The 55,601-nt window shown below is 39.8% G+C and overlaps 1 protein-coding gene across 1 annotated transcript; it reads left to right on the forward strand.

Annotated features, from left to right (window-relative positions):
* The first annotated feature begins 11,064 nt into the window (after positions 1-11,064).
* SLC38A9 (solute carrier family 38, member 9) lies at positions 11,065-49,263 on the forward strand. Its single transcript, XM_009868195.1, has 14 exons — positions 11,065-11,205; positions 18,519-18,651; positions 19,127-19,248; positions 19,391-19,454; positions 19,569-19,662; positions 20,602-20,772; positions 23,716-23,775; positions 26,719-26,916; positions 28,824-28,931; positions 31,859-31,965; positions 38,423-38,536; positions 39,817-39,953; positions 47,181-47,270; positions 48,966-49,263. Exons 1-14 carry the CDS (start codon positions 11,102-11,104, stop codon positions 49,129-49,131), a joined length of 1,668 nt encoding a protein of 555 aa, XP_009866497.1. The 5' UTR covers positions 11,065-11,101; the 3' UTR covers positions 49,132-49,263.
* Positions 49,264-55,601: the final 6,338 nt, after the last annotated feature.

A 55,601-nucleotide genomic window follows, 5' to 3' on the forward strand; every position in this document is an offset into this window, starting at 1 on the left:
GTTGGTAGCTTACATTGCTTGTACAGTTGTAATCATCTTCAGCAGTTGAAGAGTATGCAACAAGTTAACTGGTGGCAAGCTGTCACCACTTTAAGGAGTTCTATATGTGTTCTGCTACTCCTAGGACCAGTATAGCGTTCTTGAGTCCCTTCTCATGAAGGACTCTGTCCAAAGATGAACTGAGGAACTTTGCTGCCCTGCTTTGAAGCTCTTGTCTTTCACTGTAGCCCTGCTTATTTCTCACAATTTGTATGTGCACAGCCTGCAGTTTACTCGAGATTTATGCCTTGAGCTTTATTTATGCCTTGAGCTTTATTTATGTATTCATCTGCTGAAAATTTAAGACCAGGTCATACCAAGAACCACTTTTTAAAAGAATTTTTCCTTACTTGAACTAAATAGTTTAATTAGTGGATTTTTGTATTTAAACCACAAGTATGAAGTGGAGTCTTAGGAGTATTGACTCCTGAGACTGCATTTGTAATTAAACAGGTTGAAAAGTAAGAAATATAGGGTGACGTAAGTTCTGCGATTGTTCATTTTAAGGTGCATGATTTACAAATTAGTAGTTCTGATTTCGTCTGTGGCGGCTGACCAACAGGGTCTCCTTCTGCACTGGGAAATTTTTTCAGAACCACTGCTAACATCTGTGCAGCAAATTTAACATTAGTAACAGGGAGCATAAAAAGCTCTCAGGGCTCCGGCTGCTGTTTTTCCAGCACCATTTGCAACCGCACTGGTAGCCATGATGGCATGGTAGAGGCCGTAGTGGTAGTGTCCCTCTCTGCCTTCCTCCCTTTAGCCTCTATGGAAGGTTCTCTGGCTAGAAGTAATCATACAAACCAGCTGAGCACTCTTTGTGCTCATAGGATGACTGACTAACTGAACACAGTTTTGTTTCTGATGAGGGGTAAACCTACTTGGTAGCCCTCTTGCGTGGCCCGGGCTCTACCTCTGAATGATACGTCAGGATGAGTGTCTCGTCTTAAAGCACTGCCACACACACCTGTACCTGAGCTCTAAACTCCCACTGGTAGATTCGCAGTGCAAGCAAACTAATATGGTTTTGTCATCCAGTGCAAAGACCAGGTCACACAGCACAGTCACCCGTCTAGAATGAGATTTCTAAATCTGCTGTGTCCTTGTCTTCACTCCGTGAAGCTTTTCAGACTTTTTAACCAGGAGAGAGAGAACTGGAAGGCAGCGAAAGCAGAAACTCGTAGGGGCAAGCCAGCGAGGATTAATGAAGTTCTTACTATGTTTCTTTTACCATCTGAAAGCCATGTAAAACGTAGCCTGAGTTGGACTGGGAAAAATAACTTGCATACATGTAGGTATTACTTCACTCTTTATGACCAGCAGCAGAAAATCTGGATTATTAAATGTTCATCCACTTGTTCCCATTTGCTGCCTTTCTGATGTAGTGCTTCAGGTGTTTGTAGGAGAATTATACGTAAGGCAAGAGGGTATGCCAAGTCAGCTTCACTACAGGCAACCAGTGAAAAGAGACAGTAGTATTCAAAGCCTATGCAGACTTATAACCAGGGAAAGACGCTTTGACATTAATTGTGTTTCAATATGTAGGTCATGAGATATTAATAATGGCTAGGACTCTGCTGATAGCATACAATTAGGAAAAGTAATTGCTGTTTTAAGCCCTTACCCAGAAGAGAATCATAGAATCATAGAAAGGCCTAGGCTGGAAGGGATCTTAGAGATCATTTTAATCCAACCTCCCTGTCACGGGCAGGGACGCCTCTCAACTAGATCAGGCAAGACTTGGGGACTGAGCAGGGATCGAACCCATGACCTTGGCATTTTCAGCACCACAAGAAGCTCAGACTTATTTTAGCATGCTAACAGTTTGGACACTTTTTTATATCTAGAGTAGTTAAAATTTTCCTTCTACCCATTCCTTTGTAAGTGAAGAGAACACAGCTGCGCATACTATAAAACAGTGTACAGCTGTTGCTCCAGTTTTGTGAGGGTTTTGATACTATAAATGTATATCAAGAATGTATTTCCTTTAAAATAGCTGTTGTGAAAGACCTACCTTTTAATAATTATGCTGGGTCACACAGAATCACAGAATGTCAGGGGTTGGAAACGACCTCAAAAGATCATCTAGTCCAACCCCTGTGCCACAGCAGGATCACCTAGAATAGGTCACGCAGGAACACATCCATGTGAGTTTTGAATGTCTCCAGAGAAGGAGACTCCAGAGCCATTCTGGGCAGCCTGTGCCAGTGCTCTGTCACCCTCACAATGAAATACTTTTTCCTCATGTTCTTGTGGAATGTCCTGTGCTCCAGCTTGCACCTGTTGCCCCTTGTCCTGTCACTGGATGTCGCTGAAAGGAACCTGGCTCCGTACTTCTGGCACTAACCTTTTACATAAGGCCGTAGAAGTTTAAGGAGGTGCTTAAACAGCACTTAACACTGACTTCCAAGGGCCTAGCAGAGCCAGAGTATTTATTCCTGGAGTTGAGTGCTTGGAAGACTAAGCAGCAGATATCCGTTACATGACCGCTTAGAAGTTTCACAGGCAAAACCCGCTTTCCTTACCAAAGCTGAGTTGGAAAGGAAAAAAAATGGGGGTGCAGAGAAAACATTCCTACAGTATTTTCCCCTCAGCAGCAATACAGCAGGATTTTTAGAGAAGGTTATAGGGTTTATGAGAAAATCCCTATTTTTCATTCATTACCAGATATGTAACAAAGTGAACCCAGTGCCTGTACATGGATAATTAAACACACAAACGTGACTTTAAAAGGACAGAGGGTACAAAGTTGAAGCATTCAAAGGTTGGAGTATTAAACTTAGCTAGACTTAATGAAAATTAAAATTTCCTGGGCAATCTTAGTCCTCTTGGTACCTATGAACTATGATTTCAGTTAGAAATACTTAGTTATCAAATCCTTATTCTTCTCAAGCTGGACAATTCTCGGAATAGGATATGTTTTGTTAGAGCAGCAAAATGATAGTCTTCACTCTTGCAACTGATCTGCCTTATTTGCTGCTCAGAATACTGTAAGTGTTCCTCTTGGGCATTTTTTGCAGTGCTCAGTACAAGTCCTAGCTAAGTTTTACACAGAAGTTAATTTTTCTTCACAATATGTCTATGATCTGAGGCAAATATTGACTTTATTCTAAGGACAGGGAATAAAGCACAGGAAAAAGTCCATGACTTTTGAATGCTCACTTTGAGAGTTACTTGGTTGCTGCTTTCAAAATATTTAACATCATTCAATGGTACACAGCACAAATGCTCTTTTGTTTTGCAGCATTACACAAAGTAGGCTCTAAGCAAAAGTGAAAAATGGAACATAGAGGTAGGTGGTCCCTCAGGCTGCAGTTTTAGTAATGCCTCTAGCAGTGTTGCCTTCTTTCTCGCACAAACCATACCTATGTCTTTTCAACTGGACAGTGAAACTGCTGGTTCTCCAGAACCGCATGAAGATAACCTCAAGCGCTTGTCTTCCAGTTTAGATTTTTTTTTTTGTCAGATCTATTACCCAATCCTGTTCATTCCACCATGACAAGAAAGAGGAGAAATAGCTGTGCCACCGGAGGTATGGAGAGGAAAGACTGTGAGAATGAGCAGCAAGGAACAGTAATGCTTTTAACTCCTATCACTGCTGGAGACAAAGTACCATGAAATCATATCACCAACTCCAGATACACCACAGCTAGCAGGAACCTCTTTCCCACTTGCACGATGTGGTGGTTTGACTCTGACTTGAGGCCAGCTGCCCACCAAAGCCGCTCTTGTCAGTCCCACTTCTTAGATAGACAGGGAAGGTGAAAAATGTAACAAGAGGCTCATGGGTCAAGATAAGGACAGTTTAATAAAGCAAAAGCAAAGGCAAACAAAAAGATTGTTCTCTACTTCCCATCAGCAGGTCATGTCCAGCCACTTCCCTGGAAGTAGGGCTTCAGTATGTATAGCAGTTTTTCTGGAGGACAAATGAAAATAATGAGTGTCCTCTCTTCTTCCTTCTTTCTTTTAGCTTTTATAGCTGAGCTTACATCATGTGGTCAGTTTGGGACAGCTCTCCAGGCTATGTCTCCTCCCAACAAATTGACTACTGCCAGCACACTGTTAGGGGTGATGTTGAAGAGGCAGTTTTGATGCTGCTGCTCAACAGTAGCCAAAATACTGATCAACACCCTTCTAGCTACCACTGCAAAACACAGCACTATGAGAGCTGCTCTGTGGAATATTAAGCCCATCGCAGCCAGACGCAATACACAGGAAAATCCAGTTTGACAACAAATGAGTCAGATGTCCTTAAAACAGCCTTCTCTGTTTCCAAGCAGCTATACATTAACTTCCAGAGATCCATAGTAATTTTCTGAATGCAGCCATGGCCTCATGGAAACTGTGACCGTAGTGTATCATAAAATATACAAACAAAGCAAGATTTGTCAAGCAACTTTGACTTTTGACATGAATGTTTTGTGTTTGACATCCCAGTCCTGATTATGGGTTTTTAAGAACATACAGAAAATACTGCATGATGTCACATCACAGGTTTTTAAAAGAAACCTTTAGAATGAGGTGAACATAGATCAGAAACTGAGTATAAAAAATCTTCGGATAACTAGGACATTATGACAGTAGTCAGTTGAGAAGAGGTTATTGTAATAGAAACTGTCTGGCAGTAGATTCCAATAGCATATCTGTCTCTACCGCATGTATTAAAAATGTTTGTTGATAGTTCAATCCATCCAAAAGGGGTAGAAATTAGATGAAAGAGAGGATGATAAGGTTCATTCTTCTTAGTTTTGGTTTCCTGCTTTCCTGTTTTTTAAGCTGTACTGGCTCTAGATGCAGCCTTTACATATATGATAGCTGCATCTGCAGTTGCAAGCAAAAGTATGTGAACCTTTTGGAATTTCATGGTGTTCTGCATTAATTTGTTATAAATGGGATGTAACTCATCTAAGTCAAGAGTGTTGAAAAATATAATGTGCTTAAAATAATAACACAAAACCAATTCTGATCCTTCATGCCTTTATTGAACACACTCATTCAGCAGTCAAAATGCTAGTGGAAAAAGTAAGTGAATCCTTGGAATCAATAACCAGTTGACCTTCCCTTGGCAGCAGTAACCTCAACAAGGCGCTTCCTGTACCTGTGGATCAAAATTGCACATGATTCAGGAGGGGGTTTAGCCCATTCTTCCTGTCAGAACTGCTTTAGCTCTCCAGTCATTCCGTAACATCTCTATATGGGTTGAGGTCTGGGCTCTGACTTGGCCACTCCAAAAGGTAGATTCTGGTTTTCTGAAACCATTCTGTTGTGGACTTGCTCTGGTGTTTTCACAGAATCACAGAATGTTAGGGGTTGGAAGGGACCTTGAAAGATCATGTCGTCTAGTCCCCTGACAAAAGAAGGATCACCTAGACTAGGTCATGCAGGAACATGTCCAGGCGGGCTTTGAATGTCTCCAGAGGAGACTCCAGAGCCTCTCTAGGCAGCCTGTTCCAGTGCTCTGTCACCTTTACTGTGAAAAAGTTTTTCCTAATGTTTCTGTGGAACCTCCTGTGCTTCAGCTTGCGCCTGTTGCCCCTTGTCCTATCATTGGACATCACTGAGAAGAGCCTGGCTCCTTCTTCATGACACTCACCCTTTACGTATTTATAAACATAAATGAAGTCAACCCTCAGTCTCCTCCAAGCTGAAGAGACCCAGGTCCTTCAGCCTTTCCTCATAAGGAAGATGTTCCACTCCCTTCATCATCTTTGTGGCTCTGCGCTGGACTCTCTCAAGCAGTTCCCTGTCTCTCTTGAGCTGAGGGGCCCAGAACTGGACACAAGATTCCAGATGTGGCCTCCCCAGGGCAGAGCAGAGGAGCAGGAGGACCTCTCTCGACCTACTAGCTACTCCCCTTCTAATACACTCCAGGAAGCCTTTGGCCTTCTTGGCCACGAGGGCACATTGCTGGCTCATGGTCATCCTGCTGTCCACCAGGTCCCCCAGGTCCCTTTCTCCTACGCTGCTCTCCAGCAGGTCAGTCCCCAACCTATACTGGCACATGGGGTTGTTCTTTCCCACATGCAAGACTCTACACTTGCCCTCGTTGAATTTCATAAAATTTCTCCCCACCTACTAGACAGACTTCTTGGCCTATCTAGATCTGAATAGCAGCACAGCCTTCTGGTGTGTCAGCCACTCCTTCCAGTTTTGTATCATCAGCAAACTTGCTGACAGCGCTCTCTGTTCTCAGGTCTGGTTTCCTGTTGAATATGTTGAACAGCACTGGTCCCGGTACTGATCCCTGAGGGACTGCACTAGATACAGGCCTCCAACTAGACTCTGCCCCATTGACCACAACTCTTTGACTTCTTTCTTTCTAGCAGTTCACAGTCTACCTCACTACCCGATCATCTCAGTTTAGTTACGAGGATGCTGTGGGAGACGGTGTCAAATGCCTTGGTGATATCCAGATAGACCACACCCACTGCACAGCCATCATCTCTCCACCTAGTTATGTCCTCACAAAAGGCTATCAGGTTGGACAAACATGACTTCCCCTTGGAAAAACCACGCTGACTACTCCTAATGACCCTCTTATCCTTGATATGACTGGAGATGATGCCAACAATAAGTTGTTCGATCACCTTTCCAGGGATAGAGTTGAGGCTGACAGGTCTATTTACCCAGGTCCTCCTTCTTGGCCTTTTTGAAATCAAGTTTTGAGTCGTTGTCCTGTTGCATCACTCAATGGCTACAGAGTTTCAGCTGATGTACAGACATTCTTACATTATCCTGAAGAATTTTCTGATACACTTAGGAATTCCTCTTCCCCTGAATGACTGCAAGCTGGTCAGGCCCCGATGCAGCAAAGCAGACCCAAATCATGATGTTTCCTCCATCATACGTTACAGTTGGGATGATGTTCTCGTGATGATATACAGTGCCCTTTTTATGCTGGATGTAGTGCTGCGTGTTCTTTCCAAGTAATTCAATCTTTGTTTCATCAGCCCACAAAACATTTTGCCAATACCGCTGTGGAGTGTCAGTGGGCTCTTTCACAAACTTCAGGCATGTAGCAATGTTCTTTGTAGTAAGCAGCAGCTTCCTTCATGGTGTCCTACCATAGACACTCTGCTTGTTCACTGTTTCATGTACTGTAGATTCATGAACACAGATATTAGCCAGTTCCAATGATGCCTTCAACTCTTTGGCTGTCACTCGGGGTTGTTTCTTTACCTCATTGATGAGTCTTTGTTGTGCTATTGGGGTCATTTTGACTGGGCACCCACTCTTTGAGAGAGTAACCATTGAGTAACCATTTGTAGATCGTTTGCCTCACTGTAGACTGATGAATTTCTAGGGTCTTTGAAATCACTTTGTAACCCTTTCCAGCTTCATGTGAATCAACAATTCTTGATCATAGATCCTCTGAAAGCTCTTTTTGGTAAGGCAAGGCGTCTTGAGCAGAGCAAACTCAAAAATTTTGAGTGGTTTTTATCAGCCAGTGTAGCTCTAGTCCACACCTTCAAACTCATTTTCTTAACAAGACTCCAGGTTAACCTGACTCTGATTAGCTTTTGTGAGCTCAACTTAAAGGTTCACTCTTTTTCCCCTAGCATTTTGACTGCTGAATGAGTGTGTTCAATAAAGGCATGGAGGATCAGAATTGTTTTTGTGTTATTAAGCACATTGTATTTGTCAATACTCTTGACTTAGATGACTTAGATCCCATTTTATGACAAATTAATGCAGAACACCATGAAATTCCAAAAGGTTCACATACTTTTGCTTGCAACTTTATTTGTAAAGTAATCAAGTTACTGGTCATAAGCTTGACCTATCCTCAACAATAAGCACTTAAAAATAAACTATCATTGCCCACCTAGCTTTTAAATAGACCCTCACGAGTCAGTAAGCAACAACTCCGTAAGCCTCAAATCATGCTGTCAAGCCAAACTTAGTGTATACTATGTTTTGGAAGGATTGTTTTTCTTTATGGAATACGCCAAAATTCCTCCTCAAAAAAGAACCTCTGCATTCTTTGATAGACACAATGCTAAGAAAATCAAATTGATGATGAATGTTGTCTGCATTTGTCAGACTGAATTGTAAAGAACAAATACGTTACTTAGATCAGTGTTCTGGAAAATTCTAGCTAAAGACACTTTGCAAAATTTGGAATTTTATTTCACGTTTCAGTTCAGCCATTAGGAATTTAGATTTTTATGGCTAATTCCACAGTGTGATTTAAACTTGGAGAGAGTTGCAAAATTAAGAACAAGTGAGGGACCTGGTTTTGGGACCTAGATGTATCTGTTCAGAAAAAGCATGAAGGATGTTAAGGTGAAAAAGATCAAATAATGAAATAAAGGAAGATAATACCACATTACCAGTCTTCTGCCTGAGACCACTGAGGAAGTGTCAGGAAGATGCTCTAGGCTCTAGAGGTAACAATTAAAAGCAAAAAATAAAAGTCCATGAAGGCTGCTATCTTCAGGTGTGATCAGAGGGATGCAAAAAGTGTTTTGTAATGGCAATGGCAGAGGAGTAGGTGAGTATCTGTGAGTGAAAATTGTGGGCTGTGTGGTTTTGTTTCAGAAATACTTGGCTGCTGGAGGAAGTTGATGTGCACTGGGGTGAATTTAACATTGGGAGGGTGTGGGGAATTGGTAGGGAGGAAGGAGGTGGCCTAGAGCTATATAGGAAAATAAGGGAGCTCAGTATGAAAGGAGTGAGCAAGAGGGGAGCTGTAAAGAAGGTTTGGAAAGGAGCAGTGCCACTTGGAAGGAAATAAAAATATTGCTGTGAAATAAATCTCTTTTTAAGCAGTGTTTATTAGAGGCAGATTTGGAAAGCAGTTGTGATGCTGTGGGAGAGACAGAAAATAGAGATGAAATGAGGAGCAGGAATTCAAAAGCTGAGCATCAACAGAGGAGCTGAAAAGAATGAGAGAATGTAAGACATTCAGTTGAGGCCAAAGGGCCAGCAGCAATGATGTGGAAGGGAAGAACTGTATTTTACAGAAAGGCCGATGGTTTATGGGACGACTAGAGTGGCAGAAGTCAGGAAGCAGTAAGTTAAGGTAGTAAGAAAAGTCCCATCTATGGAAAGAGGCTATGGAAAGAGGAGAGGAAAAAAGCTTTAAAGAATGTGACAGCAAAAATGAAGTGCAAAAGAAAGAGGATGCTTACAGGGAGTGCAAATAAGACTCCTCAGGTTGTCTGGATTATTCTCACTGGTTGCTTGTTATGTCCTCTTAAAGAGCTAAAATGAACAGGTGAAAATCATGCCTTTAAACTCAAAACCGTGTCTTTAAACTTAGTAACTTCCAGATCCCTTGTCATGGATATTGAAACTAGAAGGAAACTGTCAGTGCTGCCAGATGAAATGGCTTAACTACCCTCTCCTTTGCACAGGCAGGCAACTGTGTGCAACCAGACATGCAGATCCAAGCTCAACACAGGTTTAGATTTGAGCAAGGGAACAAATGGATGATTTTCAGGTTTATCAGTCTTCCCTGTCCAGTTTAGTGTGGGATCACACAAATGCCCTTCAGATGTCAAGGGCAAGACTTAAGTGCTTTCAGTACCATTTCCATGAACTGGAGAGACTCAAAAGGTCCCCTCACTTTGAGATACCTGTGCTCAGCACACCAAGGGCAGGAAGGGAGAGAGGATAGCAGGTGCTTGTCCTCTAAAATGCACTTCCTCAGCAGGCTGAGCCAATCTAATTGTTTCTGCAGTCCTGGCCACACATTTCTTCAGCTTCCTCACTCCTCTTTTAGCAATTGTTGGAACCCCGGAGAGTGGTCATGGTTGAAAACTGCTAACTTTCCTTCCCTTTTCATTCTCTCCTTTAGATTCTTGGTGTTCTTTTTCCAAAGGCATTAGCAGGATGAGCAAAAGCATTGGCAACATGCAGCTAGGAAGGGATAGAACCACTTCAGTTTTAGATTGATATAATCTCTGGGATTAGGCTTTTACAGTGTATTTCCATGAGCATGTGGAGAGATGGTACCTTATTGTTTTTATTTTACCTTTCTCCATCACCACTGTGGGTTTTGAACATCCAACTCTATCCTTCCCTATCACGTGCCAGGTCTGGCTCTCGTCTGTCTTTCCTATCTAACATTCTAAAGCATCAGGAAAGGTCTTACTGAAAGAGGACATACTTCTATGATTTTTATTGGAAGATGGAGTCCTGGCTGTCGAGTTCTTCAGGAGGGAGCAGGGGTGAGAGGTGTTAAAGCTATTACATTTGGTCAGCTGCACATGAGACTGCAGCAAGTCCCATGTGAGGCCTGTAATTCAGTCTAAGTAGAATTCCATTAGCTTAAAAGTGATCTGCCCCACCTTGTTTGGCCAGGAGAGCTCTGAATGCATATAGTATGTTGTTATTTATGCATTATTAAACCATTTCTTGCCTTTAATTCAAAGAGCCTGGATACAGTAGACTGCAATAATCTAATCTTTATTCTAGGATATACACTGGAAAACTGCATATGTGTCTGCTGCAATGTTTGAAGTAATTCAGTGAAACAGTAGTCTTTAATTGTTTTCAGCTGTACTGTTACAAATTGTAAGTTGATCTTTAAAAATCACACTGGTCTTACAGTGGAGCAGTAAAAAAAGGAGTCTCACACTTTGAGAGCAGGAAGGTAAGACCTATGTATGAATCTACTTAATATTAATTTGGACATGGGGCACTTGATTCTTAGCTGTGGTATCTCAAAGGAAATTCAGATTCCAAGCCTCACTTTTTACAAGCTTGTCTCAGTACCAATATGAGCAATGGCATCCATCATATTCCTTCATTTATATTGCCTGTCACAGTGCTAAAAGAGCTTCAGAGCACAAGTGTACATTGACCACTTCGGATAGATGGATCGCGTCTTGTAAAAATTTCTGTCCCCTCTATACTTATGCTATGATTATGGAATGAGAATTCTCAAATGGCAAGTTGAAGGGATTTTCTGGTGATTTTCACCCCAAGAGCTGTGGGACTCTGCCAGTGTTAAATTTGTAGAAGGAACACAGTTTTACCTGACTGCAGTTGTCTCGTTTCCTTTTTTTAGGTCAAAATAACTGACAGAATCAAGAAGGAGGCACACTCACCAAATATGGAAGAGGATACCAAACCTCTCTTGGTTCCTGTGGGAGGCGATGAAAGCAATTATGGAATCATGAATATACAGTTCAGTCAAGAAGATTTTAAATGCAAAAGGTACAAGGAAGGCCAAACTCAGGGAATTATTATATAGCAATGAGTTGTTTAATCTGCTTTTGGCAACAGAATGCTACAAAGAAAGAAGACTAACATTTGGCAACCAGGATCTAAGTGCAAACAGTTCCTATTCTGTCTCTACATTATGTTGTTTCCAAGCACCAGGTGAACAGATGTTCATTCTGTGTTTTGTTTATAAGGACAGGACTTTTTGATTGATATCCCTTCAGAAAGAGTACTCCAGTAGAACTTGGCATGTGGCTTTTAAAGTGCTCTTCAGAACACTGAATATTGTGTGTGTATACCGAAGCTTGATGCTTTTTATTTAGCACAACAAACTGGAATGTTGAGGCTATGCAAAAAAGCTTGCCAGATAGTATAGATAAATGGCTGTCAGAGTGTGTAAAGGGCTCTGTGTACGATCTGCAGGTGGTGCTGGAAAAACGTGTTGTTTGCTATTACTAAGGGAATTGAGGACCTTTCCTGCCTTCAAGAAAAAATATGCAGTATTTTTTGAGATTGAGCAAATATGAAAAAGCTGGCAGCCCAGACTTTTTGTTACACGTGCGAAAATAATAAATATCTAGCTGAGTGGTTATTTTGCATGTTTTTCATGAGTTTAACAGCTTAGTTCCCCAAAGGAGATTCGTGTGGGAGACTTCTGCTGCTGTACTTAATATTTTTGTGAGCTGGTCCTGAAACCAAAACTGAGATCGGAACGAGAACTAAACTTCTGATGCTCTGGTTCTGCTGGAGGAATAACCCCGTGCTGCCTCTCTTCCTCTTGGACCTTGTTTATGGCTCTTTTTTTCCCCTTTGCATCCAGCATTTTATTTCCGTAGGCAGTTTTCCTGAAGAAACTGAAGATGGCACTGTTGTGTACAAAATCTCCTTGTTTGGGTCCACCTCAGCCAAAAAAAAAAAAAAAAAGTATAGAGTTCTTGATGGTAGTGTTTCGACTGTCTCAGCCTGCAGCTTTGGAAAGCTGAGAGAGCCTACTTACACAGTAGCCAGGAACAAAACAATCTATCTTTCTCCTTTGAACAAAGGAAAGAGGGATAAGAGTCTGAGTGAGCCTGGAGGTATAAATGGAGCACAGATGTAGAAGCCTAGGAAGTTGTGTATGTAAAGGAACTGGTAGAGTACTTTCAAGTGGGAAGTTTGCAAAACGAAATCTTGCTGTATCGTCTTTCTGAGGAGTGTCAGAGCCCATTATGACCCTCCTGGCATAGGAAGACTCTTAACTGATACAGCTTTTGGGAGCTCCTGCTTTCGGTGGAAGTATATGTTCTGTTTGAGGAGCAGGGGGTTTCAGGGGGTGTGGTGATGCAGCAGCAAAAGGAATAGGTTACACGTTAGTGAAAAATCAGGATTCCAAGATCCACTTTTCAAAAGTGAGGCTAGGTATTGTTTCCTCATTGTGTGATTATTCCTTGTGATTTCCTAAGTGTGGATACCCAGCTTCATAAAAGGTCATATTATGTGGCATCTAATTCCCTCCCCAAAAGCAGAAGCGTGTAGTTGGACAGTGTTCTGACCTCCACAACCTCCAGCTTTGCAAATCCGTCCACTTTGTCCTTACTGCTCCTCCCTTGCGTTTATTCTCCCATTTTCTACAGCCTAGTCCTTTGCTTTCCAAACATGCAGAAGTGCAAAGATGAAGGACACGAGTCCTGAGCCCTGGCATATCAGGAAGGCCTGGAAATCGTCATTGGGCCAAACGAGGCTGAACTTCATCTCTGTGTATTAGAAGAGGCAGCCTCAGTCTTCAGAAGAAGGAATAATAAGAAGAGGCCATCAGGATCTGTGTTAGTGGTGGTCAGAGCAGGGGGCAGTTAGAAGAGCATCTTCATTAGAGCTTTAGGGAGTAGCACCTCCGAGGAGAGAGGTTTACTATGCGTAGAAATATCAAATAGCGCAAGTGCCATAGTATGTGGTATACTCCAGTTTTTCATTTGCTGTTCAGAAACCTTATCAGAAGTTGATGGATTGTCAGTTTACTTCGATCGAGATAGCTCTTGAAGTGTTTTGTGTCATTTGCTTATAATCACTGTTTGTCTGCCTTAGTACAGCTCTGTTCTTTTGTTTGGATTGTTTGAGATTTGATGGCATTTACATAGTTATTTCGTTTTCTTAACAGCCTGGAGGATTTGGGATTTTTGAAAGGCATGCTTTTCAGTCTTTACATGAGAACAATAAGCTGATTGTTTTTTAGAGTTGTAAATTATTTTGTCTACTATTCTTTTGCTAATTTGGGGGGAAATATAAAGCGAGTTTTAATCCTCTTAAAGGCTGTTACTGTTCTTCACAATGACCTGAATTACTCACACATATTAGGTGTGTTTTCCCCATTTTGTAAGTCCCTTTGAAAACTAGAACGTCATTGCTATCGTGGCATATTGATAATTATTGTATGCAAGAGAGGAAATTTCTTTTTTTTTACTCTGTTACTTAAATTGCCAACAGATACTGCAGTTGCCTTCAGGAAGACTGCGAAACCTTCAGAGAAACAAATGATGTTTTGTGTTGGTGGCTTTGCATATGAAAAAAATTGACAATGCCGTCTGCTAGAGGGAGATCAAGCCTTCTTCCTTTTTTTATTCTTTTTGAAGTGACAAAGTGTTCTCTCACAATGTGGAAGATCAGTAGGTGAAATTAAACAGTTATAAATTAAACAGTGTCTGTAGACTAGACGGCAGTCAGAGAAGTCTTTATCATGCAAAGGTGGTTGATTCCCTTTTATTTTAAAAATTCTTTTAACTTACAAAAAAGTAGATAATGGTCAGGACTAACCTGTGCAAAATGACCGTTTTGCGATTCATTATGCTTTTTCCACACTTGTGGTATTTTTACTCCATTGCCCACTTTTCATTTTTCTGTGTTGCTAAGGTTTTTACTAATTCCTAATGTTACTGCTTCTGAACCCTTCTTAATTAAGAAACTTTTTACTTCGTTGTAAAAGAAGAGTAGGGTAGCTTTGCCTTTGGTTGACACAGGAGAGGGAACTCTTGTGATATGCTTGAAATAGACGTGGTAAAGCTTGTGAATCTAGAGCAAGAGAGGTGAGTCACTGTTGTGCTCTGAATGTTTGGTTATGAATCCAGCATTTTAAGATACTTCTGTCGTTGCACTATAATCATTATAATGACGATGGTGATATGAATGTGGAAAAAGTTTAAGTAAAATATACTGTCAAGAGAATAAAAATATTACAGGATAAACTATAAGCATACTGTTAACAATGCTTAAATAAATTTAGACAGCTTAGAAAGTAAAATAGCATTATTTAGTTTAAAACTTCTTGATATAGGTGTTTGTCATACTGCTTCTTCTTTCCTCTGCAAGATATAGTACAATGCTGAAAATACCCAGAAAAAAAGATGTATCTCCCTTACAAATGCTAGCAGTTGGAAGATTGTATTAATTTGACAAAAAAAAATTTCCTATTGTTCTGTTCCCCCTAACCCTGAAATTCAACACCTGAGCTTTGCCTAGCACAATAATGGGAAACAACTTTAATCATGAGCATCTCTTTGTTTTCTTTGCTTGCAAAAATTGCTACTGAAGTTCATAATGTGAGGGAGTTCAGACAGAAGATCTCTCTTTTCCTAGACCAGCACTAGAATTCTTATTAACTATGTCTTTGTGTGAGTGAGAAATAATTAGCACAGGAGTGTACCTGCAAGTTTTCTGGGAATGGTTTCCAAAGTAGATGTGCAGAGTGTAGTGTATGGGAGATGTGGACGTCCTGCATCTTTTCCATCCTCATTGTGCTGTGGAAAACAGCTGTGTTCTAGTGGTGGTGAAAAGAACATTGTTCTTAGCAGTTAAAGTATAAATTGTTATTGTGTCTTTTGGTATGGATATAATAAATTAATTGGACTGTCTTGATGCATGGAACTTGTTTGCACTGTTTTGCATTAACAGTCACACCCTCCAGTCATGTAACATATCCCTTCCCACAGCTCACATTGACCCACATCCGTTTCATAATTTTGCCACATGAGCAATGTGATCCCTGTATAAATCAGAAAATTTTCTGGGATTCTGTTGCAGCTGCTAACACTTGTGTGTAGAGAGTGCTTGCCTGCTAGACTTAAGGTACCTGAAGAGAGTTTTCCAAAATACTTGCCAGATTATAGCCTACCTGATTTGGACTTCAAAAATTTCAGTCTTTGAGAACTTCTTTGAGTCTTTGAGAGCTTTTCAGACTTCTGTCTGAATATGCCCTACAACCAGTCTTTGATCTGGTGTAGCTGAAGGCTAGGAAATGATCCTAATGCTAGACGGAGTGCTACCTTCTCCTAGTGGAGATCAGGGAGGAAGGTTGCATCCCAGCCTGCCCACATGGCTTCCAAGTCAGAATGGTATTTTAAAAGACACCTCTAACAACCGTAAAACTGATGGATGGACAATCAATTTTAGTATAGTCACTCGTTCGGTAATAGAGGTGCAGTGGTACCCTGAGAAAGACAAAATTAATTGCTGCTTTAGGCCATTTTCATTCTCAACAGATGCACACCAGAAGGGATCAAGAGGGAAAGTAGCCCAAGTACTGGCAGCATTAAACATGTACAGTCCTCCAGGCAGGAAGCAGCAGCAACAGACAGAATTTCTTTGGGGTTGTTTAATCTCTTTTCTTTGCCTTACCCATAGATTGGATTCTAGATCATACTAATCTGTTTTGTGATGGACCATAAATTGCTTATTCAATCCAGACTCTGGATGCTGAAGAAAGTGAAATATCTTTCTCTAGAGAATTTTTTACCTACAGGCAGATAATTTCTGCTACACGTGAAATTTCTTCTTGATATTTGGTCATTGACTAACAGCACTAGTTTCCCCATGAAATAAGATGTTGTATTTGTATTTTCTGTTATTTTTGAGATCATCAATGGCTTTAACTGGAATTGCTTTAAAAAGTAATTTCCCACTGTCTTCCAGTCTGGAAGAATTGACTTCAACATCAATGTCCACAGCTGTTGAGCACCATTTGGCAGAAAATCTTTGCCATGGATCTTCTCACCTTGAAGCAAAATGTAGACTTTTTCTCACTATATTTTTTTCACAGTAGCAATTAAAGTTTATGGGGACATACTAATAATATTAAATGGAAGTGAGGAAAGAGGTAATTCTCATGGAGCTCTTAGCGCTGTGCAGCTAAATATAATGTATGTCAGTGATCCAGAAAAGCCAAAAAGAAAACGTCAGAGAGCTGACTAGGGGTGGGGAGGCATGTAAACATATTACATTTCCTATGTTCATAACTACAGTCTTTATTGTACAGGTCTTCTAGTGAAATATTTTTTGCAATGTCCAATGATTGGATCAGCCCATAAATTTTAAGCTCAAACAAGTGAAGTCCTTTAAAGCTGACAGTCCATGAGTATTTTTGTATGTTACATACCTATGGAATTAGTTAGCCTCGTGTACCTGAGTTAAATAATAAAGCTGTTGCTTAAAAGTTGCTCCTGTTTAATTGTGTTATCTCACTTAATTGTTATTGTTTATCAGAACGTAGTCCACGTACAAAATGAGGATTTCCCGTTTCATGTCACAAATGTAAAAAAAGTCAATTGAGAATATTTTAAAAATTGAAAGGGTGTTCACTTTCACTGCAGTGAGTGGGAAACAGCTTATCAAATGTAAGCCATTTTTTCCATGATGAAGGAATATGTAAGAATTAATAAAGTCTAAGATGAAGGAAAGAATGAATTTGTGAAGAAGAAGGTTATTTTTCGCTGAGTCCTAGTTCTGTTAGTTAGTTTTTATTAGTCCCATAAATGTTCTTACCTGCTGTGTCTTCTTAAGCACACAGGAATAAAGACCTACCTTCAGAGCCATGTTCAGTTTTCTTCCAGATAAAAGGTAGTGCCATGGTGCAAATACTTAATAATTCACTGGGAAAGAGAATGAGACCTTTGTCATGGAATTGAGAGTTGAGGCAGGAGGGGCTGACCAAGTTCCTTTGTAGTCTGAGCTCGAAATGGGTATTGAAAAACAGTCAATTCAGATAGTCTTTGCTCATGTTAGAGAAAAAATGGCATTAATTTATGGCTGACCTAATTTCTGCTCTTGGTAGCCTGAAACTGTTGTGTCCTATGCTTTTGTGGGTTCTGGTTTTGGGGTGGTTCTTGTTTCTGAGTGATTCAAACCTCAACCTGGAAGAAGAACAGAAAGCTGTTGAGATTACTTTAGAAATTAAAAGAACTGATGAAAGGAGAGAAAACCCCCAAAGCTTACAGGTCACCAGTATCACCTCTTGTGCTTGGTTAATTGGCCTATCAGTGCTAGGACTGAATGTCACATTTAGGCAATAGCATAATATGCCTATATGGAGGAAATTATATGTGATTAAAAACAAAATCTCTGCCGTATCTTTATTTGGTCATTTATCTCTGGTAGTGTTCCTTGCATGAGGCTCAGTTTTTGTTGTATATTAACTTTAGGAGCAGCTTTCACTCTGCTTGCTCGGTATCCTTGTGTGTGCAGGGAAAACAAGGAGCGTGTAGTTGTGGCTGCTTTCTCCTTTAGTGGCCATGACTGTGCCTGCAGTCTGACTCAGCAGGGGAAGAGGAAACTGAGACTACCTGTGTTATGTACACATCTCTGTGAGAGATGTAGGACTCCTGCTGCTGACAGTCCTGTTCTCAATAGTTACTCTAGTCAAACCTGAAGGGAAGCCATGAAGTAGAGCAGAACTGCAAATGGACATCTGTTGTTCCATGTTCTGTGACAAATTCGATTCCTGATTTTGTCAGCTTAGTGTGAGCACATGGACTTATCTGGGCTTGGTTCCTTCCCCATTAAACACAATTTCATACAGTAGATTTTGGCTAGATTAATAGTTCCTAGCCATTACATAGGTGGTCCTCATTACCAGTGCTCATTCCTCTCTTTTTCTCTTTCTTCTGTTCCTGCATTCTCAAAATTCCTGTTTTTACCTGTTATTCATCACTAGTTTTGGCAACACCAGTTACAAGCACTAATAAGCTTGTCCAAGCTTATTAACATGTAGTTCTGGTGTGACTCACTGTTGAGAAGTAATAGACGGGATATTAGGTCTGAATTTTGATGTTACATTGCCCCACAGAATCTGGGCAAGTTGCCATTTTAATATGAATCCTGTAAACATATGGTTATTTCCTGGATGGCAGCTTCTGTCATGGCAGTGGTATTTCTGCATTACTTTATGTCAGTGAATGACAGACTTATCGTGAGTGATGCTAAACTGTTCTCCAAGTTTTGTGTTACCTCTTGTGTTCTGGGGTTTAAGCGTTTTCCTTTTTTATTCTTTTTTGTCCCTCCTTTAGACCATTTCATGTGGAGCCAACAAACATAGTCAGTGTGACCGACGACACACAAAGAGTCACTGATGAAGCTTCAGCAATGAATAAGCGGATTCATTACTATAGCAGGCTCACGTCTCCTACAGACAGGGCATTGGTAAGGCAAAGACAGGGCCAGATTAACTGAGTGGTCTCTGGCATGTAGGGTCTTCCAAAGTCTAGGTTTATAAAAGATACGCAAATAAATGTAGGGGGAGAATCACTCTGCAGCTTGCTTTGAAGTAAATATCTAGTAGTGGAATGCCTTAACAAGGTCTTGTGTTTCACAAATTGTGATTGACTTCTTGTGCAATGCCTTCACCATCCAAAGAAAACATACAAACAGCTCAATTTTTGTAGCAGTGATCCAGGCTGCCCAGATATGTGTACTCATTTCTCCCATCTATAAAGGGATTTAAGCAATGGTCAATTATTTTTTTCATAGGGAGAATAATAGAGTCCAACCTTTCTTATATTATTTTTTTTAATGCACTTTTCATTGAAAGGTTTTGCAATTTACAACATTTGACTTGCTGAATTTGGAACAATAATTGCTCTGTTATTACTAATAAGTCTTGTTTTTTATTTGTTAGATTGCTCCTGACCACGTACTTCCAGCTCCTGATGAAATCTATGTGTATAGTCCATTAGGAACTGCTTTTAAAGTTGACAGTTGCACAGATGGCTATGGTAAAAACTCCAGTATAGTGACAATGTATGTTAAGCACCTTGCCACATTTTAACCAGAAATGTGTTATTACTGAGTGTTCTGTTTTGTATGCATAACTATTGTAGCTAAGAGTTGTACGAACTAAGAGATCTTAAATTATTCACTGGCTTTTTTCTTTTCTTCCTAGATTTATGATATGGAATACAATGATGGGTACATCTATATTAAGTATCCCATGGGGAATAAAACAGGTAAAACTATGAAAAATGTATGCGTATGCAATTATTTCTGGCAATGTGGCTTGGTCTTCGTTTTCCTTTAATGTTATTGATAAGGAAAGTAAACTGTATTCTCCCTCTTAACAGGCAGGTTTTACTTCTGGAATCATCCTCATCTTACTGATGGGCATTTTGACGCTTTATTGCTGCTATAGAGTTGTGAAATCACGGAAAATGATACGTAAGTAAAACAAAGTTTCATAACGCAAACATTTTCATTATGTGTGAAATGCAGAGATCTAATAGATTCTTGGTTTGTCTGTATCTTTACTATACATTATACCTGACCTGCAAATAAAAGCTATTGCTTTGGATGTTTCCCTATTTTTGTAGCTGGAATCTAAACTCTGTAAGCTAAGTGTCTGTCTTCACTAATTAGACTACCTTTCAATTCCCTAGGACCTAAGCTTTATAGCCAAACCCAAACTCTTAGCAAGTAAGGTTTCAGATATTCCATTACTAAGCATTTGGTGACTTAGGGAATTAGAGGCTTCCCTTTTTCTCGGTAAGCACTGTCCAGTTCTCTGCGTGTAATTCTGATCACGTCCCGCAGCAGAACGGCATGGGCTGTAGCTGCATCCACTTGTGTTGTATGCCTGTACTACCCTCATTTGTATATATTGTGCTGGAAGCCTCACTGACACTGGTTCTACTTAGAGTGTACTTTTATTGTTCAAAACTCATCTTGCAGCTGTTGTAGTTGTGCTTTTATGTATAAACTAACCCTTCACTTGCTCAAATAAAGGCAGTTAAGACCTCCATTTGTGACAATGCATTTCAGGCATTGTTGAGGACTGGTTCATGGACTGGACTACTTTGCTGTGACTTCTGCTACAGGCTTTAGCTGCGTTTTTGCCACCATGTCTTACTCCTGTGCTTCTGGAAGCACTCAAAGTAGTTGTATGGCCACAATAAAAGCCTCTGCTTCTTCAATCTCCTTCAGTCAAACACTTAGTGAGTGCTGTACTTTAAAGTTAACAGAAATCTTCTTAGTCCTTGGAAGCACTGTGAATTTGTGTATTTGAGTATTCTCAAACAAGAACACATCCAGTCATGAAGACTTTTACTGACACTAGTGTAACAATGTGTTTCGATATGTTTCTGGTTTTTGTATCTTCAGCTTTAATAGATACCTCAAACTGGGAATTCCCAGATGTTTGCAAGTATTACTTTGGATCCTTTGGTCAGTGGTCAAGCCTCTTGTTTTCTATGATATCGCTTGTTGGAGCCATGGTTGTTTATTGGGTGCTTATGTCCAATTTTCTGTTCAACACAGGAAAGTTTATATACAGTAAGTACACATTTTTGCTTAACTTTTACAGCTGTCGTGGAAAGATCGGGCCTTTTCTTTATACTGAAAAAGGACTGTCCATTTTACTTAATATTGATTTTTCTGTTATATTGTGTGAAAAGTCAAGTGAGAATATGTAACAGTATGGGCACCGTCATGTATGTTTTCAAAGCCAGTTTCTCAATTTCTGTCTTAAAGCGTGGTTTTAATAAAAGACAAAGTACCAATTATCTGATTTGCATGTCAGTAATGAGGCTTCTCATGTCAATAATGAGGCTTCTTGGTGTAGTTTAAACAACCCAAACCTGGTTGCTTGTTTCCCCTTTGTTTTTTCATTCCCCTGCTTGTTTTGCATGGGTGTGACTATTTGAACAGCCAGGCTAGGCTGTTGAAATGATCTACATTAATGAAAAAAAATCTAGTTTTATTCTAAATTTCAGGAAACTCACTTAGAGCGCTGCCACATAGAAAGTTTTTGCAAGGGTCCCTGAAAGGACTGTGAACTGTAGCACAACGAAAGAATGATTTTTAGACTGGCATTGCTACAAAAGAAAACATATTGGTTATTTACACCCTTGTGCATGCACCAGCACACAAGCTTTTGTGGATACAATCAATTAGGTATGTAGAGTTGTGGGAATAAATGATGGCATTTAGAGCTTTGCAAGTGTGACTCATAGTGTTGAATAACACTACTGAGATATAAAAGTTTCTGTTTTGAAGGTAATTAAAAAATATCAGAGGCAAATAACAGCACAGACACTTACGCCTCTTGAACGATGTTTAATTAGAGTTTCTACCATGCCTGAAGGACTTACTTTATTGGTTAATGAGTGGTGTATTTTACAGCTGACTTAATTCATACAGTGTTAAGGCCATTTCATTTTAGACCCTTTTTTTTTTTTAATAAGGTTAGCACTTTAATCCTAAATTACTCTAAACAGAGTAACTCCTAATTCTAATAAGCACATTTCAGAATGATCGAAACAGTTTCATTTTCTAGGAAAAAAGTCCTGCTTTTCCCTGGCGTGTTATTTTATCACTTACCTGTGTTCTTATTTAAGTTGCTGGCTCTGTGATAACTTTACATTGAATTCTTGTCCTAACTTTCATTGTGGCTACTTAATTACTAAGTTATAAAATGGATAATAGGATGTAGATTTGCCACAACGGCATCTTCCAGCCATGTGTTTCTAAGTTACTCTAAGCAGGCTGCTGTATTTGAGTCTAGTACATTGAAATAACTTTTTAAAAAATCTGCATACACAATTTAGGTGGGAACAAATTAATTTACTAAGAGTTGATGATCTAGAAATAATTATTACACAAAAGAACTTTTGGTGAGTGGGGAAAGTTGGAGAGACAGCCTTGATGCCCTGCGAGCACTGCTCAGCAATAGCTGAAACATTAGTGTGCTATTAACACCTTTCTAGGTGCTAGCACAGCACTGTGAGGGCTGCACTGGGGAAAATTAACTTGATCTCAGGCAGGTCCAATACACCTGTCTTTTAACACGGTGTCCCATGCTTTTGTTCTGTTCTTGTTTCACGAAACAGAAATAAATCAAAAAAGGCAACTGCTGGTCCTAAAGTACTTTTTAAGTCCAGAGGAAACATAAGTTGACTATCTGTCTGTAACTAAGCCTAAAGTGCACTAATTGCATCAAAAACTATAAATTTCTTTTGATAGCTTCACACTAGGTACTTCTTTTCAAGTAGCAATGCAAAACAGTGGTGAAGTGAGGATGTGACAAGTGATTTTACTTAAATCTTCTGCTTGTGGTATACATTTCTTATGGTTCAACCTCAGCCGGCAACTAAGCTCAACCCAGCTGCTTGCTCACTCACTCGCATGGGATGGGAGAGAGAATCAGAAGAGTAAAAATGGGAAAACTTGTGGGTTTAATAGGTAAAGCAAAACCTACGTATGCAAGCAAAGCAAACCAAGGAATTCATTCACCACTTCCCATGGGTGGGCCAGCTTCCCAGGTGTTCAGCCATCTCCAGGACAGCAGGGCTGCATCGCTCATAATGGTCACTTAGGAAGACAAACGCCACCACTCTGAGTGTCCCCTCCTTCCTCCTTCTCCTCCCAGCTTTACATGCTGACCATGGTGCCATGTGGTTTGGGATATCCCTTAGGTCACGTGGGGTCAGCTGTCCCAGCTGTGTCCCCTCCCAACCCTCTCACTGGTGCGGTGGTGCAAGGAGCAGAGAAGTCCCTGACTCTGTGTAAGCACTGCTCAGCCACAGCTAAAACATCCCTGACTGTTTCCAGCACAAATACAAAACATAGCCCCAAACTAGCTACTGTGAAGAAAACTAAGTCTATCCCAGTCAAAACCATTGCAACACTGAACTGATAGCAGTAAGTGTGAGACACAAAACTATGATTCAGAGTGTGGTAAATCAAAAGGAAGAAATGGAAAATACTTTCTTCCCACAAGACTTTTTGCTTTCTTTATGAGAAATAAGCTGCTGTTAATTGCATTTTAAAAGTCTGAGGCCTACTGACTCAGTAGATTTTCTGTGTGCATAATATTCCCACATGCAGCAGAAGCAAATTTTAACCAGAGACACTCTAAGAGGCTGGTTTTAAGATGCATCTCCTCACTTATGTACTGTGCAACACTGCAGACAGAGGAATTGGGACAAGTGGAGATGTACTGGGGGAACTGGAATGAGCAGCAGAGAGGGGAGGCTTGGGAACTTCATCAGTGGACAGGGCTGCTAAAAAGAAAGTCGTTCAGTGGGGAACTACTTTAAAAAGCTTCTAGAAGAAAGTTTTAAAATATCCACTTGGGGTTGAGGGAGATACAACCTGCTGTATCACACCTATGATGTAATTTTACAATCTGTTTCCATACTTAATTTTTATCAAGTCAACAGATAGAAGCCTAATAGCAGGTTTGCATCACTGATAGTATGATTTTCTTCTTTTCAGACTTTGTTCATGACATTAACGTAACAGATATTGTTCCTGGCACGAATGGAAGTAACAAAGGTAAGAAGCCCTTATCAGTATTGTATTTCCTGGTTTGAAGGAGGGGTTTAAACACAAATCATCTTTTTTCCATGCCTAACGACATTCCAGTTATAAAATGTATATCATAAAAACTTCGTTTTTAAAAAGATTGTGATTTTTGCTGTGAGTTCTGTACTTCCACAGATAACCACACATTTGGAAAGCTTAATACTCGAGAGAAGAAAAGAATGAAAGTGGGAGTGGAGATAGGAATTAAAAAGCAAATTATGAGTTTGTGTATACCCAGCTAGATCCTTCTTAAAACTGTGACTGTTAGACCTCCTAATAGTAGTTGCACAATGAGGAATTGGCTTAAGGAATTTTAACTTCCACACCCTAACACTGAGGCAGGTCAGATCTGTGTAGTGTTTAAAATCTTGGCTGGGGCATCTTTAGTTCTCACCACCTCTGCAGCAACTTTCTTATTTTAAAAAATGTTATAAGAACAGCTTTAATGATGCTGAATGCGAAAAGGAATACTGTCAGGTTACACAAGGTATGGCTTCTGGGGGTAGTCTGACATTTGCATGACTAAGGAAAGAAGTTGCAGTCAAGTTTGAAGGGATTAAGTCTGTTGGGAGTTCTTAAGTAGGTAGAATAATGTAAAATGAAGGCAGGAGCTAACCACTGTTAGTGTCTGATCTTCCTGCCTGTGTGTAGTGACTGAACATGTAGTGCTTTGTTATGGGGCAGAAAATGAAGCATCCTAGATGCCTGTAGGAATGAGGAAACATTTCAGTACCAACCAGGCAGCTGTTGGTCACACTAGCTGCAGCAGTGTTTCTGGAGTACAGCTGTTTGGAGTCAGGAAAAAGCTGTGAAATAGTTCTGAAAACAGTTGGTTTGCATTTGAGCTAGTGTTGAATCCTGTTTCTCCTACAGTCCTTTCCAACAAGACACCAATGAACTGTTGCAGCACTCTTGTGCTCTCTCCTGCTTCTGCTATTCTGCCCCATTCTTATGCAGCAGGGGGTATAACTTGGAGACAAAGTAGACAATACTCCACAGCATCATCCAGCAACTGGAAGATTTAAAGCATCTGCTTCACAAAATTAAGGGCTGCCAGATGCTCAAATGACTCTTAGCAGGGCATTCAGGGCTACCAAGGAGATCATTAAGAACAAAAAGTGTTTTTCAAGGTCTGTGAAACAATCTTCTTATAAGCAGTGGAGGGAAAGCAAATGAGAAAAACTGAAAGTAGTCATCTCAAGAAATTTGACGGAACACTTTTTACATCTTTGCCTCTAACAGAACATGTGTGCAGCCAATGTGGGAGGGAGACTATCAAGTATTGTGGGATGCTAAAATCTAAAGACATATGAGAACAATAAGACAGGATCCAATTTTTTAAATAAATGCTGATACAAATAAAAATCAAATAATCATGTTTTTATTAAGGGATCTTCTTGTTTAGTTGGTTTTGTTCCAGTCACTTGTTCAAGTACTGCCATTGATCGGCCACCATGTAACAGGAGTGTGATATTCCCTTTTGGCAGCATAGGTGCATACCTTAGATTGCTTCTCTTATGTTGTCTAGCAGTGATGTGCTTGCACCTCCTATGGCACCAAGAGACAAGATGTTTTGATTGAGTGCATGCATTTTAGACCTGCCAATTTTTACAGTACCCTTCTTGTCAGCCTTATTTGTCCAGTCCAGGAGGTTCCTCCAGTGCATCAATGATAACAACCCCAAGTACCAGTATAGGCTGGGGACTGACCTGCTGGAGAGCAGCGTAGGGGAAAGGCACCTGGGGGTCCTAGTGGACAGCAGGATGACCATGAGCCAGCAATGTGCCCTCGTGGCCAAGAAGGCCAAAGGCTTCCTGGGGTGTATTAGAAGGGGAGTAGCTAGTAGGTCAAGAGGTCCTCCTGCCCCTCTACTCTGCCCTGAGGTGGCCACATCTGGAGTATTGTGTCCAGTTCTGGGTCCCTCATTTCAAGAAGGACAGGGAACTGCTTGAAAGAGTCCAGCACAGAGCCACAAAGATGATGAAGCGAGTGGAACATCTCCCGTGTGAGGAAAGGCTGAAGGAGCTGGGTCTCTTCAGCTTGGAGAAGAGGAGACTGAGGGGTGACCTCATTAATGTTTATAAATATGTGAAGGGTGAGACTCAGGAGGTTGAGTGTCAGGAGGAAGGAACCAGGCGCTTCTCAGTGGTGTCCAGTGACAGGACAAGGGACAACAAGTGTAAGCTGGAGTACAGGAGGTTCCACAGAAACATCAGGAAAAAGTTTTTCACTGTGAGGGTGACAGAGCACCAGAACAGGCTGCCCAGAAAGGTTGTGGTGTCTCCTTGAGACATTCAAAACCCAGCAGGGCATGTTCCTGTGTGAGTTACTCTAGGTGATCCTGCTTTGGCACAGGAGTTGGACTAAATGATCTTTCGAGGTCCCTTCCAACCCCTGACATTCTGTGATTCTATGTGTTCCTGGAGCAATGTATGGGAATACAAGCTTTTTTGTACGCAGATGCACTGGCATCTTGGTTCATATGATATTACTGAAGTGTTCAGGGTCAGATCATCATGCTGAATATGCAGCCAGATTCAGAGGTGTTTTGCTGTGACTTGATTCCAGCAGGTGCATGCAGGCACTGATCACAGTTACAGGTATGTGACCTTGAAGGCTGATCGTATCCCACAGCTCAGGCCTCAGACAAATTTGGCATTGGGTGAAAGTACAATAGGACAGGTCAGCCTAGAATGCAAGCTGCCTAGCAATGAAATCATAGCAATAAATTCCTGATTTAAAATAAAACAAAAAAAAATGGTATTAGGAACTGAGTTGTCAGACATGACTTTTGAGTGGTCATGTTCTCCCCAGGTAGAACAGTCTCCAGAAATTATGGGATCTTGTCTGTGAAGATTCTGTGCAGTGGAAATGCTTTTCATCTGGGGATATTCTTCTTTTCCTTTCTTCCAGTCATTTGTCCAAGTGCAGCTAGTGGTCACCCACCACAGAAGACAAGTCTGGTGTTCTCCTCTGGCAACAATACAGGTTTTCTGCTCTTCGAGGAGTGGTGGAACAAATCACAAACAGTGCCATTTTACCTGGTTGCTGTTCTTCTGCCCCTTTTGAATCTGAAGTCTCCATCCTTCTTTGCAAAGTTCAATGTCCTAGGTAAGTTACAAATACTAATAAAGCATTGATTCATTGTGGCTAAAATGTATGGAAGAGCAGTGAAAGCTGCTTCAGTGAGTAGAATCATTGAATAGAGTCACAGAATCATTTAGGTTGGAAAAGGTCTTTAAGATCAAGTCCAACCATTAACCAGACACTGGCAATTCCACCATTAAACCATGTCTCTAAGCGCTGTATCTACACATCTTTTAAATACTCCAGGGACAGAGACTCAACTACTTCCCTGGGACATCTGTCCCAAGCTTAATAGCCTTTTCAGTGAAGAAGTTTTTCCTAATACCCAATCTAAGCCTTCCTTGGTGCAACTTGAGGCTGTTCCCTCTTGGTGTATCACTTGTTGCATGGGAGAAGAGACCAACCCTTGCCTTGCTAGAACCTCTTTCAGGGAGTTAGAGGGAGTGGTAAGGTCTTCCCTGAGCCTTCTTTTCTCCAAGCTAAACAACACCAGTTCTCTCAGCTGCTCCACATATGACTTGTTCTTAAGATATTCACCAGCTTTATTGCCCTTCTTTGGACATATTTCAGCACCTCAATGTCTTCCTTCTTGTGGGGGACCCAAAACTGAACGCAGGATTCGAGGTGCAGCTTCACCAGTGCCAAGTACAGGGGAACAATCACTGTCCTAGTCCTGCTGGCCACACTGTTTCTGATACATGCCAGGATACTGTTGGCCTTCTCGGCCAGGTGGGCACACTGCTGGCTCATATTTGGCTGGCTGTTGACCAACACCCCCAGGTCATTTTCCTCAAAACAGCTTTCCAGGCACTTTTGAAGTGTGCTGGCAGCGGATATTGTGCATCAGAATGGTTCTTTGATTGGTTTGTTAATCACCTACAGGCTTTCTACCCTGGTTTGTTGGAGTCTTGTAGTTAATGGGGAGTTATGTCTTTTTCCTTTGTTCCCTTGATAATTGTGTAAAACAAGTTCCACTATATTTACAGCAGATTTTCCCAAATGGTTATACACATGTTGCTGTGCAGTTTTGGATGCATACCACCATGACCAAGCAGTCGGGCATACCTTCCTCATCTGAAGAACGCTTCAACACAGGCAGTTACTTCCAAAGATTAGTTGCTTCTGACTTGAAGTCATTTGCTACCAATCATTTGATTAATTAATCACAATATCAGCCAGTCACTGTAACCTGCTGCTGTGCTAGAATGAAATGATGTCTTACCTGAATCTGTAAAATTCTGTAAAAGTGCTGTTTCTTTGTCTTTACTTACTTACAGCCTGTTCTCTGGTGACTAGCAGTTTTATTGGCTGGGAGGGTGCAACGCAGCAACTGTTGCTGTTGCACAGGTTCCTTCAGATTTTAGGTAGTTATCTCTTTCAAATGGCAGGAGCCAAGATCATATGCTTTCCACCCCACATGCAGATGCAGTAGGACATTTTTACCCATCTGTGATTTTATCTATAGCCCTCTAGTATGCAGTCCTCTAGTGTGCAGAGTCTTGCTGGATGCCTCTAAACCAATCAGACAGAATGCAAAGCCAGTGTTACAAACAAGAAAGTAGTGGCCAAATGTCATCATCAGCTTCTAGCTGCCAGTGTAAAGTTCACAATTTCTGTAAAAATTCATATCTCATTGAGCCATTTTCTTCCAAAAGTGAATGACTGAAAGGATGTTGTAATGGCTGCAGTACTGCAGCCAGCTGTCTGACATTAGATTGAAATCCTGACTGCTGAAGCTGGAGCTGATCTGACACTGCGTGCAAGTACAATGAAAAATAAAGACAGTTTAGGCCCAGCTTACATTTTTAAGAATCAATACAAACCCTAAGTGTTTGGGCTACTGGTTAAGTAGTGGGATGGAGCAAGAATAAAGCACAATATAAATATTATCTATTGCCTCATGGGAGTTTTTTGGCTCTTGTTTTTTGTAGGTACAGTTTCAGTTGTCTACCTAGTTTTTCTGGTTACTGTAAAGGCTGCTCGTATGGGAATCCACTTAGAATACAACTGGTTTACAGAGAATGATTTTTTTGTACCAGGTAAGTTAGTTAAAATGCAGTAAGGAAGCATACATGATGAGTTTAAGATTTTTAAAACAATTCATGAGTGATTTTCTCATTTATCTTCTAACACCCCTGTGACGTAAGTGAGGAAGTGCTATCTGATACTGCATGCAGAGGCTCAGGAAAGTTCCCTTTTGAGAAAGCAACAAGGAATCCATTTCCCAGTAATGTTCCTTAATTAGGAGACAGTATCAACACTGTGGAGAAGAGGAGGAGTGCCCATCCGACATATATCATGTACAGAGAGCTTGCAATAGTCCTGTTTTGCCTATGTTATAATAAGTACTAACTGCACCATTTTCAGATCATGCCTGTTTTAGTCACAGTTACTAATGACAAACTGTAGACAGACCGACTGGTAAAGGTGCTTTAAGTTCTGCACTCACTGTCTTGCTTAAATAACTCATTCACCATAATTTATGAATACATTTTTCCTGTACTTCCCAATCCATCGCAGGTTTTAATCCATAGTCTTAGCTCTTCTCTTCTAAAGAACCATTAGCTCTACACCATGTTTTCTTACTTGAAAGTTGTTTTGGTGGCTGTTTGTTCTTTCCAAATCACTGTTACTAATTACTGCATGAGATGTCACAAACAGTGGTACTGCATGCACAGATAGTTTTAGGAGTTTTTGGAATGAGAGATCTGTGTTTAGGTCTTAGTGGTTTTTCCCTGTCCTTTACAACAGGCAAAATTGCACGATCGGTTAGCTCCAAGGAGCTGTGTCCTGTACTATTGAATTGTATCACTCCTGTCAGCAAAATAATAAGCAGAGTAAACAGCTTAGCTAGTGTAAACCGTGTAGGTTTGGCAAAGAGATCTGCTCAAAACTCGATATACTACCCTTCTCTGCACCTCTCTGTTATCAAATCTGTTTGTTGATTTTTCCATAACTGCTGAAGGTCATTCTTTCCTTGTCTCAGACAGGCATTCATAACTCTGTTTCAAAATCTGAATGACAAGAAACAAGTTTCTTCAGTTGGTCATGTCACCAATTAAACAAAAAAACAAAAAAACCCTTTTCTGGCTGAGTCTTCAAAGCTAAGAATTTTGCCTAGTGTGACTGACTGTGTGTAAGACCAGAGCAGATGCTTTGAGGATGAACTGCATTGTCTCCATAATTCCACATGAATCCTCCTGACTACTGCAGCATAAGTACTAACTTAAAGATAGATGTAGGTAGTTCTGAAACAGTGCTATCTATGCTATCCATTTTCCTCCATCACTGCATTTCCTTTTAGGCAGAATTTCTCGACTGACAAACTGCTTTTGTGACCAGTTGGATTTCAAAGCACTGGATGATTAGCATCTGTGTTAATGACCCAATTTATTTTGCGTGATATTATATTTAATGCTATCTAAGTAGAAATGATACTGAAGTGTATGTTGCTTAGTCAGTAGGTATACCACAATGTTTTTGGTCTTGCTCCACTGTGAGCATCGAAATACATTTTTAACCTGAACTGCCCCAGCAGTCTTCAAATACTCACATGGCCTTATATTTACAGACTCTTCCTAAGAGTGCCAGAGAAGATTTGCCCAGACTGGTTCACTAACAAAACCGTGTAAACTGGAAACCAGCCTAAGTCTAAGAAATCAGGTTTTAAGCATCTTGAAGTTCAAGTCCAAGGCCTGTAAAACAGTCCTAGTACAAACTGAGCTAGAGCACAACACCCCTGCAGCAGGTCACTAAGAAGTGGAGCACTAGCAATGCAGCTAGTACTGATAGGAGATAGACAAAGCATGCAGCTAATGCGTATAAATCCAGCTCCTACTGATGGTTGTAGTGATGGGAAAAATGCAGTGCTGAAAAAGATTCTGAATCTGTCAGTTTGATTTTTGTTACTGAGATTAAGGTAGTGGATGGAAAACAAGCCAAAAGTCACACACACCCAATTCTATTAGTAGCACATCATGCTAGTTAGGTATTGAAGATCCAGTGAACCCAGGCCTAGGGAAGGCATATCCTCTCAGCCTAATTGCCTGGGGTGTGCTTACCTTGCTGAGTTCATAGCACTTCAGAAAAATCTGATTTAAATATGTTTGCATGGAGGTCTCTGTGGTTTGATCTGTAAGAGTTTGTCAGGCTGGGATGAGTGTTATGCTATATTGCTGGATGCTTTCCAGAAGCTGAGCTAGCTAAGGGATCTCTAACTGCTGTTAACACTCTAAAGCATACATATATGCTTGTATAATACCATTAAATATGGTGCTTTCATGATGTTACCTATTGGTGAATTCCTAGACCGGTTGCAGCACTTCTAGAAGCACAATCTTGTGAACATAATCCTTCAAGCATTAAAAGAAGCAGAGCAATGCTATTTGCATGAAAACAAAAAGATAGATAAATTTTTCATAGATGCAGTAAGTTGTTTGATAAGACAGGAAGTTGCTCTGGCATTCTTTATGCCCTGGTTTGTAAGCAGAATATCTTAAACAGCTACAGATGTAATTTTTCCTCTGGCAGGATAAGTGACTTCTTAACAACAAAAGATGCTCACAGAGCAAATGATTCCTTCCCTCCTCATCTTCCTGTTCTGGGACCAGAAGATATACGTCCTCACTGCAGTTAGTTCCTGCTTCAAAAGTGCTTTCCAATTAAACTGTTGAGAAGCAGAAAAGCTTTTATTTGTAAATCCCATATTAACCTAATATTGTTTGATGGTTGAGTTCTCTCAAGAAACTTTGCTGGAGGGTGCGTTATATAGTAACCCGTATTTTCATGCACTTTGTACTTCCTGATTAAATATCTGCATTGGCTATGGTCAAAAATAAGACAGATTGTTCCATTTCAACATGGAGGTTCATGTTCCTGCCAATAGATTCCACAGCACTGTATGTCCTCTGCATTTTGGCATTGTTTGTTTCAAAGTAAGTTATTAACACTTTTTTTCCTCCCTTAGAGTTTAGAATTCAGTTTCCCCAGCTTACAGGGGTTCTGACACTTGCCTTCTTCATCCACAACTGTGTCATCACACTTCTTCAAAATAACAGGAATCAAGAAAACAATGTAAGTAATTTCACAAGACTGTGCTGATCTGTATCTAGATTGCCAGGCGACACTAATTTTTTCCTGTCTGCTTCTCTTGAAATCGATCCAGAGATTGTAATAGCTTCAGAAAATCTCACTCGCTCCTATGTTCTGGTAAGAAGACAGTTACACATACTTTTCACTGGCTACCAACAAGTAACAGATACATTGCGAATTTATTCAGAGGAGAGCCTTGAGGAGTGTCCCAGACTTGTGGTCAGGCTGGTATTAAATGGCCAAATTACACACAAGAGGCAGAAGGCTTGACAATGTTACAAGACTCCAGAAAAACTGACTAGTTTTAGAATGAAAAATGCTGGAGAATATTGGGCACAGGATTGATTTTTGCAGAGTCCTGAGCAGTATTGTTGGGGTCTAAATAATATCTTTTCTCAGAGTTGCTTCTGTAGTTCCATATCACAATCCAAGTCCAGGTTCATGGAGAAATGTGACCCTATTTAGGAAATCCTCAAAGTACAAGCCTGAGTTGGGAATTTTTATGGTGTGTAGCCTTTGAATGGTTCCATTGCCCTTGAAAAAGTCCATCCAGATGGAATTGCATTCTTTCTTAATATCTTCCTATTATAAAATGCAAAGTGCAGTAAACATGATACACAGAGTCCTAGACTACATTTTTACTGTAATTATTTTGATTATTTAATTTTTTCCTCCCTACTTTCCAGGATTCTTCCTTCATTAAAATCTTAGCTGGAAAGGTAACTACAATAACGTGCAAAGTTTTTTAAATATTCACAGTATAAAAAACTGGTACCAAATCACAGAATGCCAAAATAGTTGAGGTTGGAAGAGATCTTTTTGAACGTCATCTTTTCCAACCCCTTTGCGCAGGCAGGACCACCTAGAGCAGTTGCTTACACAACACATCAGATATGTACGATTTGATTATTCGGAGGTGAAGCGCAGATTATGTGCCAATGCAGCGAGATGACCTTTTGCTTTAGTAATCTCCATAGATACTTTTTTGTCCTTGTGAACCATGGTCAGCTTGCAACTGACCACCTCTGCAAAGTAGTTGTGAATTCTCTTTCAGGAAGGCTTCTCTGGAATTATGGGCATTTCTGAAAGTAGTTCAACAACTAAAGAGGGTGTTGGTGGAGCTCTAGGGAAAGAAAACTAAGTAAGTTTGTCCTCAGTTTTCTTAAGAAAATCCTGCAATGTAGGAAAGGGCAATATTTCTCTTTCTCTTTAGCTGTGGCTTGCAAACTCTAAAGGCTTTGTTACTCCAGCAGTTGGCTCTGTATGCAGAGGAAACCTAATGCCTCTGTGCCACCTTCAAGATTTTTGCTATGGCTTTTCACCTTCCATTTACATCAGAGCAATCCATTGGCCGTGATGGGCAGCATGTGGAATCTTCACCAGCTTGCTTTTCCTGTGTTAAGGAGGACGAAACTGCTGCCTACATTTGAATCAGCTTTTCTGAATGCCCTCCCTGGAGTTTAAATTGAATTTCCAAGTCAGCCTTAGCATGGATAGCTTTCGACAAGACTGCATTCGAGAAGAGTGTTCAAATTGCATGTACCTTTAAGTATAGCAGGAGAGGTTTGCAATGGGAAACCAAATCTGTGCATAGTTCAACCAGGAGTTTTGTTTGACTAGAGATTTCCTTTCCTGTTTGTAGCTGTACAGTGGCCTTTCACTTAAGTCCCTTTGCAAATGTTAATGAAGCACTGATGCTGTTGAAGAGCTGTTTTGTGGTTTTTTCGCTATGCTGCTGGACCAAGTGGGAGGTTTATATATGTTTATAGGTCTCAACCTCTGTCATATATCAGGATGTTATGTTTTTATATCAACAAGATGCATTACTATATCAGTGTCACATGAGGAGTCAAATGGAGACTCCACTGTCTTATGGATTGACCTGTTAAGGTGTCACTTCCATCAGTGTTCTGTGAAAAGGCATGGAATTTAGCGAGCTGGAAAACTACTGTTTTAGTTATGAACAAAACTTGCTGAAACTAGAACAGCTCTTTGGGGAGGTGAAAAAAAAAGTAAGGGAAACAATAACATTCCTTTTATGGAGTCAGAAATGCAAAACAATAGCAGCTTCCATTCTGGTCATAGGCATGTATCGCTGCCCAGAGCTAAAACACGCATAGGCGGAGAATTCCTCTGGCTGTTATTCCAGTACAGTGATGTGGGTGTGAGAAGAGCAGTGCACTAGAGTAAGCCAAATGTCAGCAGCAAAGCCTGAAGAAGCCCTGTGGGCCGAATTCTTTATCTGCAGCTCAAAGCTGAGCTCTCTGTTCCCAACTCCCACTGTTGCCCCCTGTATTTATCAGTGTAAGTTTTTGTGCGCTATGCAGTCAACCCTTTTGTAAACTGATGGAACAGAAAACTAACCCAGCCACAAGAAGGTGATTAGTTGTTTTTGCTCTTTGTTTTTGTTTTTTTATGATTTGTGTCTCTGATCTGGTTCCCTGAGCAACTGTACAGGTGCTGCACAGTCCCAGAGCATGATCTACAGCCATGAATATGCTAGTGCTGTCTCCTACCAATTTTTTGGGGGCCTACCTGGGGGAAAGGCTGAGAGTGGGGAGATATTTTTTGTCCAGGTGTTTACTGCAGAAGGCTTGGAGCTGTGGATGCTTCTTATTTTCTGCAATATTGAAACACTGTTTATCCCCTGTAAAAAAAGTGAGTTTCCATTGATACTGCCCTACCATTGGTTTCTTTTGCCATCCAAAGTCACATACAGCATTATGCAGCCTGGGAAAGGACTTTTTGTCACTCTGTTAAGTGTTATTACTTGCCCTTGATGCATAAACAGGTGAAGTCTGTTTTTGTGATATGGATCATGAGTCCTGTTGAGATACTACAGAGGTAGCATCTCTCTTTTGAGAAGTGACCAATCTGAAATGAGATCATCCAAAACTTGTTCTTCTAATGTGGTAATAAATACTAATCATTGATACAGGCTTCTCTATCCAAGAAGCAACTTGCAAACCATCTTTCACTGAGGAGAAATTAAATGTTTTTTCCATGTCATGCAACAGGGAAATCAAGCCCTGGAATTTGCCTGTTCTTTTCAGTGTCACATAGGGAATATCTGTAGAACCACAGAGCCTTCACTATGTTGCGTCCAGTCATGTGCCACAGGTCCAGGTTGCACCTGGATGCTAGTCTATGAATCTGCTATAAGATCTTGTACTTTCAGAGTTTTCTTTGTTAGCTACACCTGATTTATCAGACACATCCTTTTGTTAGGAGGCTGCTTTCTGCATTTGTTCTGCTGCTGCCAGCCTCAGTCACCCAATTTTCTGTCTTTCCAGGGCACTTTTAACACTATTCTGTGCATCTGACCAGAAAAGCTCCTGGTCAGCAGAAACTGCAGCTGACATACGTTCACCATGTCCAACCTTAAAATCTGCCTGGTATTTCAGGTGTATTTGATAAGGGCTTGGCAGAAAACCAGCTGCTATCCTTATGGACTGTGACCTGCATGGTATCTTTGATACTTTCCTTCCACGCTGATCCCCCAAATACTTCCTTCTTTCTATCATTTCTTGCACATTTTCATTCTTAGACTTTAAACTCAGTGTGAGGACTGTCATATTCTTTATGCTTAAACAGCACAATGACATCTATTCTGAATATAAATGTTTTAATATAAAATTTTAAATAGACAAATGCGATTATTGCTCTGTGACTTAAAATTAATCCGTTTATCTCTCTCCTTGTGTCCTTTGGTTTTATCTGGAATTATGCTGTCTAAACAGTATTTAGTGTCAAGGTCTTTACAGAGTGAACCCAGGTCTCTTGAAGAGTAGTGAACTTACTCAAAACACACTCTTGTGCAAAGATAACTGTGTTTTATGCAGAAGCAGATGTTTGCAAGGGAACTGACAGATGTTTGTGAAAAAATAAGTTCAGGTTTTCAAGTTGTCTTTATTTCTTTTTCCTTATGGAAATAAAAATATGGGTATTCTTTGCATGAAGATAGCGCCTGAAGAAAAGTTTCTATTGTGTTACATGCTGTAATAATCAAAATTATCTCAGCATTTAGTTTCAATACAGATTAAAGAATATACCCTTAACAACTGTAGGAACTAGTTTGTATAATCAGAGGTAATAGCAGAGCAGCTATCTACGCTTAATCAAGTGTAGTCCAAAGGAAGAGTAAGGACTTTCTGTTCAGATTGCTTGCTGTCATAAATGCAAGTACTTCTCACAGCAAAAATAGTTTTACATTTGGTTATAGAGCTTATAGGTAGGCTGAATACAAATGACCACTCCAAGTTATTGTGCTGTCTTTATGTATGAGAAATACATCTAAAATACCAAATTTAAAACAAGTGAAAACAGATTTTTTCAGATGATGTGCCTTAAGGAGGTCTTGGGTACATTCTGAAAGATTGTCCAAGTCCTGTCTTCAAGAGAAGAGAGTCCATGTCTCTTTGCAAAATGGCCTAACCCGGATTAGTCTCTGGCTCGTGCAGTTAATTGTAGTTACTCATAAATACCTGTGGGAAATCTGGATGCTTAGATTTAATATTCCTAAAATCACTTTTTCATGATGGGCACTGGTGTTTTTAAAGGCGTAGCTGTTATATAAAAACCTTTACAGCTTCTCATGTCACTGTGGAGAAGTTCTGGGACTAATTTAAAGAAAATACTATTGCTCAGCCTCTGATGGAGTTTGACAGTCCTTACTCAGTGACCAGTGTGAGGCAAGTGAAGATTAGAGAAGCATCTTCCAGCTGTGTGTAACTGGTGAATAGGAGGAAGAGATTGCAGCTGGAAGTGTGCAGCTGCCAGGGGCCTATGGGTCACCCTGAGGTACACATTAACAGCACACTGTTGGCTGATGAGAAATACTACTGGATTCTTGTGGGCTCGTGGGAAAAAGGCACCACTATCCTACTCCAAAAGCACTGGCAAAATGAGCAGGAGATGCCAGTTCCCTCACTAAAAACTGGCTTCCTTCTGAACTTTTCTTGCAACTCATAATCTAGCTTTTTAAACTTTCCTCAAGGATTGCCTTGCCCTTTGAAGACCCCAGAAAGGTGTAGGTTGTGCTTCTTTCGTCAAGGAAGACAAAACACTCAGGGAAGCATTTCTCTGTGCAGATGTGAGCAAGCTGTGCCTGCGTTCAGTGAGCTGGCTGGCCCACAACTGCGATCCTGATCTGGAATATGTATTCCTAATAATTTGGTGCAGTTCCTGAGCTACTAGGACTTGCTTTTTAGTCACAGGAAAATAGGGTCATGTATTGAAGCACCAATAGTAATCCTTTAAGAAGCTGGTTATTTGCAGCAGCTAAACAAATGGTTTGCTGTAAGGTAGTGAGTGTTTTGTAGTGTAGTATAAGCTGATACAGAATATAATTAGTTAATAACTGGAAACAAATGGTCTTCCACTTTATTTCAAAAAAAAAATTAGGTAGAGGAATAACTGATTAAGTACATTGTTGTGAGGTCACTGATGTATGTGTGAATTCTGCAATTTCACAAAGTGCTTGAGCAGGTTTGCAGCTTATTTTCCAAAACTAAATACTGCTAAGAAACCTTTGATTGTTTTTATGTAGTTGACAGTCTTTATTTATTAGATACCTTTTAGTCAACATGTTCAGAAGTGAACATTAAAGGTTTTATTCTGTATTTAGGTATATCTAATATAGTTAGGTATGGATTTCTGACCCTAGCTTTAGCACTCTCTCCTAAAATTCTTTCACTATCATACAGTGCACTTACCTGAGATATTTGTAGATATTCAGTAATAAAGTAGATAGGCACTTTAGCTAAAGCTAAAGGACATGTATATCTCTGTGTCTGCCTGTGCCTTTCCATTTTATTTGTAGTTTATCTGTTTTTTCCATTTAGTGGCGTATTAGCTATGTCTTCCATTATCACACTATTCATAGGGAAGTATTAGTTTCTTGTTTGGAGTCATGCTCTTAGGTTTCCAAAGCTTAAAAAAAGTCCATTATGTTATATCTGCAGTCGGGTAAACTAATATCTTAAATTGCAAGATTCTAGTCCTGACGAGATTTAGCATATGGCATTGATGGACTTTCTGTATTTGTCAGCTCTCTCTGTGACCCAAGACTCTTAGTAGGATTAGCTGAATGTCAGAAAGTAGAGAGGGTTTCTTGTTTACTTGCTTGAATAATTAGTGTATGTTTGTGCATCTAGCAAAAAACATGCTGCATCTTGGTGCCTTTTCTGTGTGCAGACATATAGGTAATACTTGTCTAGCTACACTTTCTGTATCTTCTTGCAGCTTTCTGATCTGATCCAGATCAGCTTTGAAGTCCCCATTCAAGAACCAGAAAGTAAAAGTAATAGATATAAACCATTAACAAATACAAAGTAACAAATACAAAGTAATAAATGCTCTTTTTTTTTTTCATTAGGTTTTTATTTTGCCTGTTTGGGTGTGTTAGTGCTGGCCAAAATAAGATTTTATTTTTCCTCAGGTGAGAGACCTCTCTATAGCTTACTTCCTGGTGGGATTAACATACCTGTATGTTGGAGTGATAATTTTTGCATCTTTTCCTTCTCCACCACTGTCCAAAGAATGTATTGAACAGGTAAGATATTTTACTGCACTGTATATTTGTCCTTGATCTTTTAATAAATAAGAAGCTACTGCTTCTGGCTTCATGACTTACCCTGGCAAACACATTTGTCCTTGACTCTGGTCAGCAGGTTAATGCCTCATGGGCACTAGCACAAGCAGATGAGTGTAATGCTTGTGTTATCTTGTTTATATTTATGTCTGGTTGCCAGTGGTTCCCTGAAAAATAAATATTTAGTAAATATTCTGTGACAATGAGGAAGGAAATACCAAAATGAACAAGTGAAGAGTTGAGGCTTTAGTTTTTTTAGCTTCTTTAATCCTGAAAAGTAGTATGTTTATGTTTAGTTATGTGTGTGGTGACCAATTCTACTCATTGAGACTGGTTTCAGGTACTCCAGAAAAAGAAATATAATGTGAATACAAGTTTGTTTAGATAGGAGTCCTTGCTATGGGTAGGTTTACAGTCTTAACACTATGATGAGCCTTGCCATCAGAGTTCTTCTGTAATTGTACCACACGAAACACCCTGTGAAGCCATTAATCATTTAACTGCTTGTAGGCAAGGCTGATTACCACACCCTAAGTTACTTCAAAGATAGGAGGTATCAATTGGTGATCCATTTTATGCCAGGTATTCCATGTCTCTTGCATAATATTTAGCAATAAAGCATCATCTAAACACATCATCTGACTGTAGGTTACTTAGAACGAGTACCATTGTTTGTCCATGAAATGAGTTTTGAACCATTTGGAGTAACTTCATGGGGTGAAATTCACAGTTAAGTAGTAGATGACAAGTGATTTTCTTCCCAGTTGTTTTCTGTACTTATCCTAAGTGCTTAAAAATATATGTTGATGATACTGAAGTGTTTTCCTAGGTTTTCAGATGTTCCCATTTGTAATATATGATCCCTTCCTCATTTGTATACAATCCAATTATTGATTAAATAACTTTATAATACCTAGGTAAGTTATGTCAGGTAATAGGAGCATATGAATTTATCTGCCTAAAAAATCACATGGCACTTCCACAGCCTGGATTATTTGAGAATGTTCAGAAGATTAGAAAATGGAAAGCTGACATCAGTCTTGTAATACTCAAATATCAGTTGTTATTTAGTGGCAAGGCAATTGTAAAACAGGGAGAGGGTATTTCACAATATGGAGTTAATTTAGCAGTTGCAGTTGCTTGGCTTTTATCCCCTTCTTTCTTGTACATGGCTACTGAAAATCAGCAGATATACATAATCAAGACACCACTGGTAAGTGTAACATTATTTCTGCATTTAGAATTTTCTGGACAACTTTCCCAGTGATGACATCATGTCATTTGTTGCAAGAATATTCATGATGACTGTATACCCACTGTTGGGCTATTTGGCACGAGTTCAGCTATTAAGACAGTTATTTGGAAGTGCTTACCCAAGGTAAGAAGTCTACTCCTGGACAAGAGGTTGGCACACTTTGGTTATCTGGCTTTATGCTGTCAGGAATTTGGCTGAGCTTTTGGGGTTTTCCTTTGCTGCATTAGGTACATTTCACAAGCTAATTTCATAATATTTGTAGAGGCAGAGGGTGAATAGGCAAGCAAAATAATCTTGCCTGCAGATAAGGACTGGTACAGCTTGGCAGAGCACACTGAGGGGGTTCCTTTATTTTAGCTCTTCATTTTGTCAATAAACTGAGAAAATCTGTCAACACAGTTCCTTTGTATTATGCATTTATATGGCAAAAGAAGAATTGTACAGGAAAAAAAGTGTTCAATCCAGAAACATTTTAGCAAGTACTCTTTAAGCTGTGAAGGTTGTACACTCTGTGTATTAACCTTTCAGGATCATAGAATCATAGAATGGCCTAAGATGGAAGGGACCTTAGAGATCATTTTAATCCAGCCTCCCTGTAGCCAGGGACGCCACCTCTCGACTAGATCAAGGCAACACACGGGGACCGAGCAGAAATCGAACCCGTGACCTTAGCGTTGTTAGCGCTGCGCTCAACTGACTGAGCTAACCAGCCATATGTGTTTTGATTGTGCATAATTAGTAATTATCCATCTGTTTTTAAACAGAACTAATAGCTAAATGAGTTGTTAGCTGTGTTATCTCTGCTGCTGCTATGTTTATAAAAATAGCTTTTCACATGCTAATTTCAGAGATGAGCCACACCCCTGCATTTGTACACTGTCTGAACTCCAGGGAAGAGGTGATTCAGATTTCAATTTTAGTTTGGGTTTTTTTTAAATAAAACCTAGGACATTTATATTTGGAATGTTGTCTGAATTTGTCGCAGCTGAAAAGTTGGCATTTATCTCTGGGTTTCTTATTTTATATTGTGAATTACTGATGACAGAGGAAAGGAAAAAAATATCCCAGGAAGAAACCTGTATTTCCTCTGTGGCATCAGCAGTAGCATGCAGGAAGATTTTGTTCCAAGTTTCAGGTTTCTTCTGGGTCCTAAAATAGGTATGAGAAGGTCTAGAAATTGGATGTCTAAAATTAGGCACTGAAATAAGTGCCTGCTATTTTTTCATGCTAAATTGTATGCAGTGGAGTGTTGAGGAGACTTTTAGGAACTACTGCAAGTTACTGTTGGAAACAAGGCCATTGATTTAAGTGCTAAACATGGATTTCACAGCCACTGGGAAATAGCCATGTCCTTTGTATTACATGGATGTGCCTCTTCCTATCTCCTCCCTCCAGTTACTCCTTGACCAGAATGGTTTTCATTTCCCTGGTGCCCTCTCCTAGGACCTCCAGCTTCATACCAGGCTCTTCTCAGGTTAATTCTGGCTTGCTGTTTTGAGCCTTCCTGGTATGACGACTGTGATGATGCAAATACTTGCTTGGTTCTTTTCTCCAGGATGTCCTGTGGGTAGCGTCAATCACTTTTTTTTTTTTTTTAGGCTCTTTAAAGGTGGATATTTAAAGTTTCTGAGAACTCAAAAGTGGTTTCTAGGAAGCCACTTACATCTTCCCAACCTGTAGTGATAAAGTAGTACATACTGGCTGGCTGGCTCTGTCTCCATCTCTAGTATCCTAGGTAGCTCAAATATAGCACAAAAATCATTCAGCTAAACCTTCAAGCTCTAACTTCTGTGCATTTGCAATTGGCAAGAGCAGAACAGAAAGTCAAGTTCTGTGCTGTGGTGTTCTTCTAGAAGAATTAAAAAAAAAAAAGTTTGAAATCTAGTATTTTTCTGACTGATTCTGTATGTTTATGTGGTTTTTCTACCTTTCCCTGGTTTTGTTTTCAGGTTGTGGAAGTGAGGTTTAGAGGTGTTCACTGATGGTATAACCATCCATGCACATTGGGTAGTGTGCTGAATTCGGATTGGTTGTGCGGTTGAGGATCTCTGCTGGCAACCTCACCTCATTTAACCCTGTGATTCAGTGTGTTAAATCACAGGTATTTCCGTAGGTGCATCCTTTCTGTATTAAGTTTCCTTTGCAGCTGACAGAATGTTATAAATTTACCTTCTGGCTATAATTGTCCAATTATTTCTTTTAAAAACCAAACAAAACCAAAACCAAGAAACCACACACACCAAAAAAACCCCACAACACCTCACTTGGTTTAAGTCCCCGTTGTAAATTTTCCTGTCTTCATTTTTAAGCCCTGCGTTGCTCCATAGGGGTATGCTGCAGGTTTCACATGAGCTGGAAGCTTGCTAATATTAAAAGCTAGGCTTCTTCACGTGAGCAGTTTTATGCAGATGTCGGTATCTGATGGACTTACCTGATAGCCTTTAAGCTATTAGCTGGAGCACTTGGAATTCTGGATGGATGCATTTTACAGCTGGCTGTTAATGGCATACCTTGATCACACACATGCTTACATGGCTGCCAGATAATTTTTATTTCCTAGCAATGACTGTATTGCTCAGATCAATTATTTTAACTACTTTTTTTTTAGTTATTTATGTGTCTCATGATACAAGGAAGCACTAAGGTCTTAGTTTGCTCTTTTGTAGTTCTTGGTTTTGATAGTTGATCTAATCCAAGACAATTTCTAACAAATTCAGCATCTTGTTTCGTATCCTGGTTTTTGCTAGATTGGATTATAATGGTGCTGATAACACCAAGGTCATGGATTCGATCCCCGTTAGTTCCCCATGTGTTGCCTGGTCTAGTTGAGAGGTGTCCCTGCCCAGGGCAAGGAGGTTGGATTAAATGATCTCTAAGGTCCCTTCCAGCCTAGGCCATTCTATGATTCTATGATAATTGGATTATAATGAGGAACCATTTATTCAACTTTAGGAGCTTTCGCTGTCTGGAGACTGATCCCCACTTCTCTCTGGAGACTGATCCCCACTCTTTGAAGCTATTCTATGGTGCTGTTTTTTTACTATGCTTCTCCGTAGTGTATCCTGCCAACTTGTAGCCTGGTGTGATGAAGCAGCTCACCCTCTCCAGACTTAAGAGCTTAAGTAGATGATACATAACTTTTTTTTTTCTCTCCCAAGTTTAACATCAGGCATCAGCTGAACAGTGTCAACTTGATTGTGTGAAGCATAGAGAAAATGAGTAGTGTCCTGTGCTCTCCAGCAGTCAGGAGAAGGGCAAAAGCCCACCTGCTTCTGAGGAGAGGAATTCTCCTTCCTCTTATGCACCAGTAACAGTCACCTGTGTCTCTGCCCATCTTAAAAACAAATACGTGTGTAGACATGCTAGGCACAGTAGTCCTCTAACAGGTGTCATCATAAAGCCTTCAGCTGTTCTGTGCTTCCTACAAAAGATTTAGAGATGAGAAGGTGTCCTAATTCCTTCTTTCATTTTGCAAAATATATGCTGTTCTACAGACTACAGTGTAGAAAGTGATATAATGGGACAAAACCCAAAGAACTGTTCATTCTCTGCTTCTCTCTCTGGTGTTGTAAAGAAAGGCAAAATGTTGTGTATTGGGCAATTACTTACTTCTCGAAAGTGACAGAGAAATTAGGGCCAGAGGCATAGGGTTTATCTGCTGTTTCTTACGTGACCCCAGATCTTCTTACAGGTACAGAAATCTATTTTTTTTATTGTTGCTGGCTCTTGGCTACAGTGATACAGAGAATTCCCTTGATTAATTACATGCTGTGCATAAAATGCTTTGCACAGTCATCGGATCTGTTTTTTAACCTTTTTTACATCTGTCCTTTTCTGAGAGGCTAAACAAGCTGATGGACAGAAATCACTTGGCTTTCCTTAAAGGTTGTCCTCCCTTTACTCCATGGCAGCCCAGCAGACCTGCCAGTTCTCCCACAGATCTGTGTCTTCTGATGCAATGTAATATATTTCTGCTGTTTGCATGCATGTTTAGTTATCTGCTCTTCACCTAGCTTCTGACTTGCTTCTTAGCTGCTGTGATTCATAGTCTTTTGACTAATGTCACTTGAGTTGAGTTTTCCAGGAAGAAGATGCATTTTTAGATACAGTAATCTTTCAGAAATTCTTACTTAAATGATTCTGTTCTGCTTTCTTTCCTGCTCTCCTGCTTCCCTTACTGTGTGTGTTCACTCTGTAACTCCATGCTGAGTCCAGCACTTCTAATTTCCTTGCATCTGACCAGAGAGGATTTAAAATCAGTTTATTTCTTTGAATGTCCCCTGCCCTAGGATTTGGTTTCACAGTTTTTGATGTGAATCTTTCTTTGAGGATGCTGAAGTTAATTAGAGATTGTGGTCACTATTGTTCGGTGGCTTAACAGTTAACTACCACTTCTGAAGGAAACAAGTTGATAGAGCAGGTCCTCTAATGATCTGACATACCAAGTTGTTTATTGAATCTGTCAATTTGAAAAGTTATCGGGGGGGGGGGGGGGGAGAAAAAGAAAAAACAAAAACAAGACTTAGGGGAAAACCTGATTTAAAAAAAAATTTTCCCTCCTTTCTACTATTGGTCTTGTAGGATTACGGGCTTTTTGCAGGTGAGCACTGATTCCCTTTATAGAAAAGAGCTACATTCTTCTTCTGCCCAGCTGAGAATATTGAGATTGAGGGCAGAATACAAAAGACAGGATGCCATATGCCGCACCTGGTTGGCTGTTGGTGTATCTTTTTGTGAATTACAGCCTCCGTGAGACAATCCAGCCTGTGCTTCAGAGCAGCAAACCTCACCAAACTGTCCACACGGACAGTCCAGCCCAGGCATCGGACACCCAGCTCTGCTGCCACTGACCACAAGGAACGGAATGTTGCTTAGAAAACAGCAGTGTAACAGCAGGGTGTTAGATAAAAAGGGGCCAGATCTTTTCTGATCTCTAACATCATCTAAATGCTTTTCTTCCTGTAGCCATGATAAGCAGAGGTGGCGTAGTAACACTCAAACAACTGTTAGAACTGACTGCCCTTTTGAAGTGTGTGGTGACCATTAATTGTACTGTAAGCCAGTGTCAGGCTACAGCTGAGCAGTTTAGAACTTGTTAAAATGTCCTGGGCTATGAGAAATACATGTCCCTTCTGGAGCACTCCAGCATGAAAGTTAGTCTTATGAAAAATACTGTCTCCATACAGCTACTAGTAGCCCTAGATATCAGATTCTTCTTCATTCAGAAAGGTGTTTTTTTCTAAATGATGATGCCTTTCTCTCCATTAAAAATGAGGCTTTTTCCTGATTTGGAGCTGAGATGAACTATGAACATCTGACTAGGTAAAATTAAGGGTTTGCAGATTAAACACTCGTTGTCCAATATCATGGTTACAGCTTGGGCTTTTTCAAAAAAGGTAGAGAAAGCACCAAGGGTGTTCCAGGGGAGAAAAATCCAATGTAACCTTTTGCCCTGAAAGAGATGGATTTAAATCTTTTTCAGACTTTTTTATTTTGGTATTGTTCTTGAGGATCCTGCTTAATTTTAACAATTAAAACTGCAAAGCACTACTCTGCAAGTACTGAATTGCTTTGGAGGCTCCAGCATTTTGAGACTGTTTTCAATTGAAAAATGTTTCATTTCACACTACACACACATGCACCACTTCGCTTTTGAAGTTATAAGAAGCTAGAATTAATTTTTTAAAAAGCAGTAGCTTTGAACTACAAAATCAATTCTTTTTTAGAGCATGCCAGAATTAAATACTTCAGACTTTTTTCAGACTGCACTCTTTTTTAATCCCTCTTGCTAAAAACTTAATCTCAGCAAAAAAAAGAATTGAAGAAGTGCTGTCATTTTCTATGTTCATAAACTTTTGGCTTCAATTGTGCTGCCTGACAGTAAGATTTGTAATCTGCCGTATGTGCTGGGAGAGAGAAGGTAATTTTTAATGGCAAACGCCTGTTTGTGAACGGTTTAGTTAGTAGGCTTTCCTTCACAATATTACAGAAGCAGTAAATGTTTGGTCCTTCTTTCTCTAATAAGTCTGATTCTTGGGATTTTACTTTTTTATTCTTTGGTTTCTACCAGGTTTATATCCAATTATATTTTTGTTGAAGTTTCAGCTTGTGTATTCCCACAGCTAGCTAGTCTCTGAGGTACACCTCTTGTACCATTGTCAAAATGTCATGTACAAAATAAAAGGTATTATTTCTGCTGTTTTGAAATCAATTTTTAAGAGCAAACATTAGAAATAGTCTATATCTTAAATTATTCTTCTGAGTTTAAATTGCCTTCATTCCTCTAAACTTTAATGAGACTATGTCCCTAATCTTTCTTCTTAACGTGGAAACTGGCAGCCAGCCTTTCAGCCATGGAAGTGTTCACTTTTTAAAAGCATGACATCCTCCATAACACAGATACTTTCTACAGTTAAGAAAAAATTAGCATTGGCTTACAGATTTTATTTATTTTAAGAAGTCAAATCCTTCAGAAGAATAAACAAAACCTTTAAGTATATGTGTGTTTCCTGTGCGTGAATTCTTTTTTTCCCTTCATAGAAACAGCTGTGTGACCAAAATATTACAGTTCTTTATCATATTTCCTGACATTAGCTTATGTTAAAATATGCCAACTTTTCATATTCTTTAGTGATACTCTCCCGAGTCTCAGCGCTGTGCATAACTACATTGAGTTTGTCTGATGCATTAAAACCTGCTTCTGCAGAACAGCATATCTCAATTTTTTTCATCCTTAATGCAAAAAGGAAAGCAAGAGGAAATTATTTGTAAAACCAAATACAGCATAAATTATATACAAGTCATATATTAATGGTGTCCAACATTCTAAACATTTGTCCTGTATCAAAATGCATTAGAGTTCAAATTTTAAAGTGTTATTTCCCCCAAGTAGTCTTTGCAATGTTTTCCACTCGATGGATCTTTTCCTTTCTTCTGGTTTTCATTAGTTCACTTTGAGCAATTCAGATCATTCTCTGAACGAGCTAATTCTTTCTTGTGGGAGTAAAGTTAAACAATATTGTCTCTTTGGTATTTGAATATCCATGTGAAATACTCAAGTGCTGACTACCACGTGTAGTGTTTTTCAGAAGAACTGCCAAATTGCACATACTTACTCCTTAAGAATATTTTGAGTCAAAACACTAGATATGTAGAGTTTGGCACTGTGAATATCCAGTAGATGTTATGTTTGCTGTGAAATTAATTAGCTTTAATAGAGTGAATTGTGTGAATGGAAACATCAAACAGCATCCATGTACTACTTAAATGTTAGTGTAAATGAAGGATAATGGTGGTATCTTGTATTACACACAACATAGATTTTAAGACTTTTTCCTCACTTTTCTGCAGCGTTTTCCATGTGCTTATCCTGAATATAGCAATTGTGGGAGCTGGAGTAGCAATAGCAAGATTTTATCCGAATATAGGAGGTATCATAAGGTGGGTGTTGCTTGCACAGTGAACTTGCCTATGGTGTTGCTGTACATTGGCCTCTGAATGTTGAAAAAGAGTGGCATGAGTGCAGGTAATTCTGTCTTTATATTTTGTGAGGCTTACACCTTTTTAAGCTGTAAGTAATGATTTAGAAGTATAAACAATTAGCTCTTTTAAAGTTCTGACACACAGCTATCCATAACTGTGCCTCTGTATGTGAAGTGAGGAGCTGTATCTGAGGACCTTGCAACTATATACATGAAAGAATATGGTGTCAGTAGAAAAGTTTTTCAATTATTGTGTGGTCTCTTTCAAGTTTTTATTTTGCATTAAGATCATTTGAAGCAATCAAAGGGGAAAGTGACATAAAAGTTGTACTTCTAAATTGTATGTTAAATTTACCATGTTAATAAACACCTAGGATTTCTATAATTGAGGAATATTAGAGGAAACAATCTAATGAGCTTTGTTTTCTACATTTTACACCACTGTAATTGTAATCATCATAATTCATTCCTAGTTTTCATCTTTCTTACAACAACCAGGAGAGGGAGATGTTTAAAAATATAGAAATCTGCAATTATAAAACCAGAATGACAGGTTTGGGTCTGACCAGAGTAGCAAGATAACTTACTTTCACTCAGTGTCTGATCTTTGAGGGTTTTTTCCATTTCCTTTTTTTTCTGCGTCTCCTTTTAGTGAAGATTTTTGTATTCCAGTAACAGAGATGGTCTACTTATTAACTCAAAATAAATATCATGCAATATATTTATCTGTTTGCAATCTCATCGTGACCTCTGCTAATGTGTTCATACTGTGCATAGTAAGCAGATAGTTTGAACAGTGAATTTCCGGATAATAAATTGTCTATATACAGTCGAACTTAAATATTTGCTGGGTTTGTATTGCAGATGGTCACTTGGTCACTCTATATTATGTTATTTTCTCTGTCGAAAAAGGAATGTTCAAATATTTGAAATAAAATATATTATCAATTAATAATGGTCATTTGCCTCTAGTATAGCTTAGTGGATGGAAGCTCACAGTAGGGGAAAATAATGAGAAGGTTTAGTAGCTAGTGTTTAGGAAAAGAACAGTTAAATGTTTCATTTGCTGTGGTTGATCATGTTACCAGGAGGGTACGTTGATCTTTTCAGGTCTGGAGAATGGTCTGCTAGGAGGTCGTTAAATATATTAAAACAAAATTTGCAGATTTAGGAGCATTTCTAAGCTTACATGCTTTAACACATATCTTCAGATGGCTGAGGTGTAACAAGACGTGCAATTCTGACAGTATAGGATTCTTAACAAAGGATACTCTGCCCAGTCTTTTTCTGTTGCATGTTGCAAATTTTCCCAGAGAAAGTAGAAACAGCAAGTCAAAGACAGAGAGTCAGTCTAGAGAAGCACCTGGGATGTGACTGAAGCGTCAGAGTCATGTCAGAGTGCAGGTACCAGGGGAGCAGGGGGATGAGCAACACAGGGGGATAATGAAATGCCGGTGAAGGGGGTGAAGAACAGCAAGGAACAGGAGTTGATGTTTAGCAACTGCCGATAGTTATTTTTTGGCCCGACTGCTCATTGGTTTGAGGCGGGGGGGAAATGACAACCAGAAATAAGAGTTAACAGAAAGCATTCTTTTTTTCTTTTCCTTTTTTTTTTTCTCTTGTTCTTCCCCTTTTTCCCCTTCCCTTTCCTCAGATACTCTGGAGCAACATGTGGTCTGGCCTTTGTATTCGTGTATCCATCCCTCATCTATGTGATCTCCCTGCATCGTGCTGGGCAGCTGACGTGGCCAGCACTGATCATCCACATCTTTATAATCCTTCTTGGACTGGCCAATCTGATTGCACAATTCCTACTCTGAAAAGTCTTCCTTCTCCCTGTGGCTGTCACAAGTGGTACTGTGACATTTGGCAACAGCCTTGAGCAGCACTGTCATGCATGAGAATAAACAATCCTCAGTATGGTCTTCTTGAGAAAAGCTGCACCTTTGAAACACATCTTTCAAGTGCTTGACAGGAAACCTGTCTTGCTCCTTCCTTTACTGAGCAATTAAATGGTCCAAATTTGAGTGAGATAATTTGGGGATTTTGTGAATGCTACATTGACGATTAATGAAGCTTAAATATTTTCATTTTTTACAGCATGCTTCTCAAACACACAGCTTTCAGCCTCAGATAGAAGAACTTCTCTTTCCTCCAGAGGAACTGTCCTTACCTTTATTAACAAACATGCTTTCACGGTATTGTTCAGTGACTGTTTGAAATGCCCTCTTGTTGCAGTTATTTCCCTGTTTTGTTTGGACAATGAAGAAATTACTGTCTTCCCATTTTCCTTTTAGGTTAATTTATGGTCATTTGGCTCAAAATGCACTCTTAAATTTGAATATTTTTCCTCTATGAAATTCCAACTAAGAGAAACAATAAACTCATGTCTCAGTGTTTTATTCAGAACCAATATATACACAAGTTATTTGTGATCTTACAATGAAAAAAGTCGTGAATTAGAACAAGACAATTAAAATTAGAATTCCAGGCTTGACCTCATTTCAACTCTGTTAACTGGGATGTTATGTGCTATGAAGTCTTGTCAGGAGTTACATGTGGTTTTATGGAAGCGTATTGGACACAGTGTTCATCACAAACTTGCTCCTTCCCTTGCAGGGTCTTACTCTACTGGTCTGTCGCTATGGTCTTCCACTACAATACTATAGACATTCTGTGTATGAGCAGAGAAACAAAGCTAGCACTCTTCAGAACTGTGGACTAAATCAAATAATTTGAGTTTTGAAAATTTCTGACAAGCTGGAAGAATCTGGAAAGGGTTCCCTTGTAGGGTTGTTGGGGTTGTTTTAAATTCTTCTTTACTAACCGAGAGGGTGCACATGTGTATGTACACAGGCACTTTCTTTCACTTACTCTCTGGGTCTGAGTCCTAATACACGCAATAATTAAGTTGCAAGACACTAGTGGAATGTCATCATTTGTCATTGGTTAGAGAGTAAAAACCCTCTTCGTATAGAATTTCAGTGCGTTAAAATAATCAACAAATGTAGAATAATTGAAAAAGGACTCTGAGCAATGCTAAATTCCAAAGTAAGTAAAAGATGGTTGAAGTTGGAGTAATGCAATATTTATGAATTAGGAATTTATGAGTTGGAAAAGATAAGTACATTGCATAGTAAGTGTTCGCATTTTCATCAGAAAGACAATGAAAAGCATAAGCTAGATTACTACCATGCTTCTCTGGCAAATTATGTGAGTTTTTGTAGTAATGATGTAAATCCATTTGTTAGAATTAGGCTCCTCAAACTGTATAAAGGACACTGACTTGTATAAATGTCCTTTGATTTGTATGAAATACAAGATCATATGAGTTTGGGATATTATCTGCAGAACAGAATAATTATTTCACATTATCTCTTTTTTTCATGTGAAAATTTTGTGCCTTTATATCAGAACTGGAGAATACAACCATCATCTGTTCTGTATTTGCCCCATTCTGGTGATTTTCCCTATGTATACTCTTATCTTCCACTGCTTGGTTTCCTTCTATATCTTCCTTCCATGAGCGTATCCTGCAGTGCTGACGCTATTAGCACTGGCCAACACATCTGCTTTTTACGAAGTGGGTCTGACCTCTCCCCTAAAATACTTCCCTGAATGTCTGGGTAGTCATCATTGCATGTAACTTGACAGCTGTGTTCTCTCAGTGTTCTCAGCAGTGTATTTCACCAATTAAACCTGTTGTTTGGTTGTTTGGTGGTTGAGGTTTTTTTTTTACTTTCCAGCAAACTTACTCTCCTTTCTAGCAAATTTTAAAAATGGATAATTCCACAACTGCAGTATGTTGCTAAACCCTCTACAGTTGCTTGACAGAGAAGTACCTGAATACCAAAAGGAAAGGACAAAAGAAGCAGGATTTCCAGCATCATTGTCTCTCTCACATTAAGCTCCTGTCCTTATTTATTATAGATTCACTGCTTAATTTATGTACAAACCCTGATGAGTGCATAATCAGTTTGATTATGTCCATCCATGTGGACCTGACTCCATGGTGAAATCCTTGCCATTGAAGCAGATAGTAAAATATCCATTGGTTTCAGCAGAATTAAATTCTCTTGGGATCTAGTAGTTCAACAGAAATTCCCAAGACAAAGTTCATGGTGAAGTCTCTTAAGAGCATTTTCTATCTATTTGCCTCATTTCCAGTAGTGCAGCGTACAACTATCTCAGTTATCTGAGTTAATATTCAGAAGGAAACTTTTCTGTACCTAAAGAACTTTTCTGTTCCTAAGTCTTTTTCAGCTGTGAGTTACAGAGATAGGTTCTTGATGCACTGTTTATTTATACAGGCCTTTAACAACTTTGATTTGAATTATAAGCTGGTAAGTATTAAAGGGATAACAAATATTTTGTTATACTGTCATCACCTGACATGCATTTTCTTATGAGAAAGTGTTTGCTTTACTACATGCAGTTAAGATATTCACAAGAGTCAGAAGCAAGTTAGGAGTATGTAGGTGGAGTGGCATTTTCAAGGGACTTTTCTTTGTCAATAGTCAACATCCTAAGTTAAGTAATATTTTAAAATTCAGTGGCAACTTAAATGGTCTAAAAGACCAGAAGTAGATTGCAGTGTCCCTTTTCATGTAAGCACGAAATAACAGTTCTCCATGAATGGACATTTCATCTTATTTGCTCATGTGACCTGCAGTGATCATAGAACCATTAAGTTTGGAAGAGACCTCTTAAGACCATCAAGTCCAACTGTCAACCCAACAGCACTGTGACCACTAAACCATGGCCTGAAATGCCACGTCTATGCAATTTTTAACACCTCCAGGGATGGTGATTCCACCACTCCCTGGGCAGCCTGTTTCAATGCCTCGCCACTCTTTGAGTAAAGAAATTTTTCCTAATATGCTGTATAAACCTCCCCTGGCACAACTTTTGAGCGTATTTTCTCTCATCCTATTGCTTGTTACGTGGGAGAAGAGACCAACCCCCACTTCACTACAACCTCCTTTCAGGTAGTTGTAGGGAGCAATAAGGTCTCCTCTCAGACTCCTCCAGACTAAACAATCCCAGTTCCCTCAGCTGCTTCTTATAGACATAGACATGCTCTCCAACATGAGATGGCTAGCTAATTCCAATTCCTTATGTCCTTTGTTCCTGCAAATTATTGCATGGTTTAGTGGAGCAAAAAAACGTAATATATGGACCAAATAGTGTGTTGTGAAATGTCATTTATTACCTTCTCATAGAAGAAAAATAATTTCTGCTGGCAATATTCAATTATCTCTTTAGATTTGAGCATTGCTGGAGTACTCTGTGAGGTGAAATACTGTCAGCTCTGGTCATTGCGTAAGAGTCTTAAGGTTTTCTTCATAACAGTACTAGACTCTTTATATGGCACCATCCCTACCTCACTGAACTCTGAAAATCCAACCCTCTCTATTATATGGTAACTGTGATGCAAAATGAAGTTTTCATTGTGTGAGGCTTAAGCAGCCATAGTCATGTGTTGATACCTTCAAGCTAAAATCCAGATCTCAGGATATGTACAGCATTAACCTAGCATGACCTTCGGACATTGCCAAAATATCAGTAGCCAGGAAAATTCCCAGGAAGCTCAAAGAGCAATTGTGGACGTGCCTGTGGGTCATTACATGGAGTCTGAGCACTGAGACCAAGGGATTAGTTTTCCAGAGTGAGCTCTGTGATGAAGAGAAGAAGTTGTATTTTCTAAGGGCAAGGACAGATAATGGAGCTTTTATGTCTGCCTTCTGCCATGATAAGAGAAAAAGTTACCTTCTCTATATCCAAGTTTGCACTAACCTCATTGCCTTCTTTGTAATGGCCTAGCATCATCTGTTCCAGTTTCTTAATGTTATCGTGGCCCAGATTCTTCCTTTCAGCTTCTGGCAATCTGCAAAATTTCTCCTGTGCTTATTAGGTCTCAGTTTCTCTTTGCTCTTCCAGTCACTCACAGCTGCATCTGCAATTTTTCCCTGTTCTATCTGGATTAATAATGTAATGTTAATGTATTAAATCCTGTAGCGCAAATGATCTGTGCAGCAAAAATGAGCATTTAGGATTCAAACTTTGCATCACTTAAACAGAGGGAATCAGGGAGGACATTTTAAGTAACATTTTCTTTTTTCTTAAAAGTTCAGCCTTTTGAACTCTACGTACAAAAAATAAGTAAAGATAATGACATTTGGTCACAATGCTGAACACTTCATTTGATTGACAGTTTGCCAGCCCAACCTCCAGACTGCCCTCTCCTCCGCTAGGTTTCTGCACAACAGTTGGCTTTTGATTACATGATAATATTACTTTTTTTCCATATGGTGTCAGCTTGAGAGTGCAAAGGTTTCGAGAGCAACTGCTTCCTTATCACTGCTCAGACCTGGCATCTCCTAACTTTGAGTGCTGGACTTAGATAAATGTTAATTAACATGCAAGAACCTGCAGTCATCCCTAGAGTTGCTTAAAACTCCTTTGTAGCCCATGTGGGTCAATGTCCCTCCAGTCTGGCATAAAAGCAAAAGGCTGAGAGGCGGCAACAGTGTACCTTGAGTGGTGGAGCTGCTATGGAAAGGAGGAGAGACTTGGTGCGCTAACCCAGACAGTCGAATCTTTGACATACAGTCTGCATTTTGGGAACTCCTGTATATGTACAGCCAGCCTGATGGCCACAGTGCAATGAAATGGTAGTAAGAGGGATGAGAGATACGGTAGCATCTGGAAAGCATATTTTTGAGTGTCAGGATATTTTGCTCCAGAGTGTAACGGCACTAAACATCTGTCAGGATTATATGGATATAAAGGCACCTGAGGAAAAATAGCTGGTACCAGCAAAACAGTGACCCTCTCACATAAAATTGGTGGCAAAAATTAATTTCCGTGGGCTGTTGATGAAATCCAAAGGCAATCTTCAGTAAGAAAAATGGTATTTTAGCAGAGCTCTCAGTAACTTCCCAATAGGAAGTAAAATACTGATGATATGCAACGCACTGATATGTATTAGCTCGTTGTACCATGCATGATGGGGGCATACAGCATAAACTTTTCCCTCTGAGTTGGTATTCTGTGAGGTTGGAGTCAATGTTCAGCATGTTTAATTTATTCTGCAGTTGAGAACTCCATTAAACTTTTCCTGGAAGTGAACAGGATTCAACTTGCCAGATCCTCTCTACCTCTCACTCCTGTAATTTCAGATGGTGAAACCAGTGCTACATAACTGTTGCTCTGTGGTTTATACCCCAAAACACCAACTGAACACCACCAGCAGGGCTGGGAGGGTCTCTTTCTTCCAATTTACCTAATTATGGCTTTTCCCATATACCTCCTTTTTGTAATCTTGAAGTAGATTAAACAGGCCAGATCTAAAATGCAGCTTTATATGAAATATTTTTTGGTTCCTTCTTAGTATGTTTATATTGCAGCTTGGCGAAAGCTCATTGAATTATTTCCAATAGCCCAAAGACTGTTTTAAAACTGCTGTCCATATGTTTCTTTTCATCATTGTTTGAATGGTCTTTTTTCAGTTCTGTGGACCTAGTTCACTTCTGACATTTCATTAAACTGTTAGAGGAAGTTGAGATTAGTCAGGTCATTTCAAATCAACACAACAAAGTCATTCAGCTGCAATATGAGGGGAGGAGAAATGCCTACACATTGAGTTCCAGGATAGATACTAAATGCCACACCAGAGACATTGTCCCCACTGCCCAGCTGAATTAATCTCTTAGATCAAAAAGGAGGTTTTATTAGGAAATTACGACAGGGCATTCAGAGAATCACACAGTGTTAAGGGATGAAAGGGGCCTCGAAAAATCATCTAATTCAACCCCTGTGCCAGAGCAGGATCCCCTAGAGTAGGTCACACAGGAACACGTCCAGGCAGGTTTTGAAAGTCTCCAGAGAAGGAGACTCCACAACCTCCCTGGGCAGCCTGTGCCAGTGCTCTGTCACCCTCACAGGGAAAAACTTTTTTCTCATGTTTTTGTGGAACCTCATGTACTCCAGCTTGCACCCATTGCCCCTTGTCCTGTCATTGGACATCACTGAGAAGAGCCTGGCTCCATTCTTCCAACACTCACCCTTTATGTATTTATAAACATTTATGAGGTCATCCCTCAGCCTCCTCTTCTCCAAGCTGAAGAGACCCAGCTCCTTCAGCCTTTCCTCACAAGGGAGATGTTCCACTCCCTTCATCATCTTTGTGGCTCTGCGCTGGACTCTCTCAAGCCGTTCCCTGTCTCTCTTGAGCTGAGGGTCCCAGAACTGGACACAATATTCCAGATGTGGCCTCACCAGGGCAGAG

Source organism: Apaloderma vittatum, unplaced genomic scaffold (assembly GCF_000703405.1).
Source record: "Apaloderma vittatum isolate BGI_N311 unplaced genomic scaffold, ASM70340v1 scaffold1444, whole genome shotgun sequence".
NCBI classification, from domain to species: Eukaryota; Metazoa; Chordata; class Aves; order Trogoniformes; family Trogonidae; genus Apaloderma; species Apaloderma vittatum.

Excerpts from the sequence above, each read along its gene's own strand:
- SLC38A9 (XM_009868195.1), top strand. The coding sequence starts at position 11,102 with ATGGAAGAGGATACCAAACCTCTCTTGGTTCCTGTGGGAGGCGATGAA. Across the intron at positions 18,652-19,126 it reads CTCCTACAGACAGGGCATTG|ATTGCTCCTGACCACGTACT; the intron begins GTAAGGCAAAGA and ends TTTATTTGTTAG. Across the intron at positions 47,271-48,965 it reads AATATAGGAGGTATCATAAG|ATACTCTGGAGCAACATGTG; the intron begins GTGGGTGTTGCT and ends CCCTTTCCTCAG.